Raw genomic sequence first — 72089 nt, forward strand, 5'->3', positions numbered from 1 at the left:
TGAATGTTTCTTGTACCCCATTTGTTTTATCTTGTGTGCTGGATAATTTATTTTCTACATTCTTGTCTGCTCCATTTTGTTTCTCCCCCCAACATACACACACTTTTCTTTCTTTGTGTACTTAAATTTGAGTAACTTTTATTGCCCTATTTTGATTGACTATTTCCTCCACTATAACACGTCTAATGATGAGCCTGTAAAAAAATCATCCAATACCTGTCCACATGGGGAAAGAGCACTGTAGGCATTGTGCTGTTTTCACAAAATAGTGAGGAGCCAGCGTGGCTGCGACAGAGTGAATGGGCATGGGTAGGAATGGGATAGTTAGACCTAAGGAATATGGTCAGAGAAGGAATAAGAGGTCACAACAATTGTTTGTAATAGTAAAGATTTTCAGTTTCACTCTAAGTGGAAAGCTGTTGGAGCGTTTTGTGCAGTGCAATGTAATAATCTGTCCTTTATTACATGATTACTATGGCTACTCTGTTAAGATCAGAGTCAATGAGGCCAAGGGCAGAAACAAGTAGCCCAGTTAGAAGGTTATTATAATGATCCAATAGTTGCTTGAGAGTTGTTTTTTTCTTTTAAGATTCTATTTATTTATTTTGACAGAGAGAGAGGGAACACAAGCAGGAGGAGTGGGAGAGGGAGAAGCAGGTTTCCCGCTGAGCAGGGACCCTGGGATCATGACCTGAGCCGAAGGCAGACGCTTAACGACTGAGCCACCCAGGCGCCCCAACAGTTGTGAAGGTTTTTTTGAGATGTCAATTTGTCTTATTTACGGTGCTCAGTTATTCAGTTGATCATCAGTCTAGGTGCTACTGTGATGGGATTTTGCAGATGTAATTAAATTTCCTATCAGTAGACTGTAAGTAGGGAGGTTATCCTGGATAATTTGGATAGATTTGACTTAATCAGTTGGAAAGTATAAAAAATCAGGCCTGAATTTTCCTTGTAGATGAAGGAAAAATTCTCTTGTGGACAGCAGCTTTGGCTAAGCACGTGAATTCTAGCCTGCTTGTTGTCTCCCTTTCCAGACAGCCTGCACCACAGTTTTCAGACATGCTTGCCCAGTCCCCACAATCATGGAAACTACTTCCATACTTCCTTGGCATCTCTCTCTCTCTTATCACATGCACATGTATACACACACATATGTGTATATATATGTATATATATATGTGTATAAGTATATGTGTATATATATATACAGATACACCTTCTACTAGTTGTGCTTCTGGTTGAACCCTGACTAACACAGGAGGTAAAAAGTGGTAAGATCATGGATATAAGTCTGTAATTGGAAATCTATATATCCACATAACAAATAAATGCATAAATTTGATTTAAATATTCTGTAGTATGTCATAAAAAATGACTATTCAATAAATATAGATCCATAGCATCATTTTAGTGGCTATGTTTCCTTTTGCTGTATGGAAATCACTGTTATTTAATTGATCTGGCTTATTTCCTGCTTCAAAATTATAAATAGTGTTGATTTGAACTCTTGTGTCTATGAATGTTTGTGTGAGTTTGTCACATTTAGACATAAATTTTTTTTATTTTATTATGTTATGTTAATCACCATACATCACATCATTAGTTTTTGATGTAGTGTTCCATGATTCATTGTTTGTGCATAACACCCAGTGCTCCATGCAATACATGCCCTCTTTAATACCCATCACCAGGCTAACCCATCCCCCCACACCCTTCCCCTCTAGAACCCACAGTTTGTTTCTCAGAGTCCATAATCTCTCATGGTTCATCTCCCCCTCCAATTCCTCCCCCCCTTCATGTTTTCCTTCCTACTATCTTCTTCTTTTTTTTTTTTAAACATATAATGTATTATTTGTTTCAGAGGTACAGGTCTGTGATTCATCAGTCTTACACAATTCACAGTGCTCACCATAGCACATACCCTCCCCAATGTCTATCACCCAGCCACCCCATCCCTCCCACCCCCCACCACTCCAGCAACCCTCAGTTTGTTTTCTGAGATTAAGAATTCCTCATATCAGTGAGATCATATGATACATGTCTTTCTCTGATTGACTTATTTCGCTCAGCATAATACCCTCCAGTTCCATCCACATCATTGCAAATGGCAAGATATCATTCCTTTTGATGGCTGCATAATATTCCATTGTATGTATATGTGTATATATATATATAGATACACATATATATACCACATCTTCTTTATCCATTCATCTGTCAATGGACATCTTGGCTCTTTCCATAGTTTGGCTATTGTGGACATTGCTGCTATAAACATTGGGGTGCATGTACCCCTTAGGATCCCTACATTTGTATCTTTGGGGTAAATACCCAGTGGTGCAATTGCTGGGTCATAGGGTAGCTCTATTTTCAACTTTGAGGAACTTCCATACTGTTTTCCAGAGTGGCTGCACCAGCTTGCATTCCCACCAACAGTGGAGGAGGGTTCCCCTTTCTCTGCATCCCCGCCAACATCTGTTGTTTCCTGACTTGTAATTTTAGCCATTCTGACTGGTGTGAGGTGGTATCTCATTGAGGTTTTGATTTGGATTTCCCTGATGCCGAGCGATGTTGAACACTTTTTCATGTGTCTGTTGGCCATTTGGATGTCTTCTTTGGAAAAATGTCTGTTCATGTCTTCTGCCCATTTCTTGATTGGATCATTTGTTCTTTGGTTGTTGAGTTTAAGAAGTTCTTTATAGATTTTGGATACTAGCCCTTTATCTGATATGTCATTTGCAAATATCTTCTCCCATTCTGTTGGTTGTCTTTTGGTTTTGTTGATTGTTTCTTTTGCTGTGCAAAAGCTTTTTATCTGGATGAAGTCCCAGTAGTTCATTTTTGCTCTTGCTTCCCTTGCCTTTGGCAATGTTTCTAGGAAGAAGTTGCTGCTGCTGAGGTCGAAGAGGTTGCTGCCTGTGTTCTCCTTTACGATTTTGATGGATTCCTGTCTCACATTTAGGTCTTCCAACCATTTTGAGTCTATTTTTGTGGGTGGTGTAAGGAAATGGTCCAGTTTCATTTTTCTGCATGTGGCTGTCCAGTTTTCCCAACACCATTTGTTGAAGAGACTTTCTTTTTTCCATTGGACACTCTTTCCTGCTTTGTTGAAGATGAGTTGACCATAGAGTTGAGGGTCCATTTCTGGGCTCTCTATTCTGTTCCATTGATCTATGTGTCTGTTTTTTGTGCCAGTACCATACTGTCTTGATGATTACAGCTTTGTAATAGAGCTTGAATAGACATAAATTTTCAGGTAATTGCACTGACATCTCACTACAAAACACTTAAAAAATAAAGTATTTTCTGAGATAAAAACTTTTATAGTTAAATGCAATATAAGATAATTGCTTTATAATATGATATAATTTTATTTATAACAGTAAATAATTTATTTATTCAGTAAAATTGTGTCTTTAAAAGTCTAGTGTTCTTGAAGTGTATGTTGTTGATTATATTAAATTTACTTAATTACACTTAAAGTATGAATGCATACCTAGATGCATACAGGTTATAAAATTGCACTGTAGGTTCTTTGTAAAATCATAAATAGAAAGGCTCTGAACATTATATGACAAAGTAATGAATTTTACTCCCCAAAGAACTTTCTAAGATTAATCCAGAGTCCATTCCTTTTAAAAGAAAATTAAATGACCCCATTATTCTCTGTTCATTCATTACTTATGCAATAATCCCCATATGATTTAATGGCTTGTTTCAAAGTGGAGCTTGCAAAGTCCTCTGTGAACAAAAATATTGCAAATTGAAAAGAGCCTAGCTGGTAGGCTTTTGAAAATATAAATAGACTTGTACTAGCACCATCAACTCCACACCTCATCCTTAACTTACTGATATTTCAGTGGGCAGAGTCGGGTTATGACTTCAGGGGTGTTTATGGTTTGATAGAGTCATCCTCTACATATGAAAGATTTCTGCAAGTTGACATTTCCCAAAAGGATGGATAATAAAGGAGGAAGGGGGGTGGGGTGGGAGGTTTCTCCTGGTTCTCACAGCTGTGAGTACTGTTATTAGTGAAAGACACTCTAAGAATATATTTCGTTTTTGACAAGCAATCTCTGTCAAATGATGGCATGTCAGCATTTGGTGATATTTTGAAAAGAATGTCAGGTGCGATTGAGGAAAGAATCACTAGTTTCGTGGATGGTTAAAACAATGCATTACATTTGATTTCTGAATACATTTGATTTCATTAAACCTAAAAGCTTCATTTCTTCTCATTCTTGAAAAATGTCTTCTCTATTTTGGGGATGGGAAGGAGAAAAAAATAGTTTCGTGTTAATCTAGACTTGTTCCTTCCCCACATCTATTTGCAATTACAAGTACAGCAGAAATATGGGAAATCTTCAATTGCTATCACTAATCAAAAACCTGCATTCAGGCCTCCACAGCGTCAATCTGATATAAGTAGGTGGTTAGTTTTTTAGCTGTTTCATGTATGTCAAATCCTGTATTTTGAAAACTCTTCTAATACGAGCTGTATTTTCTTTCCTGCTAAGGAAAACAGATATTACTTTTACCCTGATTCTAACACAGATAACTAAAGGCACTATGATAAGAGAAATTCTCACCCTGCCATTTACTAGCCCTTTAACTTAGATAACTTAGGGCAAGTTACGAGTGTGTATGTGCGTGTGTGCATAAGCCTAAGGTTTCTTCCTATATAATGGAGATACTAATAGAACTTACCTTGCAAGGTTATCATGTGGATTCAGTGAGTTAGAGTGAAGCTCTTAGAGTATTGCCTGGCACACAGTAAGAGCATAGTCGATGTAGGTTTCTATTAGGCATTATGGACTAGTTGGAGTACTATATGTGGTATTTAATCTAAAGATGACACTGCAGGGTCTTGTTACTGAAATTCATTTGATAAATCAATAGTAGCCAATACAATAAAACAGATCTCTCTCTCTTTTAAATTTTTTATTTAAATTCATTTAGCCAATATATAGTACATCATTAGTTTCAGATGTAGCGTTCCATAATTTATCAGTTGCGTATAACACCCGGTGCTCATCATATCATGTGCCCTACTTAAAACAGATCTCTCAAGCAGAGATTCTGTAACTTAAAAATGCAATTGGTATAAACAATAACTATTTTAGGAGAAAACTCGTTTCAACAGCAGGTTCCAGTATCAGCTCTATCTCCTGTTGGATACATGACCTCAGGCAAGTCATTTACATTTAGAAAATCACAGACATTTGAAAAGAGTATTTGAAGCCAGTAAATTTGAACTAATTATAATTGGAGAAATTGAAATCAGAAATCACATAGATAATTGGTGGCAAAATTTGAACTCTCTGTGCAGTGCTATTCAATATGACTGCATTAATGCCGTCGACAAATATTTATTAGCAACCCCTGTAAGCCAGTCAATCAATGTCAACATCTATAAAATGAGATTGGATAGACACACTGAGTACTGAACTTGTGAATTCTAAAATCCTCTTTCTCTGTGAGACAAAATTAAGAATCATTCTAACCACTTAACTGATTCATTAAGTTTTTCTGAAATGTGAATTAAACTTTGAGACAATTTATTTAAGGAATTGAGAATTCAGAACCCCTGGTAGATACCAGGGTTTGGGGAAATAAGGTAACTTCTCTGAGCTTCAACGTTTTCATCTGAAGAGAGGGATTACCTAACAGGGCTGTGAGGCAGGGCTGTGGGGCAGTAGCTCCTTAGCAATCATTCTACAGGGGCACCTGGGTGGCTCAGTTGTTAAGCATCTGCCTTCAGTTCAGGTCATGGCCCCAGGGTCCTGGGATCGAGCCCCGCATCGGGCTCCCTGCTTGGCGGGAAGCCTGCTTCTCCCTCTCCCACTCCCCCTGCTTGTGTTCCCTCTCTCGCTGTGTCTCTCTGTCAAATAAATTAAATCTTAAAGAAAAAAAGTTTCTTTCTACAAACTACACTGTAACATTACCATTACTATTCTTTCTTTATACAAGATATAATCACTTGACTTTTAGCTGAGGAAATTGAGACTGAAGCATTAACACCTAGCTCATTGCATATTAGGAGGTGCAACCTAGTTTTCTTCTGAATTCTATTTTCTGATTTTAAGTGAACGAGCAAATGACATTTACTAAGTACCATCTTATGCACTTCAGGTGCTTTAACCCATCATCTTGAAACAAATATCTCCATACCCTTTTATACTTTTGAGGTTACATGATGCCTTCTGATTTAATATTGTCATGTTTTTCTTGAGAATTTTTCATTATGAAATGTCCACATTAATCTCTAGCAATAATTCTTGATGTAAAATCAGTCTTATCTGATATTAATATAACTATAGAAGCTTTTTTATTGTTGTTGGGGTTTACATGATATAACTGCACCCTTTTACTTCTAACCTTTCTATTTCTTAACGTTTTAGGGGAGTCTTATAACATATGGTGAGGTTTTAAAAAATCTATTGTTATAATCTTAGATTTTTAATCTTAGAAATTAGTCTAATTGTATCTAATTTGATTACTGATAAATTGGATTCATAACTGCCATCATGCTATTTGCTTTTTATTTGATCCTTATGTTTTAAGTTCTTCTGTCTCTGTTTGACTTTTTTGGAATCTTCAACATTTATAACCTTCCATTTTTCTCTTTATTAATTTGTTTTTTGTACCTACACTTACTATTATGCACTGTCGTACATATTAGTTTACCTGAAGATCCCATGCATACCAGGCTTATTACAGTCTTATATAAATTATTGTACAAATTTCCTGTCAGTGCTAGGATCTTAGAACACTTTAATTTTATTTATTTCTGCTCTTTGTGTTATTATTGTTATGAATTTTAGTTCTTGTTTTATCTTGCATCCCATAAGACATTTTTATTATTGTTTTGTATAGACAATAGTCTGTCTGAGGTAGGGTTGGGGTTGTCTTTTTTCTCCATAAAAATATCATATTGTTCTGGCACTATCCACTCGATTTGTTCTCCTTTTTCTAACTTCTTAAGGTAAAATCTTAGATCATTGATTTTATGCCTCTCTCCTTTCCTAACCCTTAAACTTTAGCTGTACTTCCCAAATATTTTTTTGTGTTGTATTTTATTATTATCCTTCTAAAATATTTATATTTTTCCTTTTGACTTTCTTTTCTCTGCTAATGGTTCTTTTGAGGTGTTTTTACTTTTTTGTCTGCTAGATATCTTGATGTTACTAATTCTAATATTATTTTGTCAGCAAGTATGTTCCATGTGATTTGAAACCCTTGAAATATACTGAGACATGCGTTATAGGCAAGCATAAAATCTATTTTAGTGAACATTCCCTGTGCAATGGGGGGAAAAAAAGTGTACTCTTTGTTGGATGCAGTTTTCTGTACATTTCAATTAGATAAAGTTAGTTGACTATAGTTTTCAAATGTCTTATATATTTGTTTTCTTTCCTTGATTTGTTCTTTTTTTTTTTTAAAAGATTTTATTTATTTATTTGGGAGAGAGAGTACAAGCAGGGGGTAGTGGCAGGCAGAGGGAGAGGGAGAAGCAGGCTCCCCGCTGAGCAGGGAGCCTGATGCAGGGCTCCATGCAGGGCTCAATCCCAGGACTCTGGGGACCTGAGCTGAAGGCAAACGCTTAACCGACTGAGCCACCCAGGCGCCCCTTCTTGACTTGTGCTATCAGTCACTGAAAGAGGTATTAAAATCTTAAACTTTGGTTATTGATTTGTCTACTTCTCCCTCGAATTCTGCCAAATTTTGCTTAATGCATTTAAAGCTCTGGGGGTATATAAGCACTTAGGAGTGTATCTTCTTGATAAATTGATGATTTTGTCATTATAAAATGAAGTTTACTTTTTTTTTTTACTTTGAAGTCTACCTTAATATAGCCATATCAACATTTCTTGTTCTTAGTGTTTACATCTTTTGCCTTTTTTTCAGCTTGGTAGTATCTTTAATCCATTTCTTATAAACAATATATAGTTACATCTTTCTTTTTAAAAACTTTTACTTTGACCATCTCTTCCTTTCCATTTAGTGTTTAGTTCATGTGAAACCCTTTGGTGTCCTTAAATTCATCATTTCAAAATGTAATCATTTCAAAATCCAACTATCTAAGGTAGACTGAAAGACATGTATTTTACTTAGGGGAATTAAGTTCTCCTAATGATAGGGTAATGCTTATGGCAGGGTAAACAGAGAGGCAACAAGCCCAGTGTTCCTTTTGCAGGTAGAGGCAGGAGGGACAGCTTTAGCAAGATGTCCATGTGCTGACAAAATAACATCTTCCCCTGTACAAACCCACAGCAGTAGCTGCTAAGGAATGTTGATCATCAAAATGACTCACACATAAGTGTTGAGAGTGATTCTTAGAGCTCTTGAGCAGGGCCTAGTAATAGAGAGTTACATGCCGTCTCCCAAGAACTTGGTCATACTTCTACTATAAGTTAAAACAGATTAAACAGAATATGGCAACATAATGGGGCTCTCAATTTCTGTATTTACAACAGCTTGTGTGAAGATCCAAGTAGAATACAATCACTGCTACACTTTTTGAAATTCTGTGTAAACTGTAATATTCTGTCAATGTTAATGATATTCAAATGCCCTGACAAAATAATTTCAGCTATGTTATGTGTAAAACATATTAAATAAGTTCTGCAAACTTGTATTTTTCATTAAGTTTATTTTCATTATTCCTTTTTTTTCCTATGGATGAACTTAAAAATAATTTTGTTTCTTAATTAAGCTGCTATGCATGAAGATCCTGAATAATTTAAGACAATTGTTCTTTTAAATGGTTGTTAATTACACCCTCCTGGTATAGTTATTACATTATTCCTACACTTAGGAAAAATATGCTGTGCTATTTGGACTTGAAAATATTTCTGACATTTTAATGAACACACCACTTAGTTATATTTTACCAAGTTTTTCAGTGAACCACAAAGGATTAAAAAATGCCATTCAAAGGTTGTAGATAATTAAACTGACTGAATATAAGACGCTTCATATGGAAGTGAAAATTATGTATGAATTTTGTTGAGCTGGAAATGTGTTTCACTAAATGACTTTAGATTTGTTAATTTTAAGTACAAGATGAAGGGTATCAAGGGGATACCTTGTTTTCACCTCAATTTGTTTCATTTGCATAAGCTAGTTTATCTTTCGACACTCCTTTTGATTTTTCATTTTGGCCCTTGAATAAATTAAGGATTATTTAAAATAAATAAATGTCAACTTTGAAATACTGTTAAATATACTCATTATAATACACTTGATTGGGAATTGGTGCAAATCAGTCACAAAAGAACTCATGGATCAGGCTTCCAGCCAAATTTTAATAGAAATAAACCTTAGATAAATATGGTTTTCAGATAAGACTGGGGAAGAATTTTTATCAGTTCCAAAATAATGATTTTACTTGCTTATCTACAGAGTTGACCATTCTCCACAGAACCACGCTCCACGCTCTTCTAAGTACCTCTGGTTATAATTATATTAATGTCTTCCTATATCTACAAATTTGATTATTGTTCTATTTCCGTGGATCATTAAATTTTTCTATTCCAGCAGAGATCCCTGCAGTCCGGTTCCTGAGGGACCTCTGCTTGTTATTTTCTGTTTCAATCGTGTGCATTTTGTATTTACTATTAAAGATTTGAATAATGACACATTCTCCAAGTGGCTGTAGTTTTGATTATGATAAACCTCTCCAGAGAATTCTGTGAGCTTTCACATCTGGTGGAAAACTCCAATGAGAACATCTCTAATGAGGAGTTCCTGGAACAAGAAATTACAGATTATCTGTTTTTCAGAAGACATGACAAGCTAGTGAATGCCTTTCTTTGCATAAAAAAGTCAACTTCTCTATTTAGTAAGTGAAGATTTTCTAATAAATTCATTGTTTTATATAAGTTAATTGGTCAAATATTTTAGTTATGTTAGCTTTTTGTCTCTAAAATATCATGACCTAAAAATTGTTTCACAAAGCATATATTACTAACCATGATCATGTATTCTTTTATTATAAAGTGTGCTATTTTATAATACCATAATTAAAATATTTTTAAACTGAAACTCTTATCAAACTTCTAAGGCTTTCTCTATTGAAGGAAATAAAATTCTGAGAATTTTTGAATTTTATCAAAGTATTCAGTTAAAGGAAAAAACTCTTTTATATCTTAATTCCATAAAAATATTTTTTAGCTATTGCTTTTGGCAAGAGATTGATAGTCTAAATTTGTGGAAGAGAAAAAAAAGAACGATGAGTATGTGTTTTTCAGTCACAATTAAAACGTATTTATAAAGAATTATATCTACTATTGCATGTAAATTATGCACTTCCATTCTTAAAATTGATTATTTCTCATTTCAGACTTTAAGTTGGGCTAATGGAGTGTTTTCTTCTGAATCTGAATTTCTTTCCATGGAAAGTTACTAAGAAATTATAAATACGTTAAATTCTTTAGCAGTTCTTTATTTGAAACTAGAGAGGGTCTCTGATTTATGATGGCTCAACCTATGATTTTTCAACTTTAGGATGATGTGAAATCAATGTGAATTCCATAGAAACTGTACTTCAAATTTTGATCTTTTCGCAGGCTAAGGATATGTGGTACAATGTTCTCTTGTAATGCTGGAGAGTCCCAATCAGTTACATGATTGTGAGGGTAAACAACCGATACATCCACAACCATTCTGTTTTTCACTTTCAATACAGTATTCAATAAATTACATTAGATATTCGACACTTTATTATAAAATAGGCTTTATGTTAGATGATTTTGCCCACTGTAGGCTAATGATGTTCAGTAGGTTAGGTGTTAAATATAGTCTGGACTTACAATATTTTCAATAGGGTTTATTGAGATGTAACCCTAGTGTAAGTCAAAGAAGACCTATATTATTCTCAGAAACGTAGAAGCAAGAAAGAAACACTCTGCACTTACCATAACTAGTTAGGAATGCTTCAAAAGGCACTGCAAAATCTCAGTAGTTTAACACAACAAAAATTTATTCATTCTGACAGTATGGGTCCTATGGGGGTTAACAGGACCCACACTCAGACTGATCCAGGCTCCATGTTGCAAATACACTTATGTACCACAGGTCCCTTTGTCACCGCTGCAGAAAAGGAGAGTCCCTGAACAATAGCATTTGGAAATTTTACTGCCTCCAACAAGAATTCACATGTGTCACTTCTACCCATATTTCACTGGCCAGAAGTCATGACATGGCTTGCTTAATGAAAAAGGTGCCAGAGAATGTGTGTGGTGGGAAGGGGTAGAGAATAAAATCTTTGGCAAACATCACTGACCTTGACACAGGGATATCTGTGTGACCCTCGCTGTCAAAATATATGAACAAAAACCAAGTCCCCCTGGGGAAAGTCATACATTATAGAATAATAACTGAAAACTTGGGAGCAAATAATTTTCCTCCTATAGAAGACCTAACTCTGTTTCACATAAATCATGAAAAAATTAAGAAAATGGAAAAAATTATTTTGTTCCTAGAAATGACATAACAACTTGTTTAAGTTTCTAATGTGGCTTGCAACTGCTTGGTAAAAAAGGCTCCTCATGTTTTCTTTCTTTTCTTTTTCCTTCATGACGACATTTTGGATTTAACAGAGTACAGAGCTGGATTTGAAATGGAGACTGCTTGAAACTGAAATAAAATGTGCATAATTATATGTGGAATATTGTACAGAAAGAGGAGCAATTAAATGTAAATGATTGGCAAAGAGACAAGAGAAGCACAAGAAAGGCAGGTTTTGTTCAATGTGCATTAGTTTCTTATGGCTGCTATAACAAAATACCATAATCCAGGTGGCTGAAAACAACAGAAATTTATTCTATCACAGGTCTGGAGACCAGAGGTCCAGAGTCAGTATCACTGGGTCAAAATCAAGGTGTTGGCAAGGCTGTGCTTCCTTTGGAGGCAGTAGGGGAGAATCCTGCTGTCTGTCTTAGTATCTAGTGGCTGCCTGCATTCCGTGATAATTCTGATCTTCAAGTGCAGCACCTTCAAATCTCTGTATGGTTCATCTTTACATCACCTTGTCTTCTGTATATGTGTCAAATCTCCCTCTGCCTTGGTCTTAAAAGGACACTCGCAATATAGCATTTAGGGTCCATAATAATCCAAGATAATTTCTCCATCTCAAGATGTGTAATACAATCACACTTGAAATTATACTTTTTAGGTAAGGTAACACTCACAAACTTCCAGGTATTAGGCTCTGGTAGCTCTGGGTGTCATTATTTAGCCTACTATGTCACGTGAAAGCTTTCTTTTATTCATACCCGAAACCTAAAGACATCTGTCCAAACAGAGAAAGATCCAAAGAATGTCTTTAAATAAAATAAGCTAAGAAGGATGCTGGTGGAACTGGTTTTATGCTCAGGGAACTCTACACTTTTCTGTGCAGTATCACTTAAAGGGCACAGAGAAGCCTATCAGACCAAAAATATCAACTCCTCCTAAAGCTTATTATCTTCACTAGAGTCCCTCTGGGCAGAAAGAAAGCAAAATGAGGGTATCAATGAATGGAAAGTAAGCACTGGCAATAACTGATGAAGAAGGTGAAACAATCTTATCTGATTCATTATTTTATCTATGATGAGTAGTTAGAGTTCATCTGGTTCAAGACAAAAAGGAAAGAGGTATGTAAGTCATGGCAGAACTAAATGTCATGGTTTTTTAGTAATAAACTTTATAAAGGGCACACTTACTAATAATTAAGTAAGTAGTTCTTCTATCAGACCTACAAAGGAATTGTTTTTTTAAAGATTTTATTTATTTATTTATTTGACAGAGAGAGTGAGAGAGCACAAGCAAGGGGAACAGTAGAGGGAGAGGGATCATGACCTGAGCCAAAGGCAGATGCTTAACTATCTGAGCCACCCAGGCGCTCCAGGGATGTTTTATTTATTTTTATTTTTTCTAAAGATTTTACTTATTTATTTGAGAGCGTGCATGCGAGAGAGAGAGAGAAAAGGAAAGAGAGAGAGAGAGCATGAGGATGAGCAGGAAGAGGGGGAGAGAGAAGGAGACTTCCCACTGAGCAGGGAGCCCAATGCAGGACTCTATCCCAGGACCTCAAGGTCATGACCTGAGCTTAACTGACTGACCCACCTAGGCGCCCCAGGAATGTTTTGTTTATATTTATGTTTAAATAAGGAGCTACCAAGAACCGACCTTCTAATCCTGGACATTTCCACTTGGGCTCTCCCAAGCAATCTCTTGCAGTCCTGTTGTTTCAATGACCATCTGTATTCTGATGAATATTGATTCTTTACCTCCTGCTTTGTCACCTGTGAAAAGTTAGACACCACACATCTACCTCATTGTCTACTAGTCATACCAATGAGCATGAGGGCTCCTTGTCTAATTCATCTCCAACCCCAGTCTCACTGCTTTGACAGCAACAGTGCTTCTCTTTCACTTCTCGGTTCAAGCTTACAGAACAGCCAATCTCGATTCTTGCCTATCACTCATCACCCTTCTGTGTTTGACAAGGAAATCTTGCTATTTGGGTAAAAGTGTCTGCTAATATAGATTGGACTCTAGAAAAGCAACATACCCCTGTAGCTCTATCATTTCTAATTCCAATAGCAGCCCCTAGCTCCTTTTCTAACGACTTCCCAAACTGATGACTCTTAACCTTTTTTTTTTTTTTTTTAAGATTTTATTTATTTATTTGACAGAGAGAGAATGAGAGAGAGAGCACATGAGAGGGGGGAGGGTCAGAGGGAGAAGCAGAGTCCCTGCCGAGCAGGGAGCCCGATGTGGGACTCAATCCAGGGACTCCAGGATCATGACCTGAGCCGAAGGCAGTTGCTTAACCAACGGAGCCACCCAGGCGCCCGACTCTTAACCTTTTAACTCCAATGAGTAGAGTGGAATTCCCTTTTTTAAAAAAAAAAAAAAAACAAAAACAAAAAAACAAAACACTTTATTTTATTTGAGAGAGAGAGCATGAGTGGGGGGAGAGACAGAGGGAGAAACAGGCTCGCCACTGAGCAAGGTGTTCGACGCGGGGCTCGATCCCAGGACCCTGAGATCATGACCTAAGCCAAAGGCAGACGCATAACCGACTGAGGCACCCAGGCGCCCCTAGAGTGAAATTTCTATGTAAGGACATTAACTCAATTTATGACTTCGATAAAAATATGAAAGGGATAAGGAGAGTGTCTAGAGTGAAAAAGATGAAAAAGATGTGGTGATGGGTGGAGTATGTGTTAACTGTGTATTAGACTAGGCTGCTCTCTGAGCCCAACTGCAGGGAACAAGAGTGTGCCTGACTTATAAATGAGACTCCCCCAGACATTGTGAGATCGTTTTACCACCAGAGGATTTCTGACTATTCACAACAAATTCTGCAACTCCTAAGAGCTGAGTGAGATCTCATGATATCTCTTTATTTATGTCGGGATGACTTGTTCTAAGTCTTAATATTTTTTTCTCTGTTATCTTTATATGCTCTGGTCAAACAGAAGACATACTTCCACATTATCTCTGCTCCTTGCCACTTGTGAGTCTTGGAGCAGAACAGTTGAATACACATACAACATGCACTGCACCAATTCAGTGAATTATTTTATTGGTTGTCTCTTTGGGCCAAGTGATAAGAACAACACTCTAAATACTTAGGCACCCTGGAAACTTGAAAGGATAAAACTGGAGTATCATAAATATTCACTATTATTCTTGGGTATCTGTGGGGAGACAGATTTCCAGAACTCATGTTATTTCCCATCCCTGCTTCTCTCTTACTCCTGATTATCTTCTTTCTATGAGAAGGAACAAAGAACTATTATGTCTCACGGTCTTAGAAGTTCAAACCACCAGGAAGGAAATGCTTCGCACTCATTGGCTCCAGTTTAAGAAATCCCAGAAAGACTTCAAGTGTGGACATTTGGGTCGATTGCCACCCTTGATATCAGTGCTGGCTACAGGGCAGAATCGTCAGCAGTAAGTGACCTAATAATGACAACTAATAGGACAGTCTGTGGCCGCACTGGGAAAATATTTAATGGCCTATATCAATACAGAAAACACATGTGGAGCTGCTAGTACTATTACTGTGCATTGATGAAAGAAGTAACAGCACAAGTTACTTTGAATTTCATCACTTATGCATTTTATTGTATTAATCATAAGATTATGTATATATTTGAAAAATAGTGACAAGCTTATTTGGTATTTAAATAATTCTCATGTAGTTGTGGGTGGTATTCAGGTGATTAAAGGTACAGTGCTAGTTATTACTAGTTATTACTACATCACTCATCTTGCACTACTGATACTGACACTAGTTACTATAGAAGACCAATATTTAACTAGTATCTGAGAAGGAAAAGAAGAGCTACTAAACCTTATGGATTCATTTTAGGAGGCTGTAACAGAAATCATAATGGAGAGGAGGATCCCGAGGAACAGCAAGATAAGCTTAGCAGAGATATGAGGTCTGGGTAAAACCCAAGTGAATGTGCCACCACTGGGGATTATAAAGCAATGGGCAAGTGATAGGAAATATGTGATGTCAGAGCCTGGCAAAGAACACAGAAGGGAAGTGGGTTAGAATAGCCTGCACAGAACAAGCAGAATGTAGAAGAAATCTTTTCTGAATGGTGAGATGCAGCTCAATCTAAGGGGAAGTCGGAAATCAAGATCAACTACTGGCACGAACATGAGTGAGGTGGAAACTGGTCACAGAGAACCATCCACTGAGGAACTGTACTTGAAAGGTATTTGGACTCCAGAGTGAATCACAATTATCTGAATTTACATGATTTTGAGCGAGAAGGAAATACATGAGCCAGAGAGGGTCAGTATTTCTCTTTAAAGAACTATGGGCTTAGGGGTATAAAAATTTCAGCCAAAATTTTTTGGAAAGACAAACGGAAGCAGTCAGAAAGCATTTCATGGAAGCTATAAGATGGGCTCTAGGTTCTGTGATGGGATGACTGGGAGAATGATAATGCAACATTATAATCCAGCATGAGGAAAAGAAAACATAGAAAGCTGTTATACTCCCTTGTGGAAAAAGCAGAGTCCTGGGCAAATACATTTATACATGTGTGGTTCATTGTTTGACCCTTTCTACTTTTTCTGCCGCTGGTTTGCAAACTTTTAGGGCACGCTTGCTTCTTCTAAAAATTCACCCTGCAAGACACTATCATATGACCTCTTTATGATAATCTATAATTGCACTCAGCTCAGGAAAATCAGCTAATCTAATCAAATATGCAAACCTCCACATTTAATTATTCTCTCCCAAATAAAGAAATTGAGTTTCAAACACACCAGATGTACCAGTGGAAAAGATGGCTATTATTAAAGAATTTTTATTCAGATTTTCCAGAGGTATGTCCAGTACAAAAAAAAAAAAAAAAAAAAAAGTCATTATTTTACTAACTTTTCCACCTCTCCAAATACTTTTTTATTTATGCACTCAACTATTTATGGAGAAAACTTTTATTGAGTGCAGCTTATATTCAGGGCACCGGGCTAGACACTTGCCTCATTTTTACTAACATCTTCTTCCCAATTCAGGTTATAATTATGTTACAAACAGATCACTTTGCTAACATAGAAGATTGCTAGAAGGTTGATTTGGCCTTCAACAAACCTACAGCTAAGTTCTCACATTTGGTATGTTATTGAAATGGCCACATCAGCCAGGTCAGAATGCATTACAAGTTATGAATCTAATACCCCACAATTGAGTAAATTTAACAACAAGCTTAAATACTGTTGAAGGAGAAAAAAGAACTAGGTAGAATAGCATGGTCTATCTGATACAGACTTATCAGATAGCTTGATTCTGATATTTCTAGTACATTAGACAGATATTAGATTGATACGGTTTTCCCTGCAAAATGATAGCCCACAAGAAATAAATTTTCAAAAAAAAAAAAAAAAGAAATAAATTTTCATGGATCATATTCATATTTGAACAAAATTTCTCTCATTCTCTCAAACTGTTATTCACTATACTACGGGCTATAAAGGGATTTTCATCTGCTTTATCTTCTTGGCTTTTCCTGCTGTTTTTTAATTAAAGTTTAAAGAATTAAATGAAGCAGGATGCTGGGGTTACACCAGAATGAGAAAAGATCAGGCCGCCAAATCCACTGAGATGTAATGGGTCACAGGCTGATTTTGGAGTTATCATTCACAGTGATTTTTTTTCCTAGTCTAAAGACTAAACATTAATGCATTTAAAAACTAGACAGATTATAGAGATCAGAGTTCGAGGTCAGTTTCACAGAGTAAAAGTATCTGGGAAAAAAACATGCTTTTAAAAGTATTCTGAGGCTATTTTATGCACTGTCAATGTTGGCTATTTATGAATAATAAAATTTTCAGTTTCTCGCATATTTTGAGAATATTTGGTTCCACTTGAAATGGCAGCTTTGGGAATCTAAACAGAAGCATTCATATTTATAAAACTGAAATGTATGAAAATATAATGTAGCTCTGCATATGGTCTCATTATTTTGAATGTTTGATTAAAAAATACCATACAAATAGCCGGTGGGCAGTGCTTACTGCAGGAGGGTGGGAGCGGTAGGGGGGCGAGGTGGGGTGTTTGCTGAGGGGGCACCACCCCCGGCGGGGACAACTGCGGCCAGCAGGGGGCGCCGCGTGGGGCCTTGACCACCCAGACCCCCGCCTCTGGGCTCTGCGGGCATCACTTCTCCTTTGTTCCCTTTGGGACCTGCTGACCTTACCTGTGGCCCGGAGGAGATGGGGTTGTGGGGAGATGTCTGTGGAGATGGGCCCCGGACTGCTGCAGTAGTATGAACAGTCACAGGTCCGATAGAGGCACAAGTGCAGGGATCACGAGAGCAGAAATCTGCTTTCGCCATCCCTGCTGCATGTCCTGTGCCTTGGCTGTGAATCTGCTGTGTGAGGCCGGGGCAGGTGTAGGGTCTCCCCTAGGTAGCAGGAAATTAGGGGCCAGAGAGGGTGGGAGTAAGGGATGAGGTGGCAGGGATTAGTTAAAAAACCCACTGCTGCTGCCTCTCATTTCTCTCTTTCTACCCCAGTGCTAGACCTTGGCTGTCCTCAGACCCAGCAGCACCCACATGACTATGTGCTTGTCCTCAGAGAATTAAGGCAGGCCCTCTGTTGGTTGCCTCCACCCCCATATTCAACCTCAGAAGCCAAATGACCACCATGGACAAGTCTCTTCTCAGAGCTCTCTGAGCCTCAGTTTCCCTAGATGCAAAGGATGTGGGCTGGAAGTGATGCTCTTCAATCCCTAGTATCTTGTTCACCCATTGCTGTGACACTTTCCTCTGCCTCTTCTCTTTGGCTGCTTGGGTGACTCCCTGTTCCAACCATCCTGTGGCTCCTTATTTCCTACAGGATAATCCTGAAATTTCCAGATGCACTGCTCTGGTTTTTTCTGATCTCTTCAGCCTCAACTTTCACCAGGCTACATCTCTTCCCCATGACCCCCTACCCTCCAAGACCCCACTTCTTACAGCTGGTACAGCTTTTCAAACATGATGAATGAAGTCTGTAGTTAAATTCCCCATTCCTTGAAGACAGTATTCTTTGCTAGGGAAATTGCCCCTTTCCTCACCCTGGAAGATTTCTCCTTGCCTCCCACCCCAGGTAGTCTCTCCCCCAAGTCCCCATGGCACCTGTGTAGTTACCTGCATCTAAATTCACCCTACACTGGATGGAGACTGTTGATGTCCAAATCTTGACTTCTCTGCCAGATGAGTCTCTCTGTGGGGGCAGGCCTGGGTCTCCAAATCCACTAGGGAAAGAAACTTTTTCCTCCATTCATTCGCATTATGTTATTTAGAGATTTGTTATTATAGGATCCCCTTTGTCAACTTGGGTTGTAACAAAATACCACACACTAGCTACCTTATGAACAACAGAAATTTATTGTTCACAGTTCTAGAGGCTGAAAGTCTCTAGGATGCCAGAATCCTCAGGTTCTGGAGAGAGCCCTCTTCCAGGTTGCAGACTGCTGACTTCTTGCATCCCAGGGGGGCACAGAGAGCAGAGCAGTGAATGTAAACTTTCTCCTGACTCTTCTAAGGGCACCGGTCCAATCCTAAGGGTCCTACCCTTATGACCTCATCTAATTCCCATCACCTCCCAAAGGCCCCACCTCCTAAGACCATCAGGTTAGGTGTTAGTGTTTCAACATATAAATTGGGGAAGGGAAGGAAGACAAACCTTCAGTCCATAACAAGGACCATTGAGATAAATTTCTTCTATTAGTATGTGTAAGGATTTTATCTTCTAGTTTATCTCATAGTAATATAGTAAATGCTGGACCATTGATTTCTTCTATCTCCTATATTCCCCTATATTAAAACAAAATGAAAAGACATAAAATATGTAAAATTTTGAAAAGTTCCAGTTCTATAAGCTGATTACAATTATTTTATTAAAAGCACATTGTTTTCTGTGTCTGTGCAGGCCTTTTATGCTGTGATGGTAATGTACAGAATATTATTGTATTCTGAAGTTCACTTAATATACATTTTTTGGAAACAGGAGAAAAAACCATCATAATTAGTTTTAATGGTCATATAACATGTTGTTTGGCAATTTCATGAACAGTTTATGAAATGTTAAAATTTGTTTTTATTTAGTGACCACTCTTCAGATGAGCAGGCATTTTATTGAGCAGACATTGATTTTATCACAAAATTTACATTCAACTTCATTAACATTTTTTAACCAGGTAGGTTTTCATAGGTTTCAGGGCTTCTTGCTTGCTCTTTTGGCATTGTAGGATCCAAAATTTATTTTCATTCTTTAGGAATCAGAATAGCACCTTATTTGTGTAATGATTTATAATTATAGACTATTTTCCTTTATGTTTCATCAATTAAAAGAAAAATAACTCTGAATTAGGAAGGAAATTGATTATCATTCCCATTCTCAACATGAGGAAACTAAGGATCAGAGAGGTTAAGATATCTGCTCTAATTGTTAAATGTACCCTTTGCCCTCATCTCTAGCCACTGACAACTCCAGAAAAACAGGAAAAGTTCCTTGACATCCCATTACAATGGCATAGAAAACACCCAGACCATTATACATCATGCTATTATAAGAGAAGTTATTTTGGAGACTGGATAGAAAGAAGGGTGAGTTTCTATTTTTATTTTATCCGTACTGTACTGTCTTCATCTTTTCAACAAGTATGTCCTCTTTATATAGAAGTAAAACTAATGTTCCTCTGTAAAGTCCCCTATATGACAGAGATCACACTCTGTTCTTTTCATAAACCTTGCTTTGCAGTGTATTCCTGGTCATTGACAATGCTCTTAAAACTATACCAGTGTGCCCTACAGAGCTACTAAAAAATCATTTATTATTGCTCATCAACAGTGTACACAATAAGGTGCCAGGTACCACTGAAGGCCATAGTGAGTTTGTATATTTTAAATGGTACTCAGAACTTCCTATAGAAAAATACAAAGATATTTCTTTTTAAGATTTTATTTATTTTTTTGACAGAGAGAGACACAGTGAGAGAGGGAACACAAGCAGGGGGAGTGGGAGAGGGAGAAGCAGGCTTCCCACTGAGCAGGGAGCCCGATGCAGGGCTCGATCCCAGGACCCTGGGATCATGACCTGAGCCGAAGGCGGACGCTTAACTGACTGAGCCACTCAGGCGCCCCCAAAATACAAAGATTTTAACACATGTATATGACATGACTGACCAAATTAAAGTGCACTGACATCTCAGCTTTATCCCATTGATTTCCTGGGCATGACTGCATAAGGAATTAAATACATACCAGATTCAATATTGTTGTAATGCAACTACTCTATCTTGGGAAAAGAAAAATGAAACTAAGATCATTAACATTTATGGACATTGTTATCATTTAATGCCTATTGGACTTAAGAAGAATAAAACATTTTCACATTTCCTCATAACTAATTATTTCTGTAATAGAGCATAAATACTCATGTATTTGGAAAAATTAAAATTAATGAAATAGTTCTAATTAAAATGATGTGTATGTGTTTTAATAGGTTCAAGTAGATGAATTGGGATGTAAGCAAGTTTTGTTTTATTTCCTCTCCCTGTTTTCCTCCTCTCTCCATCCCTGTGTAGACACAGTATTGAATTATAGAGTCTAAGGTTCAGGAGGACGCTCGTAGGCCTAATTTCCTCATGTTGCTGATGAGAAAACTGAGGATTGGTGAAGTGAATTGGTACCATGGATCATATGAAGCAATTTCAACACTAATCTCTGTAACCTTCCTTCCCTCTGTTCACCCACAACTAGACAGCCCCTAAGGTGTTGACAAGGAAAGTTCAAGTTGAAATTCTTCAAATAAGGCAACCTGAACACAATTCATGTTTTGAGGGAGCTATATTCACTGTTCACACATATTCAGTTTTTAATTTACTAAAATGTTTCAATTTCTTTACATTGCTGCTTTTAAAGGAACTAATGTCTACTTTGCTTGAGTGTACATCATGTATGCCGATGTTTGTATATGTAAGTGCACATACAAATGTTAGTGTTTTTAACCTGATTTCAGTGAGTTCATCAAATCTTTATAAAAAGCACTGTGCTAGATATCAAAGATACAAAGATGAATACCACTTGGTGGTGGAGACATCTGGAAGATAATTTAATAGATGTGCTTAATACTGTGATAGAGGTATGTTTAGATACCAACAAGAGTACCTAACCCAGTCTGAAACAGTTTTTGATGGTGGTCAATTTACAGCCTTTTAAGGAAATGATGTAAAACATATGTGGGCTCATAATGGATGAGTCTGGGAATAAAGAAAGGGAAGAAAAAAAAGAATCATGTAAGCACAACTCATGCAGCTTGATGTTTGTGGAGAGCTACATAGAGTCTTGTATTGGTAGAGTGTGAAGTTCAGTTCAGAAAGTGGTATAAGAATAAAGTTAAAGAGCAAGGCAGTAAGAGGATATGAAGGACCAGAGAGTCTGGACCTTATTCTTTAACTCATGGCAACCACTGAAGTGTTTTAAGCAAGAGTAAATATGGTCAGTGTTTCATTTTCCATGGTTGCTTTGGGAAGATCGGTTTGAGGGCATATGATTCGTAGAATAGGGAATTGATGAAGATTTTGCCTCATTTCAAGAAATAGATAATAGCTAAGTGAATTGCGCATGTTTTTTGAGGGAGGGAGGGAAGTACTGATATATATTAAGTTGGTGAAATCAACAGAATTTGCTGATTAGTGAGGGAGTGGGGAGTGTCAAGGCTCACCATCAGTTTCTAATTCAGTGGATGGTGATGACACCATATGAACTATGGACTAGAAGAGTAGGTGTAGAAGGAAGGATGATGGGTTTGTGTGCTTGTAAAATAGCCAGGTGGACATATTCAACAGGCATTTGGAAATAAAAGTTAAGAAAAAATGTAAGGCCAGAGATAACATTTGAGTAATATCAGCATGTATAAGAGCTTGAGATACTCCTGGGAGAAGTTGTGGGGTGAGAACAAAATGGGGGTCAAAAAAGAGTCTATAAAACACCAAAATTGAAGAGCAGAAAAAGGGGGTCCAACTAAGATTCAAAATGTGCACTAGTCAGTGAAATAGGAGAGAACTATCAGTGTGTAGTTTTAAGAAGGAGAAAGTAATCTATGGTGGCAAATGCAGAAGAGAGGTCCAATAAGATAGGGACCAAAAGGTGCCTTTTGGATTAGGCTTTTGTAATATTTATACATTGTTCTAAACTATCAGGGTATTTTTTGCTTTTCTCATTTTCTCATGAATAGAATATATGAATCTCCTAAGGAATTCTTCATTCAAAACACTGAAGAGAATGCATAGCTAGCCAGGCCCAAGGAGAGAGTCTGAGGCTGAACTTTCTGTACCCACCAACCATCTATGGATATTAAACACTTGAAATGCTGTTAGTCCAAATTGAGATGTGCTGCAATTGTAAAATATATACTGGATTTCAGAGACTTAGTATAAAAAATGTAAAATATCTCAATAATTTACAAGTTCAAATCATAGTATGTTGAATATACTGGGTTACATAAAATGTATTAGTAAGTTTAATTTCATTTGTTTATTTTAACTTTTCTTGTGTGGCCACTAAAAAATGTGAAATTACCTGTGTGGTTTGCATCTGTGGCTGACATTATATTTCTCTTAGATAGTGCTACTCGAGGCTGTGCTTCGTTCCCAGAGCAGCCACATTTTTCCTGGGAATCTTATATAACCACTGAGCCCAATTCAGTGCCTGCAGTCCTTTATGCCAACATCAGCTGACTCAATCCACAGTGTTCCTCCACTTAACCTAAATGCCTTTGGTTTGCTAATTACAGCTACAGTGTGGTTACATATGTGCTATGTTATTCTCAATAATACTCATAGTTCTTGTTCTCCAATTATTTCAAATTGTCATATTGTAGTTCCCCTTTTAGGTTTTGCAGATATAGCTATGATAATATAAAGTCCTTAAATCCATAGACTGAAATGATAGGATCTGGTAAAGGCAACTTATTTCTGTCTACCAACACTAAAATAAATCTAGGGTAGAATTTTCTGGGCAGCCTTATAACTTTGTGACTACTGAATCAGGATGATTATTATTTTTATTAACTTCTCAACATAGGATATACTTTTAAGTTGTATAATACTTAATAACATGAGCTGGATTAAATGGTTGAAGTGTTTACCTAATTAGTTTCATATGTCCCAAACACATTAAATTAGCAGAAATATAGACCTTTTCCATAATATATTCGGAATTTTTCTATTTCTGCTTTTGAAATATAAATGCATAATTTCTCTGTAAAAAATACCAGGTATTTTTTGTACATGATGTATTTCACTGTCAAAGTCAAAACAACATGAATTTAAATATTACTCTCAAATTACACTGAATAATTAATTCAACATATGCTATTAGTCAATACATTATTCAGTATTTTCTTCATAAGTAAGACATTTCATTACTATAATTTAGTACTAATTATAAAAAATTACTTGAGAAAAAAGCTATATCAAAGAAAAGAATTAGCAGTTCCTTATTAGGATTAATAGTATCTATTAATTAATAGTATCTATCTATACATTTAATAGTACCTATTAAATGTACAATAAATTAATTTATACTAGTCAATAATGAAATTTCAATTTAGAATAATTATAATTTGTTCCTGGTGTGAATTTAAATCTGATCAAAGTAATAAAAGAATGTATTCTTACTATAATGCTGGTGATTAGACAATGTTATTTTATCTATCTATCTATCATCTATTGACTTGTTATTAAAATAAATTGACTCAGATCATTTACTGAATTGGATTCTTTTCACTTGCAGAGCCACTATTTTCCATAAATAAAAAAGCATTTATTCTTTTTTCCCATTCTATCTTCTATATCACTTTCCATGTATTTATGCACAAGTGAAGAAGTGATAACACTTTAGCATGCATATATCGCTTAGTTTGTGCTATATTTCTTCCTCATATATAATTTGCATGAGCAGGATTAGACCGAATATAAAAATAAGTTTGCTTACAACCTAGTTTGCCACCACTCCCTCCAGCTGAACTGGATGAAACACTATGAAACATGCCCAGGAAGAATGGTGTATGTTTGTGAATCTTCCTGAATCCTTGTAGAAGCCCACCTGGCCCACACAGCCATACAACATGGTCAGCAATAAATCTTACCTCTCATTTGACATGACCTCTCATTACTTGACACTATCAGTCAACATAGTAAGAATTTCAGCCAAAATAATTTGGTGTCATACAGATAAAAAGATCAGGATAATTTACTTCTATAGACTGAACATATTGGCAATCTTGGATCAAAGAAATAAAATAAGATCCAAAGATAAAATAAAACAGAGATAAGAAGAGTTAAGATGGTGGAGTAGTAGGGGGACCCTGAGCTTGCCTCATCCCTCAAACCAACTAGATCAACGTCATGTCATTTTGAACAAAGGAAATTGATCTGAGGATTAAGAAAACAATCTGCACAATTGGGAGGAGAGAATGTGGCAAATAAGAGATTCAGAGCTCTGAATTGGGGGAGAGAAAAGCCACAGTGTTATGGAGGGGAAGGAGCCATTTTCACAGAGTGAAGTCAGGGAAAGAAAGAGAGAGTGGGAAAGAGAGGAGCATAGGGTTCCCACAATATGCTGCAGTGAGGGGATCCCCTGGGTAGCACTGGGAGAGATCGCTCCCCTTCCTGAAGTATGTTTGGACGGTATTTGCCTCTCTAAGGAAAAAGGGCCCACTGTGAGTCATTGAGCAGCTGTTCAGAAGCAGGCGACAGGTACATGCAGAGGGCAGATAGTTTGGTTACACAGCTTTTCACTCTGCATCACAATGGACTCCAGCCACTGTGTGTGTACTGTGCAACTGCTTTTCTGGGACAGAACAGTGAGGGGTGTGCTGCAAGTCTCTCCCCTGAGGAGGGGGAGGGAGTGGGTCTGCACCTTGCTGGGCTCTTTAAGATTTGGAGTTTTGAATCCCAGTTGTGTGCCAGAGATAAAACACAGGAGAACTGTGGCACCAGGAATGCCAATGGCCGGGCACAGACAGGTTGAGACTGTGAGTGAACTATCATAGGCTGTGAGTTCTCCTCCCTAGGGATGAGAGGTCAGGGTGACACCATCTTCCACTCCCCCACCCCATTCCTCAGCATGGTTGGATTTCAGAAAGAAACACAGTGCCTCCAGTGGAGGCTGGAACTGCTTACACCAAACACCCCCCCCCTCTGCCCCCCGCACCTGGCAGGGGCATCTTTGCAAAGTTAGGTCTGACTATGAGCCAGCACATCTGGCCTCTCCCTCAGAAGACCAAACAAGCACCCCCCCTTCCCATGTACCAGGCTTATCTTAACAAACAAATCAAAGCATGCCTAGTTAAAGGTCCAAACACCCCCCACTGCAAGCAAGGAGGAACTCTGTAGAAGACTGACCTGTGGGAAAGAGCTGCTAAAAAACACAATAGCAGAGTGCACACAGCATAGACCAGAAACACGTCCTGAAGCACCAGGCCCTGGACAGTGTATGACCCCTTCTTAATATAGTATTACTCTCAAGAGCAGGAAACATAATAAGCTTTCATAATATGCAAAAGACAGAAACCTAGACATAATGACAACAAGGGGGAATTCTCCCCAAAAGAAAGATCAAGAAGAAATCACAGCCAGGGATTTGCTCAAAACAGATATAAGCAATATATCTGAACAAGAATTTAGAGCAACAGTCATAAGAATACTAGCTGGGCTTGAAAGAAGCATAGAAGATGCCAGAGAAACCCTGGCTGCAGAGATAAAAGACCTAAAAATTAGGTCAAAATAAAAAAAAAAAACTATAACTGAGATGCAAAACTGACTGGATGTAAACACAAAGAGTACAGAAGAAACAGAGGATTGAGTAGGTGATATAGAAGATAAAATTATGGAAAATAATGAAGCTGAAAAGATGAAGGAAAAAAATTATTACATCACAAATATAGACTTAGGGAGCTCAGCAGTTCCACAAAATGCAATAATATCCATATCATGGGAGTCCCAGAAGAAGAGTGGGGGGAAGAGGGCAGAAATTTGAACAAGTTACAGCTAAGAATTTACCTAATCTGGGGAAGGAAAGAAGCATTCAAGTTCAAGAGGCACAGAGAACTCCCCTCAAAATCAACAAAAACAGGTAAACATCAAGACATATTATAGTGAAACTTGCAAAATACAAAGAAAAGAGAGAATTCTGAAAGCAGCTGGGGGCAAAAGGTCCTTAACCTACAAGGGTAGACAGATAGGGTCAGCAGCAGAACTGTCCACAGAAACTTGGCAGGCCAGAAAAAATGGCATGACATATTTAATGTGCTAAATGGGAAAAATATGCAGCCAAGAATATTTCATCCAGTAAAACTGTCATTCAGAATAAAAGGAAAGATAAAGAGTGTCCAAGGAAAGCAAACACTAAAGGAGTTAGTGAACACTAAACCAGCTCTGCAAGAAGTACTGAAGGGGACCATTTCAGTGGGAAAGAGAGACCAAAATTAACAAAGACTAGAAAGGGATAGAGACCATCCACAAGGAACAGCAAATTTATAGGTAATACACTGGCACTAAATTCATATCTTTCAATTACTCTGAATATAAATGGACTCAATGCTTCAATCAAAAGATATAGAGTATCAGAATGGATAAAAAAACAAGACCCAGGGATGCCTGGGTGGCTCAGTCAGTTAAGCATCCAACTCTTGATCTCAGCTCAGGTCTGGATCTCAGGGTCATGAGTTCGGGCTGCACATTGGGCTCCATTCTGAGTGTGAGGCCTACTTAAAAACAAACAAACAAACAAAAAACCCAAAACAAGACCCATCAATATGCTATTTGTAAGAGACTCATTTTAGATCTAGAGACACCTCCAAATTGAAAGTGAAGGGATAGAAAACCATCTATCATGCTAATAGACATCAAAATAAAGCTGGAGTAGTCATACTTATATCAGACAAACTAGACTTTAAACCAAAGACTGTAATAAGAGATGAAGAAGGGCACTATACCATAATTGAGGGGTCTATCCAATAAGATCTAACAATTGTAAATATTTATCCCCCCAACTTGGGAGCAGCCAAATATATAATAATTAATGAAAAACTTAAATAAACTCATTGATAATAATACAATAATAATAGGGGACTTTAACAGCCCACTCACAGCAATGGACAGATCATCTAAGCAGAAGATCAACAAGAAAACAATGGCTTTGGATGACACACTGGATCAGATGTACTTAACAGATATAGTCAGAGCATTTTGTCCCCAAACAGCAGAATACACATTCTTTTTGAGTGCACATGGAACATTCTCCATAATAGATCACATACTGGGCCACAAATCAGGCCTCAACCAGTACAGAAAGATTGAGATCATACCATGAATATTTTCAGTCCACAACACTATGAAACTTGAAGTCAACCATAAGAAAAAATTTGGAAAGACCACAAATACATGAGGTTATAGAACATTCTATTAAAGAATGAATGGGTCAACTAGGAAATTAAAGAAGAAATAAAAAAAAATACATGGAAACAGACAAGAATGAAAACATCATAGTCCAAAACCTTTGGGACACAGCAAAGGTGGTCAATACAGGTCTTCCTAAAGAAGCAAGAAAAATCTCAAATACACAGCCTAACCTTACACCTAAAGGAGCTGTAAAGAGAACAGCAAATAAAGCCTAAAACTAGCAGAAGGAAAATAATTAAGATTAGAGCCAAAATAAAATGATATAGAAATTAAAAAAAAAGTAGAACAGATCAATAAATTAGGAACTAATTCTTTGAAAAATTAACAAAATTGATAAAGCCCTAGCCAGACTTATCAATAAGAAAAGAGAAAGGACCCAAATAAATAAAATCATGAAGGTCACAACCAACACCACAGAAATACAAACAATTATAAGAGAATATTATGAGCAATTATATTCCAAAAATTGGGCAATCTGGAAGAAATAGATAAATTCCTAGAAATATATAAACTACCAAAACGGAAACAGGAAGAAATAGAAAATTTGAACAGACCCATAACCAGCAAAGAAATTGAATCAGTAATAAAAAATCTCCCAACAAGCAAGAGCCCAGGGCCAGAGGCTTTCTGGGGGAATTCTACCAAACATTTAAAGAATTAATACCTATTCTTCTGAAGCTGTTCCACAAAATAGAAATGGAAGGAAAATTTCCAAACTCATTCTATGAGGCCAGGATTACCTTGATTCTAAAACCAAAGACCCCACTAAAAAGGAGAATTACAGAATTACATTATCTCTGATGAACATGGATGCAAAAATTCTCAACAAGATACTAGCTAATTGATCCAACAGTATATTAAGAGAAGTATTCATTACAACCAAATGGGATTTATTCCTGAGCTGCAAGGGTGCTTCAGTATTTGCAAATCAATCAACATGATACACCACGTTAATAAAAGAAAGGATAAGAACCATATGATTCTCTCAGTAGATGCAGAACAAGCATCTGACAAAATACAGCATCCTTTCTTGATAAAAATCCTCAAAAGAGTAGGGGTAGAAGGAACATACCCCAACATTAGAAATGCCATATATGAAAGACCCACAGCTAATATCATCCACAATGGGGAAAAACTGAAAGCTTTTCCCCTCAGGTCAGGAACATGACAGGGATGTCTACTCCCACTGTTGTTGTTCAACATAGTACCAGAAGCCTAGTTTAGCAATCAAACAAAAAGAAATAAAAGGCATCCAGAATGAAAAGGAAGAAGGCAAACTTTCACTATTTGCAGATGACATGATACTCTATGCAGAGAACCCCAAAGACTCCACCATAAAATTGCTGGAACTGATGCATGAATACAGTAAAGTTATAGGATACGAAATGAATGTACAGAAATCTGTTTCATTTCTATACACCAATAATGAAGCAGTAGAAAGAGAAATCAAGAAATCAACCCCATTTAGAATTGCACCAAAAACCATAAGATACCTAGGAAAAAAACTAACCAAAGAGGTAAAAGAGCTGTATTCTGAAAACAATAAAACACTTGTGTAAGAAATTGAAGAAGACACAAAGAAATAGAAAAACATTGCATATTCATGGATTGGAAGAACAAATATTGTTAAAATATCTATACTACCCAAAGCAATCTACACATTCAATGCAATCCCTATCAATATAACACCACCATTTTTCACAAAGGTAGAACAAACAATCCTCAAATTTATATGGAACCAGAAAAGATAGCTAAAGCAATCTTGAAAAAGAAAAGAAAAGCAGGAAGCATCACAATTCCAGACTTCAAGCTGTATTACAAAGCTGTAGTGATTAAGACAGTATGTTACTGGCACAAAAACAAACACATAGATCAACGGAACAGAATAGAGAACCCAGAAATGGACCCACAACTGTATGGTCAACTAATCTTTGACAAACAGGAAAGAATATCCAAAGGAAAAGAGATAGTTTCTTCAACAAATGATGTTGGGAAAACTGGACATCAACATGCAGAAGGATGAAACTGAACCACTTTTTCACACCATATACAAGAAGAAATTCAAAATAGATGAAAGACCTAAATGTAAGACAGAAAACCATCAAAATCCTAGAGGAGAACACAGGCAGCAACCTCCTTGACCTCGGCCACAGCAACTTCTTATCAGACATATCTCTGGAGGCAAGGGAAACAAAAGCAAAAATGAACTATTGGGTGCTCATCAAGATAAAAACTTCTGCACAGCAAAGGAAATAATCAACAAAACTAAAAGGCAACCAATGGAAGGGGAGAAGATATTTACAAATGACATATCAGATAAAGAGCTGGTATCCAAAATCTATAAATAACTTATTTAACTCAACACCCAAAAAACAAATACTCCAGTTAAGAAATGGGCAGAAGACATGAATAGACAATTTTCCAAAGAAGACATCCAGATTACTAACAGACACATGAAAAGTTGCTCAACATCTCTCATCATCAGGGAAATACAAATCAGAATGGTTAAAATTAACACCTCAGGAAACAACAGATGTCGGTGAGGATGTGGAGAAAGGGGAACACTTGCACATTGGTGGGGGATGCAAACTGGTATAGCTACTCTGGAAAATAGTATGGAAGTTTCTCAAAAAGTTAAAAATAGAACTACCCTATAACCCAGCAGTTGCACTACTAGGTATTTATCCAAATATGCTGATACAAAAATGGTGATTCAAAGGGGCACATACACCCCAATGTTTATAGCAGTATTATCAACAATAGCCAAATTATGGAGAGTCCAATTGTCCATTGACTTATGAGTGGATAAAGAAGAAGTGGTATACACACACACACACACACACACACACACACACACACACAATGGAATATTACTCAGTGATCAAAAAGAATGAAATCTTGCTATTTGCAATGATGTGGATGAAGCTAGAGTGTATTATGCTAGGAAATAAGTCAGTCAGAGAATGACAAATATATGATTTCACTCACAGTGGAATTTAAGAACAAAAGAGATGAACAGAGGGGAAGGCAAGGAAAAATAAAATAGGATAAAAACAGGGAGAGAAGCAAACTATAAGACTCTTAAATATAGAGAACAAACTGAGGGTTGTTAGAGGGGAGTTGGGCAGGGCAATGGGCTAAATGGGTGATGGGCACTAAGGAGGGCATTTGTTGGGATGAACACTGGGTGCTGTACATTGTATGTGGGTGATGAATCACTGGATTTTGCTCCTGAAACCAGGGCTGCTCTGTATGTTAACTAACTTGAAGTTTAAAAAAAAAAAAGGCAGGCCTGGGCAGGACAAAGGCTAATGTGATTGGAGTGCAGTGAGCACAGGGAGTAGAAAAAGGAGGTAAGAAGCAGGCACGTCCAGGGTCATGCTGGGTCTCTAAGCCTGGGTTTCAAATTTTGGGTCACAATCAATCAGTGGAATCAGGGAGTGCTTTTTATCTTCTTTATACTTAAAAAATTAAGTAATTAATTAAAAAAATAAAACAAGCATTTAAATAATATAGCAAAACTCTGGATTTTTTCCATATAAGCAAACCCTGATTTATAGAACTAGTTTAATATGTTAACTAATTTTTATTCTTAACTTTTCATGTGTTAACAATGAACTGTTTTGTGGTTCCATTCAAATTTTAGGATTCTTTGTTCTAGTTCTGTTAAAAATGCCATCAGTATTTTGATGGACCCAAATAGCCAAAGCAATCTTGAGAAAGAAAAACAAAACTGAGGTATTATATTCCCTGATTCAAATTATACTACAAAGCTACAGTAATCAAAGCAGTATGGTACTGGTATGAAAACAAACACATAGATCAATAGAATAGAATAAAGTGTCCAAAAATAAATTCATACATATAAGGTCTATTAATCCATGACAAACATGGCAAGAATATACAATGGGGAAAAGACAGTCTCTTCAAAAAATAGTGTGTAAAAAACTGGACAGCTACATGCAAAAGAATGAAACTGGACCCCTCTCTTCCATCATATACAAAAATAAATTAAAAATGGATTCAAGACTTGAATGTAAGAGTTGAAACCATAAAACTACTAGAAGAAAACATAGGCAGTAAGCTCTTTGACATTGGTCTAGCAATAGTTTTTTGAACCAGTCTCCACAGACAATGACAACAGAAGCTAAATTAAACAAATGGGATTATATCAAACTAAAAATTTTTGCACAGTGAAAGAAACCATCAACAAAATGAAAAGGCAACCTACTGAATGGGAGAAGATATTTACAAATCATACAAATATTGGGTAAATATCCCAAATACCTAAAGTGCTTCCATAACTTACTATAGGACTTGAAAAGACATGAAGATGGCCAACAGGTACATGAAAAGATGCTCAACAAAACTAATCATCAGGGAAATGCAAATCAAAACCCACAATGAGGTATCATCTCAAACCTGTTAGATTGGCTATTATCAAAAAGACAGAGGGCTCCTGGGTGGCTCAGTCGTTAAGCGTCTGCCTTCTGCTCAGGTCATGATCCCAGAGTCCTGGGATCGAGTCCCACATCGGGCTCCCTGCTCTGTGGGAAGCCTGCTTCTCCCTCTCCCACTCCCCCTGCTTGTGTTCCCTCTCTGGCTGTGTCTCCCTGTCAAATAAATAAATAAAATCTTTAAAAAAAAAAAAAAAGACAAATAATAAGTGTTGGTGGGATGTGGAGAAAAGTGAACCCACATACACTGTTGGTGGGAATGAAAATTTGTGCAATCACTATGGAAATAGTATGGAGGTTCCTTAAAATAGAACTGCCATAAGATTCAGAAATTTCACTTCTGGGTATTGACCCAAAGTAAATAAAAACACCAATTTGAAAATATATGTATCTAACTTTATGTTCATACTAGCATTATTTACAATAGCCAAGATATGGAAACCTATGTCCATCAGTAGATAAAGATTAAAAAAAACGTGATATGGGGAGCCTGGGTGGCTCAGTCGGTTAAGTGTCTGACTTTGGCTCAGGTCATGATCCCAGGGTCCTGGGATCGAGTCCTGCATCTGTTTTCCTGCTCAGCAGGGAGTTTGCTTCTCCCTCTCCATCTGCCCCTCCCCTCTGCTTGTACACACACACACACACACACACACACACACACACACACTAGCTCTCTCTCTCTTTCACTCTCTCAAATAAGTAAATTCTTTTAAAAAAAAGATGTGATATATATTATATATATATAATATATATATACATACATATATATATGCACAATGGACTCAACCATAAGAAAGAATAAAATCTTGCCATTTGCAACAACTAGAATGGACCTAGAAGGTATTGTGCTAAGTGAAATACATACCATATGATTTCCCTTATATATGGAATCTAAAAAAAACAAAAAAACAAAACAAAACAAATGAAAAAACAAAACAAAACAGAAACAGATTCATAGATAAAGGAGACGAAGTGGTGATTACCAGAGTGGGGAGGGAGTGGAGAGTAGGCAAAATAGGTAAAGAGGATAAGAGGTACAAACTTCTAGCTGTGAAATAAGTCATGGGGATATAATGTACAGCATAGAAAATATAGGCAATAATATTGTAATGACTTTGTATGGTGACAGATGATAACTAAACTTATGGGGATCATTTTATTATGTTTATAAAGATCAAATTACTATAATATATACCTGAAACTAAGAGGATATTGTTGAGCAGAGATGGGATTACTGGCCTTCTGGTTGAGTCCTGCAACCTCAGAAATGGGTAGGGGCGGATGGGAAGAGATCCCCCAACTCCCTAAATCCACCCCAGCACACACGTGGCCATGTACACACTCATCGGCTTACAGCAGCCTCATAGCAACCTGCTGTCAATCATCCAGGGACCTCATATGAGGGGCCGTCCTTCACCCATCTGCTGTTCTGGAGGCTCAGGTGCTCTGACCTTTGAGTGTGACAAGTTTGCCTCACTTTGAGGTAAGTGTAAAAGAGTGTTAGTGAGCAAGGGGAAGTGTGAACAAGATCTTGACCAAGCCCAGGGTAAATAAATCTGCTTAGCATTTCTGTTTGTGATTTCTCATGGATTGTCAGGATCTGGCTAACAATTTAAAATTATGTTTTGGAATAGCCACCAGAGTGAGTTTATGCCTAACGCTGTCACTTAAGACCCCAGAGTTAGCTTTCTCCCACCCAGAAAATAATCATGTTAACTTAAAACATTTTTACTTAAGATATGGCTTCCTGTTTTTAGTTTCTGATATGTGGGCTGGGGACAGAACTCATCTCCTTCCACCAACAATGTAAATGGACAGATTCCACCTTTTGCTTTCACGTATCAAGTTAAAACTGTCGTTTCCCTTTTTAAGGTCACATTATGTATGAAATGTGATTGACCTCACCTGTATAAAAATACGAATATGGAATATATAATCATAGTTCTGCCTCATAGCTCCGTACTCCATAGTAAAGCCCAACATACATGCCTTATTCAAATCTTTTCTTGAAACATGAATGTAGATTTCTCTGTTATTGTTTCCATTGTTTTTAAGAGAACCAGTGAATCAAAAATCAATTGTAATTCCCTCCTTGTCGTCAGAGTCCCCAGTGTGAAAGCACTCCATGGTGACCTCAAGAAGTCAGCCCTGCTGACTCATGACATGGGGAAAGCCTGGCTACCAGTCCCTCAAACCCTGAGGAAGTGAAGAAGGAAAAGCCCACAGCACTGCTGGACCCCATTCCCAGGGTCCCATGGGAAGAGCAGCCATGTCCCCCAATCCACAGTAGCTCCTTCCCTGGAGGCTTGGTCACCGGCCCCTGCAGCCTATGGACACTGAAGAGCAGCACCATCCATGGCACCCAAAGGGATGAGCTGCTGCCTTTTCAGGCCACTGCCTAGCTGCAACATGTTTTCCAGAGCACCCTTCACTGAAATGCAATGCTATCGCCAGGGACCTGTCTTCTAGCTCTATGTTCTAGGAAGAACCTAGGGATGGTGTTTTTCTCAAACAAATCCAAATGACACAGCACACCTATTATCTGGTCCACAGGGAGCATGTTCTTAGCTCTGGAAGTGGCACCAGCTCTTTATTCTGCAGGGACCAGAGGAAGACAGAGACAGGATCCAAGTGAGTTGTAAGGCGATTGAAGAAGCTTGTCAAGCAGCAACAAAGGGTGTTCTCTCTCTGCAGGGTAAAATTTGATTCAACCAAAAAACAATTGATGGCTGAAGTCATTGGCTCAAAAAAGAGAAAGGAGGTAATGATAGTGTTCACTGGAAGCTTGTTGGATCCTATATACTTAGAGATTGCTGGGTCAGGAGGCAGATTCTTCCCAGTCAAAGACTGGGAAGACAAAGATTTTTATGGTAATGATGATGACAGATTCTTCGATCTGACTGATCTGGTTAAGAAGAAGCCTCTGAAGCAAATGAAGAAGGCTGAAAAATTGACAAGAAGCCAGAGACCTTTTAATCATTGGTTGCACAATTAAATGATAGTGAAAGGGAACTCTCTGAAATCTCTGAGAGGCTAAAAGCCTCAAGCAAAGCTCTATCAGAGTCACCATCTCCAGATGTTTCAGATGCTTTCATGTCAGAAACAAAATCAAAGAGTGTGTTAGATGGTCTGTCATGGAAAAAACTACTTGAGAACTTGGAACTGAGGAAACAAGGACAGACTTAAGGGTTGATAAAACCTGTAAATCCCACAGAGATACCAGAACTAAAAAAGACTGGAAATCACATTAGAAATGTAGAAAAAAAAAAAAAAAGCTAAAAAGCTTACATTGATTCTCTTTGGTGCCATGAAAAAAGGAAACAAATCCAAATTAAAAACTGGAACAGTAGGGAAATTATCCCCCCTCCCCAAACACCCAGAACTCACTCTGACTCTAATGAGATTAAAAGATGAGCCTGATGTGGAGGAAGACGAAGCTGTGGAGGAGGAAGAGAAGGACACAAAGGGGAGTGAAAAGAAAAAATGATGGGTGGAAGAAGTGGGCTATAGCAGAAGTTAGAGCCAGAAGAAGCAGTATGGGAAAGGAGTCTTCTCACATGCTCTAAAGAAACAAAACCCCATGAAAACATGCCTCAGCCAGATGGAACAGAATAATTGTCAATAAGAGATTAGCAAAATAACTTCATCATTCAAGGAACCCCTAGCATCAAAGAATGAAATTGAGAAAAAACAGAAGAGTTGAAGAAAAAGAAAGCTACCAGTCCAAGAAAACATCCACCAAAACTTTCCTCCAAATATCCAGAAGATGGCCCAGACTGCTGTGGATGGGTCCCAAATGAAGCCCAAAGTGATGGTGGCAGGATCCATTTCATGAAAATATTGGCCTTTGATTGCTTCAGAGTTGCGAAGGAAGACTTTGTGGACCAAGTAGGAACGTGGGCTTCTATACCACCGTGAATGGCCAAAGTAGTTCAGATGATCGCTTGTAAAATATGGAACTGGTCTTCATGCTCTTGGCTTCTAAATTAATCTACCTATCTTATTCTTATTCTCCTGAATTTAGTATTTATATTTAAAAGTGTTTGTGTACATTATAACAAAGGAACAGTATATTTTGTGAATTATTAAAATGAGGGATTGGCTCTATTAAGTGAGAAGGCAAAATTTTAATTATCACGAGGAGGAAATACTTTGATATGCAGCTCTATTTCTCAAGTTCATTGTTTTTTAATAATATTTTAAGTTTTATAATAAACAAAAGTTAAAATAGGATATTTCCTTTCTAGATTACAAATATCTTCTCCTTTAGTAAGGGAGAAGATTTAGAGATTGTATTTTTGAATTTTCTAGAGTGAATTGATTTTTATTTTTCAGATTTTCTGAATATTTGATGTAAAATGTTATCTCGAGTAACAGCCATCAGTTATAATGCTTATGGAAGTTTAGTTTGGGAATTTAGAGTTTTTTATATTGATAAAAGATATTTCAGATAAATATTTTGAATGCAAGTTGTTTTTCTTCAAAGGAAAAAGAAGATATTTATTTTACCTGTGGACAAGAAAAGAATGTATTCACTGAGAGGAAAGAATTCAGGAGATCAGAAAGTTTGGGTACATAATCTTGCATTGAACATATCTTAACATATCTTAACACATTATTTTATGGTTACCTTGCTTTTAAAGTAGTTTAAAAAATTCTGAGGTTTCACATCTCACAAGACAGCATTTTTTATATGGCATTATCAATTTGTTACTTAGTGACAAGATTTTGAATATAAAACTACATAAATGCATCTAAACTACTAAGGGAGAAATGAGAAATGGAGCCAAGTAAATAAAGATGACCTAGTAATAACTATAATAGCCTCAATAAATTTAGTATGTACTGGAACTTTAATGAGCACTGGTAAATTCAATGTAAGTAATTCAATTCCAAAGTATCCATTCTTGATTATCTTTAATTAGAAAATAAATTAGTATTGTACATGAAAAATTCAACTTGGATTCACGTACTGGCTGTAACTAGACTGAGTTCCACCTGTATATGTATTTGCTGTGGCTAAAGCAGTATTTTATTTATTTGTTTTAAATTTGAATGTTTCTAAATGGAGCAGATGCTACCTGCTTCAGTATGTTTCAAAATTTGAAAATACCCACAGTAAGAGACATATTTTATATTGCTACCCAGACTATTCTCTCTCCCTCCCCACTCCGCACCAACCCCATCACTCACACACACACACACACACACACACACACACACACACGCACGCACACAAACACAAAACAGTCCTTACCCTTACTACATTTATGGGATGTGTTCTGATCTATTCTTCTATTCTTTCTATTCTATTCTATTCTATTCTTTCATTTTAAAAGGGCTGACTATGGCCCACCGAATTCAAACTGATGTCTGAAAAGCATGCCCTACTCTCTTACCCTGTGCAAACACCTTTCATTACCCTTGACATTACACCTTTTCATTACCTACCCTGCATTCAAATACATCTGCAATTATTATTTATTTATTCATTTATTTATTTATTTTTTATTATGTTATGTTAATCACCATACATTACATCATTAGTTTTTGATGTAGTGTTCCATGATTCATTGTTTGCTTATAACACCCAGTGCTCAATTCAGTATGTGCCCTCTTTAATACCCATCACGAGGCTAACCCATCCCCCCATGCCCCTCCCCTCTAAAACCCTCAGTTTGTTTCTCAGAGTCCATATTCTCTCATGGTTCATCTTCCCCTCCGATTTCCCCCACTTCATTTTTCCCTTCCTGCTATCTTCTTCTTTTTCTTTTAACATATAATGTATTATTTGTTTCAGAGGTACAGGTCTGTGATTCAACAGTCTTACACAATTCACAGCACTCACCATAGCACATACCCTCCCAATGTCTATCACCCAGCCACCCCATCCCTCCCACCCTCCACCACTCCGGCAACCCTCAGTTTGTTTCCTGACATTAAGAATTCCTCGTATCAATGAGATCATATGATACATGTCTTTCTCTGATTGACTCATTCCACTCAGCATAATACCCTCCAGTTCCATCCATGTCGTTATAAATGGCAAGACTTCATTCCTTTTGATGGCTGCATAATATTCCATTGTGTGTGTGTGTGTGTGTGTGTGTGTGTGTGTGTGTGTACACACACATCTTTTTTTTTTTAATTTTTTATTGTTATGTTAATCCCCATATATTACATCATTAGTTTTAGATATAGTGTTCCATGATTCATTGTGCATAACACCCAGTGCTCCATGCAGAACGTGCCCTCCTTAATACCCATCACCAGGCTAACCCATCCCCCCACTCCCCTCCCCTCTAGAACCCTCAGTTTGTTTTTCAGAGTCCATCGTCTCTCATGGTTCATCTACCCCTCCGATTTCCCCCCCTTCATTCTTCCCCTCCTGCTACATTCTTCTTCTTTTTTTTTTCTTTCTTAACATATATTGCATTATTTGTTTCAGAGGTACAGATCTGAGATTCAACAGTTTTGCACAATTCACAGCGCTTACCAGAGCACATACCCTCCCCAGTGTCCATCACCCAGTCATCCCATCCCTCCCACCCCACCTCCCACTCCAGCAACCCTCAGTTTGTTTCCTGAGATTAAGAATTCCTCATATCAGTGAGGTCATATGATACATGTCTTTCTCTGTTTGACTTATTTCGCTCAGCATAATACCCTCCAGTTCCATCCACGTCGTTGCAAATGGCAAGATCTTATTCCTTTTGATGGCTGCGTAATATTCCATTGTATATATATATACCACCTCCTCTTTATCCTTTCATCTGTTGTTGGACATCTTGGCTCTTTCCACAGTTTGGCTATTGTGGACATTGCTGCTATAAACATCGGGGTGCACGTACCCTTTCGGATCCCTACTTTTGTATCTTTGGGGTAAATACCCAGTAGTGCAATTGCTGGATCATATGGTAACTCTATTTTCAACTTTTTGAGGAATCTCCATACTGTTTTCCAGAGTGGCTGCACCAGCTTGCATTCCCACCAACAGTGTAGGAGGGTTCCCCTTTCTCCACATCCCCGCCAACATCTGTCGTTTCCTGACTTGTTAATTTTAACCATTCTGACTCATGTGAGGTGGTATCTCATTGAGGTTTTGATTTGGATTTCCCTGATGCCGAGCGATGTTGAACCATTTTTCATTTATGTGTTGGCCATTTGGATGTCTTCTTTGGAAAAATGTCTGTTCATGTCTTCTGCCCATTTCTTGATTGGATTATTTGTTCTTTGGGTGTTGAGTTTGATAAGTTCTTTATAGTTTTTGGATACTAGCCCTTTATCTGATATGTCATTTGCAAATATCTTCTCCCATTCTGTTGGTTGTCTTTTGGTTTTGTTGACTGTTTCTTTTGCTGTGCAAAAGCTTTTTATCTTGAAGTCCCAATAGTCCATTTTTGCCCTTGCTTCCCTTGCCTTTGGCGATGTTTCTAGGAAGAAGTTGCTGCGGCTGAGGTTGAAGAGGTTGCTGCCTGTGTTCTCCTTTAAGATTTTGATGGATTCCTGTCTTACATTTAGGTCTTTCAACCATTTTGAGTCTAGTTTTGTGTGTGGTGTGAGGAAATGGTCCAGTTTCATTCTTCTGCATGTGGCTGTCCAATTTTCCCAACACCATTTGTTGAAGAGACTGTCTTTTTTCCATTGGACATTCTTTCCTGCTTTGTCGAAGATGAGTTGACCATAGAGTTGAGGGTCCATTTCTGGGCTCTCTATTCTGTTCCATTGATCTATGTGTCTGTTTTTGTGCCAGTACCATACTGTCTTGATGATTACAGCTTTGTAATAGAGCTTAAAGTCCGGAATTGTGATGCAATTATTATTTAACTGAAGAAGTCAGGAAAATTCCTTCTAAAATCTGAAAAGGAAGTTTTCAGAAATGAACCAGCTGGCCAAACAGAGTGAGACCATAACAATGTCAGCAGCAGAGCAGCATTTTAGATCCAGAAAGCCTTCCCTAAATAATGTGCATATTACTATTTATAGTTAAATACCAAGATAGCCAGTGAACCTTGAGAATCAGAGAGCATGCTTTTGGCTGCTAGGATAGAAAACCCAAACCCAAACTTCCTTAAATAGTAAAGATACATATTAAAAAACAAATTGGCTTAAGACAGTCCTGCTACTCTTTATTGCTACTTGAAAAATATTGAACCCTCAAACCATGGCCCTGGCATAACTGAGAAAGTAGAAGCCTGTTTTTTTTGTTTTGTTTTGTTTTGTTTTTACAGAATTAGTACATTCTAAAGCATATGAAAATGTTACTTTTGAAATCAGTTTTAGTGAGTACAACACTGAGTAGCTTCCTTGAAGGAAATGAATTGGAGAAATTATTAAAGGATAATTAATTGACACACTGACATCATAGAGGGTTTGAAGCAGTAAAAAGGGAATTACAAGAGTTTTGTACTGATGTTGCCTGTACTCAGCCTTGTAATTGTATGTCCTGGATTAAATCACAGAACATTTAATATATCATCATCACATATCTAAAATGTACAAAGCCAAAGTGGGGACAAAAAAATTACAAACTTATGGCTTTTTTTTTTTTTTTTTGGAAGAGTATGTGAAGTTAAAGCCTTGATATTGCAAATTCACCTTCATGCAAGAACTAAAGTCTCTATGTGGATGTTCAGGAATGACGGCCATGGAAGGATTTTGTTGTGGAAATATTCAAGGCACACTTGGGCATGACAATTTTAATTCAATAGGCTATATAAGTGGAATCACCTTTCTATACATCTTTCTTGCTTGTTTTATTTTTATTTGTAACAGAAAAGATAATTCTATGACAGTGGACCTGTGTGGGAGGCACAGAATAAGGGAATGAAAAAAAGATTGAAAAAAGAGAAACTCTAATTTGAACAGTCAGTGGCACAAGCTGGAAAGTTACTGAAACCAACAAAAAGGTGTGTTTAAGATTAATATTTTTCATAATCACATTTAACTGATACTATCAAGATTGAAGAAAACCCTATTTTTAAAAAGGCATTTTAATTCTTATTAGTCTGGAAGATTTTAATGCTCTCTCCCCCAGTTCAGAGGAAAGACCAAAATATAAGTCATAGTTTCATTTAATCTTGATAGATAACCACATACATAGCCACCAAATATTCTAAGTTTTTTAGGCAGTCCTCATTTCAAAAGTTCTGTCATCCCTAAGAATATAGCTATCAATTCTTATTTCCTGATTTGTGTTATTAAAATATATTCACTCTACCAAATATAATAATATGCATGAGAGTATTGACTTTATTTTTATAAATGTGTTCTTATTTTGGATCCTTCTTATTCAAAACAAAACTTTCTTCTTTCTCTTTCAACTATATCCTTTCACTAAGAATTAAGAAGTATTGCTAACATTTTTTATAATCAGAAATGCAAAAGTTCTAATGTTAAGGCAACGCCAACCTCAATTTCATGGTAGAATATCAAGTATTAAAGAAGTGATACATTGTGGCATTTCCATTAAATATATTCATAATTGTATATTTTGCTTTGTATCTCTTTGAAATATCATGGGAAGACTTTGGAATTGGATAGCATTTAAATTTTACTCCTTCATTTCTTAGATAAGCCATTTAACATTTTGAGTATAAATCTATGAATCTTTAAAATGAAGAATGATATTATCTATATTCATATGATGTGATTGTGAAGGTTATATGAAATGCAAGTGAGATAAAATAATTTATTACCTAAAAGTTTTAAGTATGTATAATTCGATTTTCAATTTAATAGCAATTATCAACATTTTACATGACATGTTAGATATACTTTATGTAGAAAATGTCATAATATTTATCTTTCTTAAGTCTGATTATATCAGACTCCAAACCATCATATATCCTAGCTGGTGAAATTCAATCTGTTATTATTGGGATTCCCTTCTAACCTCCAAAGTTAGGTGAAGATCTCTATGCTGGGATACTTACTGCTCAAGACAAATCAGTTGAGATTGGAAGCTTTGTCACTACCTAATATCTCATGATCTTTGCTGAGACCCGCATACCTAGGATTCAGCCAACCTGTGAGCTTCATGCAAGCTTCCCCTCACCAAGAAGAACTGCTACAAAACTGGGGAACTAAAAATGCAAGGAATCTATAAAATTCCAGCTCTAGGAAAATTACAGATTCTCTCTTTTCCTGAATGCCTTATCTTCTCACCCCTTCATTCCAGCATACTCCTACAAAGATACAGAGAAAATTGAAATGCAAAAGCCAGATTGGATGGCTATCTATTGGCTTTTGGCTTGCAGCAGAAAGCATTGCTGCTGAGGAGGTCCATGTACTTGCCTGAACTCTTAGAACAGAAAGGAGTATATACGTACGATTAAGAAATGAAACCAGGGGCCCCTGGGTGGCTCAGTCGTTAAGCGTCTGCCTTTGGCTCAGATCATGATCCCAGAGTCCTGGGATCGAGCCCTGCGCCGGGCTCCCTGCTCGGTGGGAAGCCTGAATCTCCCTCGCCTACTCCCCCTGCTTGTGATCCTGCTCTTCGCTATCTCTCTCTCTGTCAAATAAATAAATAAAATAAAAACATCTTAAACAAAAAAAAGAAATGAAACCAAAATAAAACAGAAATTGGAGTGTCTATACGTTAATCTGATTGTAATATTTAATTTATTTTCCCTGGAGATTTAAAAAACATAATGGTCACATAGAATCTGTCTTACAGAAGATGAAAGTAATGTATTCCTCCTCTTTTTACTTTTTCCTCTTTGGATAGAAATTCCATTGAGGGAAAACCATATTTTATATACTTCTGGTTTTTTTTTTAAAGATTTTATTTATTTATTTGACAGAGAGAGACACAGTGAGAGAGGGAACACAAGCAGAAGGAGTAGGAGAGGGAGAACAGGCTTCCCGTGGAGCAGAGAGCCCGATGCGGGGCTCAATCCCAGGACCTTGGGATCATGACCTGAGCCGAAGGCAGACACTTAACGACTGAGCCACCCAGGTGCCCCTGTATTTTTGGTTTTTAATTGTTTTATAGTGTGTAGTGAGAAATTATATACTTATCAAAATATAATAAAATTTAAAAATTTTAATTCTGATTTTCAGAATAACTTCAATATAGTGTATTCCAGCTCACTATGAAATGAAAATCATTTTTAGTGGGGTGACAACATACTCATATTCTAATCTTTTGTTTTTAAACTTGTTATTGCTAAACAGTTAACAAGCTTTTAAACTTGTTAAACAGTTATTATTACATGAAAAAGGATGCTGAAGTTTCCTGGAGGAAAAAAAAACGACAACACTAACCTTTTAAAAACTAATTTTAATCCTTGACTATTTGAGCTGTTTTGAGAGAACAGCAGAAATTTTAAACTAGCCAAGAGAAAAACAAAACAACAACAAAAACTAATATCAGCTGAAGCAGAAGGTTCTAATTCATTGGAACTTATTTATTATACGCTTGAGAGATTCTGTGAGCTGCACAAAGCTGAGTATTAATACATGGGCAAGCACAAGACAGACAAGGCAGATGTTGCATTAACCAAAACTCTCTGGAATTGGAGAGCAGCTGTGAGGTTTGAGATGGCCATTCTGGCACATAATTTATGCAAGGACCAAAATAGATACTACTCTACATTAAAAATAATAATAATAACATAAAAAGAAGGACACTTAAGGAGAAAAAAAGCTAAATTGCATTGTAAGACCTAGCTAAAATCAAATTATATCCCCTTAACAATGGAGTAGTCAATCATAATATATGAGAATTAAGGTTTTCCCCAGGCAATAAACCCTAAATTCCCAGAGTCAATTGAAATGTAAATCACCTAGCCATCATTTTAAATCTAATATATCTTCATTAACCTAAAAGTATAGCTAGCCAATGCAGAGTCCATCTCAATCATAATTCAGAATAGTGCTATTAATTCACAAATGACTTCTAAATTCTCATCTGTCCGGAGAATTAAGACCCTGACAGCTCTAACATTCCATATAGTAGGCTGCATGCTATAATGGAAAGAGAATCTGACAGAACCAGATTCTCTTAACATCGTTAGTTACTGAAGAAGTTTTTTGGGATAAAGTCTTTCAAATTTCCTAACCCTCAGTTTCTTCAACTCTAAAATGAGAATATCCCTTTTGGTTACTCATCTATGTTCTACTCCTCCCTTTTGAACCCACACTGGTTAGTCTTCCATTTCTATCTCTCCACTGACAGTTCTTGCCAAAGTAACTAATCACCTTTGTACTACTACGTCTGGTGATCAGATCTCCATCCATATTTTACATGATTGTCAGCAACATTTTACAGAGTGTACTCATTGAACTTGTCTTTCTGGGACACCACTCTCTTGGTAGAACTCCTAGTGCATTGGTTACTCTTTCTCACTCTCCTTTCAAATTCTTTTCTTTATTCTAAAATAAAAAAAATATGAAGAATCTTCAAATTGAGTGTTACAATACATGTTTTTTTGTATTTTGAGAACGTGTAAAATATCTGAGGGTTTCATTGCCTGCAATCTAATCAGTTAGCTTGCCACAGTTTAGTATATATTGACAGAAAGCATAAGAATCCAGTTTATTACTCACAGCAATAGTAGTAGCCAAAGTACCATTGTTGGGTCAGTCTCCCTAGCCTGATTCCTCCAGGGTGATGTGATAAAAGCTAGCTGCTGAGTATGCATACAATAGAGTGTGTAACAGGAGAGGAACACTGATATTAGGGAGCCTGATCTTATATGGGAGGCTGTAAGCTGATCTGTCCATCCTCCTTTCCAGAGAGACATCATCTCTATTACCCTGATAATATAAGGATATATGCAACTCTTGATGGAGATAACTATTTTTATTATTTTGGAATGTTACAAAGTTTATTCAAGGTGTCAGGGGGAGATCCTTATCTTTAGTATCCTGGGAAACTAAGCAAAACAAATCTTTGGTGAGGAAGATATTTCTATCTTCCCTGCCTGCTTGCTTATACAAATATACTTGAAAATGCCACTGGGAGCAAATTAGTTATTGTTAATGTCTACACGTGAGAACCCGATGGAAAACTGTCTCCCAGAACACAAACTTATTTCCTTCTTAAATAATGAAACTGTTGTTTGCTTGTCTTGATTTGGCTTTGCCATTGAAGTTAGTATTACTTTTGTTGATTTAGAGTTTAGAATAGTTTCCAATTCATATTGGAGTATTCCACAATAGTATCTATATCTTCTTCACTTTGCAATACTTTCATTTAAAGGAGTGAGAAAGAAGTAAAGTCTATAGTGACTATCCAAACACTGAAAACCACCTGTGGATATTACCATATAGCATTTAAATAATACAACATTTGGATCTCCTAGCAAGTTTAATAATGTCATACAAAATTACTTGCGGAAATTGCCAATTTAAAGACATTATTCTCCCCAAATACATTACTTCTTAGAACACTACTCAGGGTTTGCAAAAGGTATGCTATGCCCTTAAACTTATTAAAAGTTATTTTATGTGCAAGACTGTTTCCCTGTTAGCAACGGACAGAAGCAAACACACACATATAAAACATGGCACCTGCTATGAGCAGAGTGACTGCTTCTCTCCTACATGTTCTTGATTCCATTCATACAGGTATTGGCCTTGAATTTTATGGCCATATGTTAGTGCTTTCTGTTTTTTCTCCACAATTTGATATTAGTGGATTTCTTCACATTTTGTCTTTATGTTGATTGGTAAGCTTTCATACTTTTAGAATTATAATACATTTTTTCAATCTTTCAATTGATTTTTTTCTCTAATTTCTGGACTTGGAAAAATATATATACTTTGTCAGGATTACTGAGAAGAAATTTCTGTATAGAAATGCTACCCTACCCCAGGGTTGAAAAGATTTTCTCTTACATTTTCTTCTAGAAGTTGTATGGTATTAGCATTTGCGTTTAATCTTATGATCCATTTTTTTATTATCATACAGTTTTGGAGGTCAGATTCCAAAATGAGTCTCACTGGGCTAAAATCAAAGTGCTATGAAGGTTTTTTTTATTCCTTTAGAGGAGAATTCATTTTCTTACCTTTTCCAGCTTCTGGAGGCTGCACACATTCCTTTGTTCATGGCTTCTTTCCATGTTCAAAGCCAAGAATGACTAGTCAAGTCTTGCTTACATTCATCACTCTGATGTTACTCGTATGCTTCTGTCTTCCACATTTGAGGACCCTTGAAATTACACTGGACCAATCCAGATAATCCAAGATAATCTTATTTTAAAGCCTGCTGATAATTAAGGTAATTTTAAGTTAATAATTACGTTAGTTTTATGTATAGCACAGGCAAATATTTTGATATTCATTTCTTTCCGTACAAATATCCAGAGTTTCAGTACCATCTATATGAATAAGGTAAAACATATGCAAATCTTAAAGTCTTATTTTCTGAGTTACCTTGGTATCTTCATTGAAAATCCATTGTCAATACATATATGGATTGATTTCTGGATTATTTTTTCTATTCCACAATCTATATGTCTATTATTTCACTAATTCCATACTCTATTGATTACTACAGTTTTAAAGCTAGTCTTGAAATTGGGTAACTTAATTCCTACAATTCTCTTTTGTCTTTTAAAATTGTTTTGGTATTCTGAATTGAATTTCCACATAAATTTGAGAATCAGTTTGTTAATGTCAGAAAAAATGTTCAAATTTTTATTAGTGTTGAATTTTATCAATAGATTAATTTGCGGAGAATTGATATCTTAATAATATTAAGTTTCGCAATTGATGATGGCATACCTTTTCATTTGGGTCTTCTTCAATTTCTCTCAGCAGAGTTCTGTTCTGTTCAATGAAAAGGTTTTTCATAATTGTTAAATTTATTCCTAAGTATTTTATACTCATGAAGCCAATGTGAAACAAATAGCTTACAATTTTATAATTGTTTGATTCTTGTATAAAAAAGCAGTCAATATTACAAAAATAACTAATTTTTATACATTAAAGTTTTATCCTATGACATTACTAAATTCACATATTAGTTCTGGAGGGTTTTTTTTTTAATATATGGATTCCATAAGATTTTCTATCTAAATGATTATGTCATCTGCAAATAAAGCCTAACTTCCTATTTTGTTATGGCTTTTCTTTCTTTTCCTTGCATTGTTACAGTAACTGGGACCTCTAGTATGATTTTAATAGCACGGGTAACATCAGATATCTTGTCTTATTCCAAATTTTTGGAGAAAGGAGAGTGTTCAATACTCATCATTATATATTTTGTAAATGCTCCTTTTCAGCATGTGGAAGTTCCCTTCTATTCCTTGCTTGCTTAGAATTTTAATCATGAATAGATATGAAATTTTTCATATATTTTTTCTGCATTCTGTGACATCTAGCTTCCATGATTTCTGACAAAAACTCCACACCTGTTTGCATTGGTGTTCCCTTATGCAATGTGCATTTTTTTCTTGTTACTTTAGAATTTTTACCTTTATCATTGGCTTTTAGCAGTTTGATTATGGTGTCTCTAGGAATGTCTTTTTTTTTTTTTTTTTTTTTTTTAGTTTTTATTTAAATTCGTTAGGTAATGTATAGTGTAATATTAGTTTCAAGCACTACAACTTAGTGATTCCACACTTACATAAAACACCAGTATGCTTTTTTTCTCATTTTCTGTTTGGGGTTAGCTGAGCTTTCTGAATCTGTACATTGATTTGTCTGTAGACTGTTTATATTACTGAAATTTAGTTTTGTTAGATATTGGTGCATTCTCACCTTTCTGACTTATTAAATGAAACAAAATGTTAGGATTTCTATGCATCTTCAGCTGTTAATTGGTAAAAACAAACACACAAACAAAAAGTATGTAACTCTAGTATGTTTTTGTTGATAGCCTGAGAGCAATAGTCACTTGGGACTTCCTGCTTTGTAACTAGAAATGCTAAGATTAAATCTACCTCATTGCTTTAAATGCCATCTCTGAGCTAATGGCTCTCAAACTAATATCCTCTCTCCACAGGCACAGTGTATTTCCAGCCCAGCAGCCCAAGTGAATCTTTTAACACAGGAGGCTGGTTATGCCACTCTTCTATCCAAAATGGTCTAATTTATTCCTCATTTCACTCACTGTAAAAGTCTAAGTTTCTATAATGATCAAATGCTCTATATGATCTGAACTCCATCTTCAATACCTATCTGTCTGACTTCATCATGCACAGTTTCTTTTTTGTTCTTTCTACTCCAGCCACACTGGTCCCTGCTGTATCAGGAACACACTGAAGACTCTCCTCTTTCCGGACTTTGAGGCTCCTGTTCTTCAACCTGTGATGGTCTTTTTCAGGTAGCCCCACATCATGTTCTCTCACTTCCTTCAGATCTCCGCTCACTTATCCCCTTAGCAGTGCCATCTTCCCTGAACATCTTTTATAAAAGAGCAAATGCCAGCACTCTATTTCATGATCACTTACCACTGTTTGAAATACTATTTATTATACTGTTTATTATTTGTCCTTCCCAAGTAGAAGGTAGGGACTTTTAAGTTTTATTTATTTATTTTTTTTACTTTTCTGTTCCCACTGCCTAGAAGATTAATGAAGATACAAGAAGAACTTAAAAAAATATATATTTGTAAATGAATATAAAAATGAACAAAGGAGGCTTGGTTATCTTGAGCCCTGGTTCAAATATTTTACTAAAATATCGTCAGGCTTTGATAAAACAACAAAAATATTTTCAATGGCAAATAGCAATGTTTCTTAGTGGATAAGATCTTTCCACTTTAGATAAAATGTCTGGGGCACTTATATTTCAGAGTAATTTTTTTTCTTTAAGAATCCTTAAGTTTTTTATTCATTTGTCTTTAATCACTTGGCAGGCACCCCCTTCATCTGCCAAAGGTTTTTATTTAAAAAAGAAAAAGATAAAATTTAGCAACATAAAGAAAGAATACTCCCACTTCTTTGAATGTTTTATTACTGAATCTTTTATATCCAGGAAAAGTGCTTTGGGCATCTATGCAGGCTAAAACAACTTCATCTTTCCTTTCTCCAAATAAAGTTTTCATTGTGCTAGACAGAATCCAAATAATAGAGTAACCGGACACTCAGTGGCTAAGTGGTATGGAGTAGAACAAAGATTTTAAAAACACACTTCCTCTTTGAGGATAACTTAGATATAAATAGAATTTTTAAAAGCAGTGACTTTCCCTATCAAAATATCTGAGTTAATTTTGTAGGAGTTGTGCCCATCAGCGAAAGAAGAGCAAGCAGAGTGGAGAAGTGTAATTACTCCCACATGCTTTAGTTCATATGCAAGGACCACAGTGCCTGGGAGGGTGCCCAGTGTGGAGTAGGAGCTCCAAGAATACTTGATGAATATAAAAATGAATGAATAAAGGGCAATAGAGACACAAAAAATTGCCTTTCTCTCTCTCTTTCTCCTCCTCTCCTCTTTTCCTTGCATTTCACAGCATAAACAAGAATAGGTTTCACACAAGGAGTTCCAGTATAAAAGTAATGGTTTAGTGTTGTTGCCTTACTCTTTAAACCTAACCAAATGAGCTTTGCTTCGTTTGCAAACAATCATGTTATAATTTCTTATTGTCATCCTGGTGAAGGGTGAATGCTGCAATGAAATGAGAAATGATTATTGTTTTGTTAATTCTCCAAACACATATGATGAGATATCTTTAATATCATACTGTTGTCCTCCCCAGTGATTATAAAATTATGCCTTTTAGATTTCCATCTGATTACTATTTATTAACACTTATCAAGGAAGATATAATATAATATAAAATTTAATATAATATATATTTTTATATATGTATGTAAACATATGTATGTATATATTTATATATATATGTATCATACATCAAGGAAATATGTATATACATACGCATACATATGTATTTTTGTGTGTATATGTGTGTGTGTGTGTATATATATATATATAGTGTGTGTGTGTGCCTATATCTAATCTGTATCCATATCTACCCATCTATCTAATCATATTTTTCACAGCAGGTGTTTGATCGTTGCTGATATACAAGTCCCTTTAGATCACAGCTTTCCTTTTCTTCTTTCAATGTAGAATTTCCCCCTTTTCTCCAACTAAAGCAATTATTTTCTCTCTGAAAAAGAATAAGTGTCATTTACTGTTGCCTTTTAAAAACTGACATCTTTAAAATAGTTTTCTTTTGTTATTTAATACACATTTCTTTTGGAAAAAGGAAGATGTGTCATGATTAAATCGCCTTAATTGGAGAGAACAGGAGAGGAGAGAGAGACAGAGAAAAGGAGAGAGAGGAAAATAGTGCAGTGGATTTAAGATGTTCTAATCATTTGGTTCACATTATCCTTATAAAAAATGAAAACTGTTCATTTTTCTCTGAGTTCCTTTATTATGCATCAGGCGCAGCACCTGGAACCAATCTCAAGAAACAATTTGTCACTGCATATAATTGTTATGCAGCATATGAGAATCAAACAATTCATTACGTTGGTTTTCAGAAAAAAATAGTCAAAGATTTCCTTTCATTTCCCCCTTTGTAAGAACATCAGTGTTTCCTCTTTGTTCAAGGTGGAGGTGAACTGACTCACTGGAGACAAATGAAGACATATATACCTGTCCTTGTTCTGTCGCCTTTTGACTACTCATTCCTCTAGGGTCCGACAGTCTTTCTCATTTAGACATCAGAACTTGGACAATAAGAATATTCAACATCAATTTTCAAAAAGATCTTTAATGTACAGAATTCCCATGATATTCCAGTTCTGATTGCATAGCTTTTATAGACCTAACCTACCATTTCACCTAATTATAAAGTAGTTTTGTGATCCTTATAAGGAGTCTAAAATAAATAATGTGAAGTAAGAAAGTAAAAATCATCTGTAATTCCACAATCACTGTTAATGACAGCAGTGATGGGCAAGCCTGACCTCACAGATGTGCCCAGCGCCTGTTGTTGGCAGCAAGGGCCAGGTCCTAGAGAAGGTGGGGCCATGCCACCTAAGCTGATGAAGGCCAGGCTGCTGAGAGCCAAGAGGGGTTTAGTGGAGGCTGGGCTGGCAGGCCCCAGAGCAGGAGGTTTTGGTGATGGGGCCCAGGTAGGCTTGAGCTCTGCTCTCCATTTATCCTGAGAACCTCTGAGTGTGGCTCCCCAGGGCCAGAGCCTGTGTCATTGTCATTTCCCCTTCTGCAGAGAGCTACTGAATCACAGGATGTGAGTAGGAGTTGAGCAGGAGGAAGTTGGTCTTTTAGTCTTACAATTCTTCCCAGCACTTTCATATTGCGATATTTTTTCACTTATAATTTTTCATGACTATTAGCAATTATATTTTGCAATGTAAATATGGAACAATGTAAATTTACATGAAATGATTTATTAAGTAAATGTCATAGTCACGGGTATTTGACTTGTTTCTAATTTTTGGTGTAAAAATATACTGAGATCAACATTTAGGAAACAGACATTTGTCTGAATTGCTATTAAATTATGATAGATTACTAGGAGTTAAATTACCAAGCTAACCTTTTTTTTTTTTTCTTTTTTTTAAGAGTGGGAGAGGGAGAAAGAGAGTATTAAGCAGGTTCCACACCCAGCACGGAGCCCATTGTGGGGCTTGATCTCACACCCTGAGATAATGACTTGAGCCAAAATCAAGAGTCAGATGCTTAACCAGTTGAGCCACCCAGGTGCCCCACCAGGCTAACTTTTAAAAATTTCTTGATACATATTGCCAGATTTATAGTCATAACCTACAGATGTTAACAAACTGATCTACTGTATATTGAACCATACTGATATCATTTGACAATAGCTAATTGCTAAAATGAAAATAAATTATCATTGGGTTAATTTGACTATCTTTCCTTGTTAATGAGGATATACATTTTCATGTGTTTAACAGTGATTTTTAATATTTCTGAATATTGTCTTTTCATGTGATGTTGCTGTTTAGCAAATGGAATTTTAGTGTTTTACTTAGTTGAAAAGATATTGAAAAGCTGAAAAGACTTATTAAGGGTATTAGGAATTTCTTTTATTGTTTCAGATAATTTTTATCAACTAAGATTTATTTTTAATTTAGTTTTTGTTAATTCTTGGTGGGCAGAAGTTTTGTCTTTTACGCCTTGATTTTTATTGACTTTTTGGTGATTTCTCCTACGGTGTATATCTAAAAGGCTATACACTTTCAGTTACAATACGCTTATTTTCTTCTGGTTTCATTATTTTTATGATAAACCTCTTAGTTGGCCTCTAGTTGATTTTGTTGTATTTTTCTATCTCAAGGAATTTTCCTTGCATTATGTGCCAGTTGTAATAACAATGATAGTAGTAGGAATAATAGTAATGGTAGTTAATGAGTATTTACTCTGTGTAAAACATAGTGCTTAGTGAATTATTTGTGTTCTTTCATTTATCCAACAATCCAATGGGAAGTTTATCATTACTGTTTTAAAACTGAGCAAACTGTGCTTACAATATTTAGAGCCGTAACCTACAAGAAGCAAGAAGGAAGGCTAAAATTCTAGTTCTTTTTATTCTCCTGATGGCACAGTCTTATATGAGACATTTTGAACACACACACACAAACACACAGGTGAATAAATACTTATTAGCCATAAAATGAATATTTTTAGAGCAGAGGCTCCTCAAATTAGTGCCAGTCAAGCCCCTGGCATGAGGCCTGTATGCAGATGGATCACGGCCGCCTGTCACCAGCTATGCGTGTGGGACACTTAAGTCAAGTTTGACACTTGTGAGACAGATGGTGAAAAAGACTATTATAAATATATATTCTGGATTTTTTTAAGCTGCCATAATACTGTCTATTTTGTCAGTGCAACAATTGGCATATCTTACTTGTCATTCATCTTGACTTTAAAGAAATATATATTATATATAATCCTACCTTAATTTTCTGGTCACTCTTCAGGGTAGTTTAAAGTCTATCCACTTAAAAGATTAACTATCTGAGTAATTTATAGCTATTCTGACAACCTCACCATCAGCCTGGCTAGGCTATATACTACGGAGGAATTATGGATTCTATTCTGCCGCTAAAAGGAGCGAGTGAGGTGTTATGGTACATTAAAACAACATGAGTTTTGTGTCAGGAAAACTTAAAATCACATCATGGTTCTACCACTACCTAGCTGTGGAAATACAAGCAAATTGCTTAACTCTCAGCACCTCAGCTTCCTTATAAATTCAATATCAACAATAATATCTATTTGTAATGTTGGTGATTGTGAGAATATTAATTATGCTACTAATAATGGTGATAATAATTAAATAGCCAACAAATTTTATACACACGCACACACACACACACACACACACACACACACACAGTGGCCAGCAATATGCTGATCGCTATATTCTATGCTAAGTGCCTCAAATATATTATCTTCCTTAATATTCTCAACAATTACTGGAGTGAGTACTCTTAATATCTCCACTTTACAGATGAAGAAATTGTGGTTCAGAATGTTTTACAGTTACATTCAAGATTATATAGGTATATAGCTGAGAGCCTGGAATTCAAACCCAGGTCTGAAGAAAAGATCCTAAATTCTTCAACCTTCCATAGATCCTTTATGGTTGTGCTACATACTCCAAGGACTCAACCTGATTTATTTTGTTCAGTAGCTGCCACCATTCCTTATATTTTTTGACATTTTTCTTCCATTAACATGTGATTCAAATTTTTCAGCAAAGTCAATGATGTACCCTGAGGCCCAAGAAGACAAGTAAAAAAATATTTTTCATTGCATAGATTTTATTATATTTCTTCATGAGAAATAGAAGTTTAAAAAAGTTAGAAAGGACATACATGGTATGATTTTAAATTTTCTGGAATCTTAAGTAGGCTTTCCTTTATATTATATGAGCTCTCTATATTTGTCTCATAAATAATTTTTATTTGTGATTCTAATGGCTCCACAAAGTACTTGAAAAAAAATGGTAACATTTATTTCCAACTTTACCAAAAAGAAATAACCGTCTTGATTACATATTAACTGGTAGAATTATTAAAAAATTAAATTATAGAAAATTATATTCACATGGAAAATTGTACAATGGGAAAATAGCTTTATAGTGTGAATTAAAATATTATGGGCAGTCGTGTCAATAAATAGGTATTTTCTTCAACGCATTTAATTTATTCTTTGTTGTGGAATGTAGGGTTACTTTGGCGAAATCTGCAACACTGTATGCACAGAATTATGCCCCTAAAAGCTGGAAGTCCCCAGGAGCATGGGTTCTTAAAATCTCTACTTAGAAAAATGATACTATAAGGATATGGAAAACTTTTACGATAACCTCTGTCCAGGAACAAATATTAAATTTCCTAGGTTAAGGACTATCCAGTTCACAAAAATATGGTGAGGCTGTTTTTGAATGTGTATATTTTATGTGTGCGTATGTTAAGGGAGATTGTCTAATCAACACTAGTTGCAATTTCTCATGTTTACAGATGTCGTGAGCCCTTAGTTTTAAACTTCAGCCTGCTCTATCAACCACAACCTAATTGAAGGAACCATAAAATTTATGAACTGATGATTCTCTTCCTCATTAGAAGTTACTCCTTTTAAAGTTTTATCATTCATTTTATAGTTTTATGATGTCGAGTTACCATACATGTTCTAATACAACTCACATTTTTGCACTATGGCCATTATTCTCCAAATTTTCAATAACTTTCACACATGGAATATCCTTTGTTGTCAAATATCCAGGATTATTTTCCTTCAAAAATAGGCAGATAAAGGTTATATTAGTGAGTCCTTGAAATGTCCCCTATCTGAGTCTATAGCAACATTTTACTATTGTATGGGGTATATTTGTTCACAAATTCATGGTTGTAATTTGCCATATATTATGTTCTTTTCAGTACAAATTATTGAAGTTGCTGCCTATGCCATTGGAGCTGCTGATTCAGCTCAATGTGAAACTGAGAGCTGCTATGATTCTTTAAATTCAAGTTGGGTCAGCAATTTGTGTAATTGTGATTTCTTCTAGGCTCAAAACTCCATACCTCTACTTCACCCAGTCAGACACTAAAATTAATTTATTTACTAATAACTTTTTCGGATAACGAATATAATATACATTTCATTCTAATATAATGTATGCACATATATATACTATATACATATATATATATATGCTGATTATTTCTAATCTTCATAAAAAGTATTTTTGTACTGCCTCTGTTTGGTCTAATTTCTAGTTTTTCACACTTAAATTAATCCAGCAACCTCTGGTTCATCTGTATTAGTTATCTAATGCTATATAATAAACTACCTTTAAATCTAAGCAGATTAAAACAACAAAGATTTATTATTTTTCAGTTTCACAGGTCAGGAACCAGGGATTGGTGGAGTTGAGGGCCTCTGACACATGGTGTCTCATGAGGTTGTGGTAAAGCTGTCAGCCAGGGCTGTTGTTTCATCTGAAGGCTCAGCTGGTGGAGGATCACTTTTCAACCTCACTTACATGGCAGTTTTCAGGTTTCAGTGTTTTTCTTGCTATTTTTCAGAGACTTTCAGTTCCTGGTACAGGTGTGTCTCTGAAGTCTGCCTGTCATGACAAGGCAGTTGGCTTCCCCAGAGTAACTGGTCGAATAAAAAGTGAATGAACCCAAAATTGAAGCTGTGTTGTCTGTATAAGCTAGTCTCAGAAGTTACATAGCATCTTTCTGCTGCATTCTATTCGTTAGAAGTGAGTCACTAAATTCAGCCCACACTCAAGAAGAAGAAAGTCATCTTTTGAAGGGAAACACTTTCAAGTATTTGTGTGCACATTTTTATTATTATTATTATTTTTAGAGAGAGAGAGAGAGAGAGTGCAAGTGGGGATGGGCAGAGGTAGAGAGAGAACCTTAAGCAGGCTCCACACCCAGCATGAAGCCCAATGTGGGGGCTTGATCTTACCACTCTGAGATCACAACCTGAGCCGAAATCAAGAGTCAGACATTTAAATGACTGAGCCACCCAGGTGCCCTTGTATGTACATTTTTAAAACCACTACACCCATTTTATGTGTTATAATCATAGTAGTCATCCTTAAATGCCACTGCTTTGAGCATTCCATAGTATCTTATTTTCCTAGTATATCAGATAATGTCTGTATTCAGTGTATGCCTGGAAAAGCTGTACATTATCCAAACTAAAGAAGGAAAATAACTTTAATCCTGTATTTCTGATGTAATCAGATGTGTGTATATAGAAGAATCAACCTCCTACCTTATTTAAATACAGTATCATAGCAGGAAACCTGGGAGAGCTCGTAAGCATTCCTCTTAAGGGAGAGTTTCATTTTCACACTGTGTAGTAATGACAACTTGTATACATTTTCTTATCTGCTAGTCTTTGTTCTGAACACTTGGTGCTTTATTCCACTTAATTCTCGAATCAGCCCTATGTAGGCACAGTTATATTTCTTATTTTACAGATGAAGAAACCTAAATTTAAAAGAGTTAAGTAAATTGCCTTAAGTCTTAGCTAATAAGGAGAGGTACAAGGATTAAAATACAGTCTTATCTCTTAACCAATAGGCTCTTTCTTTTTGAATGCTACCAAAAGGATGTGCCCATGGTTTGTCATTTTTCTATATCACATCAGTAGAAGAGTTTTCTTTTACCACCATTAGAGAATGGCTTCTTGACTAACTTGTACAAATCATAATAATCTCTGTAAGTTGTGCTGTAGTCCAACCATGTAAGTAAAGTGAGTTAAGCACTTTTATAAAAGCACAATGTGAAAAAAAAAAAAAAGATTTTTTTAGGGGCACCTGGTGGCTCAGTCAGTTAAGTGTCTGACTTCAGCTCAGGTCATGATCCTGGTGTTCTGGGATCAAGCCCTGCATTGCGCTCCCTGCTTAGCAGGGAACCTCTCCTCTCTCTTGCTCTCTTTAGCTCAAAAAAATAAATAAAATCTTTTTTAAAAAGATCTTTTTTTAAAAAGGTATTTATTGCATTTGGGGACTAAAAGGAAAACATAGAAGTGATTAAGTAGACCGGGCAACAAGGAAAGAGAATGGGATAGGTAATATGAAGGCCAGAAAGGAAAACTTTTTCAGGTTGGTGACCATATGAAGATAAGATTATTAGTCCTATGGAATCTCTTTCTTAACATGGCATTGGGAATTTGGCCAACTTTGCATGCAGAATCAGGATATAAACATCAAATGAATGTGACAAACATATAAACAGGAATATCTTGCTTGAGTCCTTCCTTATTTACACGAGTGTTCATTTCACATCTGCTTTACATTCTTTGATCTTGGAAATACTTATTCATGTCTTGTAATGAGTTGGAGACATGTTAAGCAGCTTGCTCAAAGGTTACTTAGCTAAGAAGTGGCAGATTCAGAAATAAAACCCATGTTTGTCTAACTCCAAAGTCTATGTTGCTTCACCAAATCACACTGTCTTCCTAAAAATTAGATTAAAAGATTGTTGTAGTCTCCCTGAAGAAACAGGATAGCCCCTGCTTCTACCCAAAAATTGATCTGATGTCAAGGCTAAAGATGCCACTCACACACATGCCAAAAGGATCTGAAAAAGTTTATTACCCATGTAATGAGACGTTCATTGAAGAGCAGTGCTGGCCTTCAATGCTAGTGTGAGCATGGCTTGAAAGAGCAGGGGAAAGAGACTGGCTTGGAGTTTTTGTGGTGTTTAGCAAGTGAGAATGAAGTGAGAGTTCCCACACTGGCATAAGCCAGTGTGACTTTAAACTGCCACAGGCACTAAAGGAGGAAGCACCCAAAGTTTATTATCTACTTGCCAAGATATTCAGCAGAAGGAGAAGAGGACAGGGTGGAGCTTAAAAGATGGCAGCCCTCAAACATCAAAAGATGGAATCAGCCTTTTATTACTATTCACACCAGATGTCTGGTTGATAATAAAAATGTACTATATTTTATTCAGTTGAGTAAGAACTTGTTTAAATAAGTCATTATTGTGTTTAGGAGGCTTGCAGCCAAATGCCAGTAAGGCAAGTGAAAGTTCTGTTGAACACTTTGTTCAAGAACTCAGCATTGTGTATTTTGGGAAATAAAATGAGTCACTACTGATAATTTGGAACTGATGTGGAACTCCAGAGAGAATAAGAAGTGTCCTGAGGGGGACTTGTATGGCGACTTGAATATATACAGAGATATTGTAACCTTGATTTGGATTTTGATAGATATACAGCAACAAATTGTCAGAATTCTTTACCCAAAGTGGGCAACCTCACACAAAGAATTGTTATTACTGCCATGGGCCAGACCAGACAGCAAGATCATTGGCAATGGCCCAAGAATCCGTAAAAATGTGCAGATGAGGCTGATTGCTGGCCAGGGCATCAGTGCTAAGATGATTACTTGATATCTGGCCAACTGCTGACCTTTGTGTTTATCCTTTATTGGGATTATCCCAGTTAAGGAATAAGAAGGAGCAGCTCTCCAGAGAGCATAGTGGTAATTCCATCAGTAAAGTGTATGAGCTGTCATTGCTGCTCACTCAGTTTACCCCAAGGGAATTTCCAGGTAATCAAGGGGTTAAAGAGAGTGGTGAACTCCTCTGGCATCATATAGGTACCTGAATGGGTGGGAACAGAGCATTAAGGTTATAGCTATCCGCTGTGAGTCTCTATTATATCCAAGTTAAAGAACAGGCCAAATTGGTCTCTTAAATGGAGAGTCTGTGAAGATAATCACTCCTTTTCTAAATAGGTCTTGTGTGATGGGTTTCAATCCTTGAAAATCCTATTTTACTTTACATTGAGTTTATTAACTTTTAATGGGGGGCAAAGTATGGGTCCAGAGAGTCTGATGTTGTCAAGTCAATTTGTAAGTGCCAAAAATTTAGTTTTAATTTATTACTCATTGCATCACATTGTCTGTTTTCACTACCCAATGTTTTAGGACTATGGGTGTTATGATAATAAGAATTTAGATAAGACAATAGTTCCAATGGCTAAGGTGAGGCACACTTGTTTGTCCTCTATCTCATATTCATTAACTCCCCCAAGATTATAAGGAATACCTCATTGAAATTTAGTGGAATCCCAGATATAACTGTAATTTGTGCCCCACTAATGACTAAGGCCATGAAGGTTTTCCAATTGGTGCATTTCATCAGATATTAACATTAATTCAGGATGTATTTTGTAGATGTGCCCAAGCCAATCATTACCCTTTCATCTTTTTATTATATAAATTCTTTTAGTAAATTTTGGATTTCTAATTCAGTCAAATTGTGGACCTCTGTTTCAGGTTTGGTTTTTTTGTTGTTGTGGTGGTTGTTTTTTTAATTTCCTCCTTCACTTGTATGCAAGTTTCTGGGTTTTGTTTTTGTTTTTTTGTTTGTTTTATTGTTGTTGTTGTTGTTACTTTGTCCCATCTCCCTCAACATCTCCCTCAACCTCTCTCTCTGGAATTTACTGGATGAACTTTGAGGGAATTCCTCTACCTTGCACTCACTTATAAATTCCTTCCTCTGTATAGCCTCAAATCCGTATCATCAGGGGTAAAGTTTTCCCTCATGGAAATGTTAAACTCATTGGTTGTGCCACAAGGTTGCTATATGTGCTTTCCCTATAACCCTGAGGATAAGGGTGTTTTCTGGAGATAGAGGAATAGGCAGTAGAAGGAGCAAAGGCATTTTGTAGAGTCCTAATAAGACATCTACCCCTTAGGAGTGTGGACCTTAATAATTCAAATCTTCAAATAATGACTGCTCTTCAGATAGTGCTGTTCTCCCTCCATATAAATGACTGTCCAGTGGGTTGTTTATTGGACAGAACACTCTATAAACAGGGACCAATGCCTGGTGAGACACATAATCAACTGGTCATAGGATAAGGGTCATTTCCTAGGGTCTAGGGTTAGTCACAATTTATATTGAAATTGAGACATGTGAATCAATCTAAGGCACACAGATTCGTCTGGGAATAGAGATATGATCCAGAGCCACAATAAGAAGCATCCAATCTCAAACTCTTGTCCCTAAATGTCAGTTATCAAAATATCCAACTTAGGCAGAATTCAGCAAATGGAGCACAAAGCAGCACATCTCACTGTTCACAATGCCAAGAGCTGTGGCCACTGTTAAGACTCAAAATTTGGGGGTGCCTGGGTGGCTCCATCGTTAAACATCTGCCTTCGGCTCAGGTCATGATCCCAGGGTCCTGGGATCGAGCCCTGCATTGGGGGGTCCCTGCTCAGCGGGGAGCCTGCTTCTCCCTCTCCCACTCCCACTCTGCTAGTGTTCCCTCCTTCTCTGTGTCTCTCTCTGTCAAATAAATAAATAAATAAATAAATAAATAAATAAATAAAATCCTAAAAAAAAGGACTCAAAATTTGGTTCAGCTATCAAAATGGTTGGAAACACAAACACACACACACACACACACACACACACACCCCAAAAGCTTTCATTACTTATATACTGAAGATTTCTAGGGGAGAACAGGGCAGGCCTCCAAAGCGGATCCAAAATGGCTTGAGAAGACAGGGAAATGTGACTGGCTTGGGATTTTCATGATGTTTAGGGTATGGGGCAAGGTTTGAGGGCTTCTGTGTCATTAGACACTTGTGTCGGTTGAAACTCCTATTATCATCAAAGGAGAGAACACCTGAGCTTTCCTATCAGTTTGGCCAGATATGGAACAGAGGGAGAAGAGGAAGGGAAGGTTTATCTGCTGTTGACAATCAAATACCAAATAATGGAATCAGATTTTTTATTACAAAGATAAAGGCATTTCATCATTTTACTGAGAGTTTAGAGTATGGTGGTCAATACTGAGCTATAAGCATGAATTACTGTAGGCTCACAGGAGTGTGGAACAATATAAGCTGTATAAAAAGGATCGGCTAGAACTTATCAATTTGGATAATACTGCTAAATGACCAGTAAGGTCTTTGTGGGAGATTGTTTGCGAAGATGACAAAATCTTCTCTACCAAGCATGCCTGTTTCAATGTGATTTTGCTGTGTAACTACTTCATAAGATGGATCCTATTTCCTCTCTGGAACCTGTGTTGCCTTGTTTTGACCAATAGAATGTGGAAGAAGTGACAATGTGTTACTCCCAAGGCTAGATATTTCACTCTCTTGGAACTCAAAACTGTCATTTGGTGTGGAAGTCTAGTCTATTGCAGGATAAGAGGGCCTGTGAAGGAAAACAAAGATGCCCAAGATGACAGCCTGCACCAATGGCTCAACATGCAGATGAGGCTTCCAGTCACAGTCTAGCCATCAGATGATTGCAGCCATGTGAGTGATTCTAAACAAGACCAGATGAAGAAATTTCCAGATGGACAACCCAAGGGAATTATGAGAAGTAATAAATTGTGCCACTAAGTTTGGATGGACATTGACACATAACAATGGCTACTTGATGCATTCTTAAAAATAATTCATTTAGAGTGGACATTTAAATAAACTGCTATTCTTTACAAAGAGAGTGCCCATGTGGCATTCAGCCACACTATATACTATACGTTCAATAACCTGCATGTATAAATGTTCAGGAATTTGGAATAGTGCTGTGCTTCATTGTTTACATTAAGAATACATGAATTCTTTATAAATCTATTTTGTATAGATTTCAATTCAATTCAGTTTATTAAACTTTTAGGTTATACCAAGCCCATGTTAGTGGATATAAAGTAATTAAATTTATGCTATTAAGAAACAGACTTATTTTCTTTGAAATAATCTGGAGCTCACTAAAGAGGAAAATTTAAAAAGAGACGATAAGCAGAAGACAGACTATATTTTTCTGCCTCCCAGTCCTAAGAGAACTAATTGCTGGGAAGAAATCCTCTATGTCTTACATGTATTGAAGGAGGTCTGTGTATATTCTTTATTTGAAGCATCCATTCCCCTCCTTCCCTTTCCTTCCCCTCATCTATTCACCTTTTTTTTCTACACAGCTTTGTGCTTCATTGTCTAGTTAGGTTCTCCTTAAGAGAAGTAGGATGAGACAAAGTCCAAGGAATTCATTCCAACCTGGGCACTGGCCAAGTTCTAAGGTTAAAATGTAAGCTAGAATAGCCTCAAAGCTTTCTCTGGGCATCTGTAATACTACTGCTTCCTGTGGCCAAGTGGCCTCCGTCTTCTCATGGCTTCTCAGCATTGCTATTCTCTGGAGCATTAACTGTCCCTGCGTGTTCCTTCAATTCTCTCCAGACTTCCATAAAGTTTCCTCTCATTACACAGAGGTCTTAAGTTAAATCCATTGAGTCTACCATCTTTTTCTGGTGGAGACCTTGGTTGTTACACTACCCAGGAAATACTTTTAAGTGAAAAAGTTTGTTGAAAAGCAATGTAATAAAAACAAGAAAATAAATACAATTCCCTACCCTTGACACTGAGATCTTTGGCATTTTCTGCAGAATCTACAGGAAATCTTCTATTTTTGAGATAAGCTAAGATAGAGCTAAATTGCTCTAAGGAAGGAAAAAGGTGGCAGGCAACATGGTTACTTGTGAACAGAGGCAAGGGTAGGTTAGCTAAAGCCTGGAACTTGTGGGGCCTGGAGGAGGGAGAGCAAGCAAGAGAAGACAGGCAGCTGTTGAAGGAGGATTGGTACTTTGGGGATACTTTCATTTCTCTAAGACATCTCCAGCAATATTTTGCATTATTTTTCAGTATTTCTCAAATCAAATCTAATTCTCTGGTGTGAAAACATGCTAGAATAAGTGTCAAACCCAATGAAGTTCAGATTGGGGAGTTACTGTTAAGAGTCGGCTTACAATATAATGCACACAATAATCTTGTTAGTATAAAGATAATAAAATCTAGGCCAGCAGATGTATAGAAAAATAAAAATAAAGAGATCCATACACATTGTGCCTTGATAGTAGATTTCTTTTGGGGATGATGAGAGGGTAGAATTGTGAGGGACTATACATCTATATCGATCTGTCTGTCTGTCTATCTACCTACCTATCATGTATCTATTATCAATCAGTTTTTTCTTCTGCAACATCTGAATTTTGTAAGTGTGGGTGAAGTTTCTAAGCAGAAAATTAAACAGCAAAGATAATATATGCTAAATATGAAAAGCAACTTTCTGATAGTGTAGGGAAGGACTGTGGCATTTCTCAGAAATTCAGTGAGACTCCTGGCTTGAACGCTGAGACAGATGGTATCCAGGCTGTCAGGTAAAATGTCCTGAACATTGTGTCTAGCACAGGTATTATGTCATCAGACTTAACCCTCAAAACAAACCTACCTGGCAGGTATTATTATCTCCTTGTTATTGATGGGGAACATGACACTTGGACAGGCTGAACAGCTTGCTGAAGTTCACATGGCCTGTAAGTGTCAGAACTGGGATTTGAACCTGATGCCAACTCCCTCCAGAGCCTGACATTTATAGATTCACACTAGGCTTCCCAATGAAATTTATGAATATTTAACGGTGGAGGCACACATATTATAAGAGAGCAATTAATGGTTGTAGATTAATTTTAATTGCAGAGATCAATGTTAAAAGAGTAAATACATCTGCTAGAAATCTTACTTGATCATGTTAATTTACAGTGTTGCTTATTCTACTTAAAACTTCTTGAAATCATATGGGTTGCCTCATCTTTTTACATATAAAATTTCCCCTTTCTTTCCTCTTCCATTAAAGGTTAACTAATAAACTAAACTTGAGTAAGCTATATAATAATTAAATGAATTTATTTGTAAGTTTCTTATGAAAATTCTTTCAACAGTTTGTTAAATTTAATGCAACCAGATATTGCCAGATAATCCTCTTTTGCATCATTTCTTTTTTATGCATCAACTCATCCAATACTAAGAAGTCTGCATGCAATGCTTTACCTTAAAGTCTAGATGGCAGCATAAGTACAATTATTATCAATATTTAGCACAGTATATTGACAAATGGCTTATGAAAAACATAAAATTTTAAAAATCTTGAAATCTGATGAAGAAATTACCTAAGTTTAAAATTGGTTATTTATTTGCGTATTAGAGTATGTTTGGTAATTATTTCACACCGTTTATAGTACAATAATTTTAACATAGTTTTAACTTCAAGGATCTCCTCAACATAAATGATATTTAATATACACTACATTTACTGACCAAATTTTTCACTTTCTCCAATTTCTAGATTTGTGAATACTTTTAAACCCTTGTAGGAAAAAAAGAGATAAATAGGGTGAGGTCGAATGAGAAAACGTTTTGAGACCATGTGAATTAAGAAATGCTAACATTAATTCTGCCTCTCTGATTCCTTAGAGTAACCTGCAATTATGTTTAGGAGATTAAAAGCATCAACTCTAGCAGATGAACATCTTTAAAAGGTATTGTAAGATAGCTACTCACTAATTACTCATTGATTGTACCATCTATTTAAGGCACTATCAGATTCAATATAAAGGAATAGGAAAAAAGAGAATGTATTACCATAAAGTATGTATTCTAATCGGGTAACGTTACTTTTTGCTCTGGTCTTGCTAAGAGTAGACTGTTTTCCTTCACATCCACTAAACTGCTGCCTCAGTGCCCTGGCAGGAGCACCTGGTGGGCTCAAATGGGGTTACTGAGGATGCCAATAAGGGGGCTCCGTACAAAGGTGTGGGCGGGTATAGGGAAATACCACAAGCAGGGAGCTACAGACAGGAGTCCTACCAGCCTTAGATTTTGGGCAAATGAAGGGAAGTTAGTTAGAAACCTGAGCCAGTAAACTGAAGCTATAAGAACTGCTGAATAGGAGCTATAGTTTCTAAGGAGGGCCAGGTACCTGAAGACACCAGCCAGAAGCCAGGAGAATAATGGTCATATCTTACTCTCCTCCTGGTCACAGCTCCTTCGCTGAACCCTGCTTGAAGCCATTCGGTAAGGGAGGCCTTGATCAGGGTTCATGAAGATTAGCTTATGCAGAGCAAGAGAAGTATAGAGATTGCATTTGGAGGGGTAAGTAGAAATTATCCTGTATAATCACTGCATTAGTTTGCTAAGGCTGCCGTAACAGAATACCACAGTCTGGATGAGGTAAAAAGCACAAATATATTTATTTTCTCCCAATTCTAGAGGCTGGAAGTCCAAGATCAAGGTGTCAGAATGTTTGGTTTCTCCTAAAGCCTCTCTCCTTGGCTTGGCAGATAGCTGTCTTTTGCCTGTGTCCTCATGTGGTCATCCCTCTGTGTCCTAATCACCTCTTTTTATAAGGAGACCAGTCAAATTGGATTAGGGCTCACCTTAATTAACTCATTGGACTTTAATTAGCCCTTTAAAGACCCTATAACCAAATTCATTCACATTCTATGGTACTGGGGGTTAGGACTTCAACACAGGAATTCAGGGAGATATAATTCACCTCATAACAACCACTGACTATATGATCCCGGGAAATCAAGGGAAAATGTGTAGCGATTGTGGTGCTGAAGAGACAATATGGTGGTGGTAATAATAATTCAGAAACTAAGATTATAAAATCATGACTAAACCTCATAATTTAGAAGTCCTTGATTTTTACTTTCAAAATGTTATAATTTACCTAAGATATTCCTGTTACATAAACACTTCAAATCTCACAGGTTGAAAATTTTCTTAGGTGATAGTTTTCTCATTAAATTAACTGTATCAGTCTAATCTTAAAAATGTTAATATGCAGAAAAGTTACTCACACAAATACTAATAAACCACACAGAAAACCACTGAATTCTTTGATTTCAGTACATCAATGATATGTTTGAATGTGCTTCCAAATATCCACAGCCCCTGGTGGGAGCGAAATGTTCTGTGCCTCGATTTAAAATATATTCTTTTGACCACATGTGTCAAGAATGTGCTCAAACAAAACTATACACTAGGTCAAAGTTTAACTCTCTACCGACATCAGTGTCCTCATATTCCCACTTCCTCCCTTCTTTGAAACTTGTTAGGAAAAGGTTTGATAAATAGAACTTATAGTCAGTGAAATGGTGCAGCTTAATGGGTAATCTCAATTGCATTTCAATAGGAGACAAAGCTTTAAAGGAGAATTTCTCAAACTCAGTTTTCAGAATATCAGTTTTCTAAGAGATATTAATCTATAGTTCTTTAAAAAGAAGTTTCTGTGTAAATAGAGTTAATATAATAAACTATAGAAAACTAAACAAAATACATATTTAGTTTAGAGCTCAAGATATGTTCAATATTTAAGATTCTAATGACACAAAAGTTTCTTAACCTTGCCTTAGAGGAAATCATCATACAAAATTGAGGAACATCAGCCATCAGTATGCAAAGGAAGAGAAAAGAGGGGCTCTTCCTAGCCCTGAAATTGGACTAGAACCTTCTATGACAGTTTCATCATCCCAGGCAAAGCCCTAAAGTTGGTAAACATGCACCCAGTCAGATGAATAGAATCTTTATGCTATGCTAAAAAGGGCAGGTAAAAACTGTACTTGACATCGTGGAACACCTCCATACTGGGAATTCAACAACAAAAATCTTTTATAAAAGACTAACTTCTAGCTTAGAGAGCAGTTGGAATTTAAGAGGATCTTTGTTTAACTGAGGAATGTGACTTGATAATAAAACCCATTCTTTCTTGAAATGCACTTCAAATCTCACAGGTTGAAAATTTTCTTAGGTCCCTTTCTGTCACATGGCAACCTATCAGACATTTAGAACACTCTAGTGCACTTAATACTGCCAATTTAATGCACCTAACTCAAAGCATAATAGTAAATGAAGATTATACTAAGTTAGCTCTGAAAAATCGTGGTGTTAGTTTTCTCATTAAATTAACTGTATCAGTCTAATCTTAAAGGACAGTAATATGACCACCATGTCAAAGGGAGGATGTAGAAGAAAGGGAAGGCAGTGTAGACTCTCTCATTCTAGTAAGAGTTATGGTTTTTATTATTCCAATTTCACTATACACACACACACACACACAGAGGCACACTCACACACACTCACTCATAGTAACACATACTCACACATTCGCATAAACACACACCAAGCCACACATACTGCAATCTTTCAATTCACATGCATTTCTCATGGCTCACAGTCCCTGGTTACAGTCCGTGATCATACCATGCTTTTGCCCACAATGATATGAGCACTTATTTTCAAGCAGGGTAATATTCTGAACCTTATTATAGCTTCTTCTGGGACAGAAAGAACAGGCAGCAAAAAGGTCTAGTCATTACTCCTTCAGCTTCTTTGAGGTTATCTCAGGAGGCAGGTGCCCACTAATCTATAGTATTGGCATTAACAGATAATACGTGCATACATATATCTCTGGAACATTACAAACATCACATGTTCCCTTTGGTGCAAAAGTGAAATTTATCCTTCTGAGAAAGTTGCTTAGAAATTTTGTTGGAATGTATTTGAGAACAATAGTTAATATTCACAATTTGTTATATATTTATAAACATAGATATTTCTATATATAATAGTTTTTTTTCTTATAGTTTTCTATAAGAAAGAAAAATCTTAGCATACTATGAATGTTTGGGAGCATTACGTCTACAAACGAGAGTTTGGCCAAGCATCTCCTGGAATGGACTCATTTTTTATAAGTTATATATATTTATATGAGCAGTGGTCAGTGAATATAATCTTAAACAAATACCCAGAGATACTCTCTAGATATTGGTGGCAGGACCACCTAGGGTACACAGATATCACTCCTCATATTTTGGTAAGAAATTGAAAAGGGCAAAGCTTTAAAATTCCTGTTTGCATTGCCCATGTTTCAAGTAGTCATGAGACATAATTCAGAATGTAGGAGTTCAATTTCTTATGGTGGGTCTTTCACCAGAGGGGGGCCCTGGGGGAAGGCAAGTCTATTGGGGTTCTGACATGACTAGGAAGCTCTGTGTGTCAGTAGACATGGTGGTACATTCCACTGGTCAAATAAAGGATTGCTAAGACATTTAAAGAAAGAAACGAATATGCTTGAACTGTACAAGGCAGAAGAACCATATACACAATGAGTATGGACTTGAGTGTTTCTCTGTGTACATGTAAGGATTTATAATACATAGTCCAGCTTTAATTTTTAGATAATATCTCTATGATCCATTACTTTTGCTCCACACAAAACAGCTTTCTCTTCAGAAAATTATGAATGCCTCAAGAAGAGGAATTCTTGATATTTTCTTTTTACAATAGATACTTTCCAACACACATTATTTGTTGTGTGTCCAGCGGCTCCTAACCTGCAGGCCTGTATTTCTGAGAAGCTACAATCCATCAGGCTACAGCTAGCATGGAAGTACTCCTACAGGAAAGCACTTGCAACTTTATGTACATAACTGAAACAAGCCGGTCCATTGTACACCAGGTATAAAGCGGGATATTGGAATGCTGTTCCCGTAGATGTTACCCTTGTAAGCACTAGATACTATGGTGTGCTGAACATGATGGTCCCCATGAAGAGCTTTTTCATGTCACATACAGGCAATAAAGATTAGAAGTATTTGATGCCTGTTGTAGCTTTGGGAGGGTTGATAGAAATCTATTATTAATCTCATTACTTAGCATCAAAGAGTTCTAGACTACTGCAGTTTACTAATTAATATACTGCTGAGAAAGTAATTGCAATGTAGCAAGCACAACTACACAATAATATTCATCTTTCATGCTGACAAGGAGAATCTGCAAAACTATCTTTTTCTATAGAATAGGATTAATATGTTTTGCTTCCCAGATAGATGTATAAAAAGCAATAAGTAGGTTTTAAGCAAAAGTGAATGTGTGTGCTCTCTAAAGTTATAGAGTCAAAATATTGGCACTTGAATTAGAGATCATTTATTTTGAATCTATTCTGGTAATTTTTAATTGCTTCTCTGTAGAATGGAGGGTTGGGAGAGGGCGGACAAAGAGGCAAGAAGTCTAGGCTTCTGCCCCCCCGACCCTAAACCCCTTTCCTCTACTGAAGCATCTCAGCAGTTCCACTTATTTTACGTCCTAGGTTTCCAGTTGTACTGATGTTTGGATAAATTTTTTTTTGCTCCCTAAGGAATGTGATGAGCAGTGGCATCTTAGATAAGGGCAGTGACTCTGTGGACAGGTTTCCTGCATGCACACCTCTGTCACTTCACAGCTGTCAGTAACCCCTTTCTCCATTAATTCCTTCAACTGTAAATTGGCCCTTTCACAGGGTTTTCGAGTGGATTAAATATGCCACTACATGTTAAGTACTAAGGACAGCATGATTAGTGCTGTATAAATATTATCTTCCATTTAGACATGAGATAGACAAATGGAGTTTGTAACAAAGGACTACAGAGCTGGAAAGGAACTTACATACACTGAAATCTAAGAGCATTACGTACAGTATTTATATTTAAATGGCTAAACAGAGGTAATGTCAGAACCCAGAACCATAATACATTTTACAGTAATTTATGAGAGTAAATTAAAACATACTTAGTCTAAATGTGGGAATTCTGACAGTTTTGTGTTTTACAAATTCTACTCCAAATTTTGAAATAGAAAAGTATTCATTCTTTAATCAGCATTCTCTCTCTTTTTTAGTAATGCATTTACATACAGAAGTCTACATAGTTTTCTGGATGGTGCGGGATGGATGGAGCACCACTCTACCACAGGCTAGTTATGTCTGATTGCGCAACCTCACCAGCTTTAGTCTGGGCCATGTTCTTGTCCTTTAAGGATGGCTTGATCTGATTCATGCCTGGATTATAGTCACGCAAAATACTTAGACCAGGTCAGATGTTCAGTAGTATTTCTTAAATAAACAAGTGAGAGAAGAATGAAGCCCTTCTTTCTGTCGATCCCATTTAGAGCCCACATTGTAGGAACTGTACCTGAGGTAGGAATGCTTCACACGGCTGGCAGTTGGTGAGCATTGCACAAAGACACCAGGGCAAGGACCCACGTGGGCTTTGCAATCAGCTCTGCCCAACCACTGTGGGGATGAGTCCACCCCAAGGAAGGGATTTTTTTGCTTTCTGCTTGCATAAATGTGCCATCCAGTGGTGCATCAGTGGTTTGTTGCCGCCAAAGGGAGGCTCATTCTGCTCTGCCCCACAGTGGTGTCTTTCAGGAAGGCGGCTTCCCTGCTCATGTCCCTGCTGGTCATCAGATCAGAGTTCCCTACGGGGCAGTGTCTGGCACTGTTGACTCAGGCTCCTGGGGCTAGCCTTGGAGCTGGCCTCCAGTTTCCTTGTGCAGGTAAACCATTTCCTGTCAGTAGACATTTCTGACACTGATTTGTCTCTTTGTCAATACTTATGTAGTCCCTGGTTGCTTATTAATTATGCCAGTTAACTCTATTTTTGTACCTTTCTGTGGCTCCATCACAACTGAATCTGCCCACTACACCTTAACTAACTGCCGCCCCAGTTCTCTCTTCTCTATTTCCTTATCAAACTTGTTCATATGATGCCTTGATTTCCACTTGTACTGCCTCAGACAATCTCATCCTGACATTCTTTTCTCAAATGCTAATCCTCTTTCATTCTGCTTTTCTGCTCAACTTCATACTCTACTTCTCTCTGCCTTTTGGGCTCACATTCCCAGATGCCAATCCCTAAAGGAACATTGTCACATGCTTCTTATCTGCATCCCTGCATCTGTTGCTGGCCCTCCAGCTATCATTAGAATCTCTAGAAATAAATGGACCCCTATGCCATTCCAAAGCAAACCAAATTCTGATTCCAATACCTGGCTTGATTCTACACAGTTTTGTCTGTACTATGTGTAAAATAATTTTTTAGATATATGGTTTTGTTCACTAAAACCTTAAAAAAATCACAAGCATATAAAATAATGTTTTCCCAGCACACCATTTTTTGATTTTTTTTCAGTAATATGTTTTTAAGAACCCAGTTAGACAGAAGCTTAACTACTAGGAAGATGCCAACCATACCTTTGCTGCTGCTGATAATTGTCTTTGTCTTGAGATCTGAATTAGGGTTCTAAATTTCTATACTGGGCAAACAGCATCTAGCAAAAATATACAATAATCCTTTCTTTCTGTTCCAACACTGTATGCACGTGCAAATTATGGAAACAAAAAAGAACAGGCTCTAGTATATATACTGTACTATTTATATTGTATATGAATCTTTTCATTAGATCAATTTGTCACCATGAATCTTGAGTCTTTTATACCATTAAGTGGCCTGTATGAGATCATTATAAAAATCACTTTTCTTGGGCTATGTTTCTAAAGCAAACATTTCATTTCCTTCTTTTGACATTTGAACACAGATATTCAACGTGCAGCTTTAACTTTTGTTTAGCTGCATTTTCTTCATGAAAGAATCATAATTAAAGAAAACCATTTAAAAACTTCACAAGCTGGGGGGTGGAGCAAGATGGTGGAGGAGTAGGAGACTTGGATTTCGTCTGGTCTCGGGAATTCAGCTGGATAGGGATCAAACCATTCTGAACACCTACAAACTCAACAGGAGATAGAAGAAAAGAATAGCAACAACTGTCTGAACAGAAAAGCGACCACTTTCTGGAAGGTAGGACGTGCGGAGAAGTGAATCCGAGGCGATATTTGGAAGGATAGACGGCGGGGGAGGGGGCCTCTGTCGGCTGCTTCTGGCAAGTGATAGAGCAGCAGAGCACAAAATCAGAACTTTTAGAAGTCTGCTCCGCTCAGGGACGTCACTCCAGTGGCTAAGCGAGGGGTGGAACCCTTGTGGGACAGTGTGGTCTCAGGACCCTCGGGGTCACAGAAAGTCCGGGGGTGCCTGAGTGCGGCAGAGCTCCC

The 72089-nt window shown here is 36.8% G+C and overlaps 1 pseudogene; it reads left to right on the forward strand.

The window, feature by feature from the left end:
- Positions 1 to 15616: 15616 nt before the first annotated feature.
- LOC116643351 lies at positions 15617 to 36348 on the forward strand (annotated as a pseudogene).
- The last annotated feature ends 35741 nt before the right edge of the window (positions 36349 to 72089 follow it).

Source organism: Phoca vitulina, unplaced genomic scaffold (assembly GCF_004348235.1).
Source record: "Phoca vitulina isolate PV1807 unplaced genomic scaffold, GSC_HSeal_1.0 scaffold26, whole genome shotgun sequence".
NCBI lineage: Eukaryota > Metazoa > Chordata > Mammalia > Carnivora > Phocidae > Phoca > Phoca vitulina.